The 61453-nt window shown below is 45.8% G+C and overlaps 1 protein-coding gene across 2 annotated transcripts; it reads right to left on the reverse strand.

The window, feature by feature from the left end:
• Nucleotides 23956-60495, reverse strand: IL20RB (interleukin 20 receptor subunit beta). 2 transcript variants are annotated; one of them, XM_005675529.3, is made up of 7 exons: nt 60228-60494; nt 42283-42409; nt 40535-40725; nt 36327-36451; nt 34002-34152; nt 30059-30201; nt 23956-24373 (listed from the first exon to the last, which is right to left on the reverse strand). In XM_005675529.3, exons 1-7 carry the CDS (start codon nt 60298-60300, stop codon nt 24266-24268), a joined length of 918 nt encoding a protein of 305 aa, XP_005675586.1. In that variant the 5' UTR covers nt 60301-60494; the 3' UTR covers nt 23956-24265. The 2 variants fall into 2 exon arrangements, with proteins under 2 accessions (XP_005675586.1, XP_013821580.2); XM_013966126.2 differs by having other exon boundaries at nt 24265-24373; nt 29997-30201; nt 60228-60495.

Below are 61453 nucleotides of genomic sequence, written 5' to 3' on the forward strand. Positions count from 1 at the left end.
GCCCCTGGCCACCCAGAAGCAAGGAGTCAAGGTTATTCCATCATCTTCTACCAAGAAGTTATTTAGCCCTATATCTTTTGTAGAGCTGCTGCTGCTGCTGCTAAGTCACTTCAGTCATGTCCGACTCTGTGTGACCCCATAGACGGCAGCCCGCCAGGCTCCCCCGTCCCTGGGATTATCCAGGCAAGAACACTAGAGTGGGTGGGGGACAATTTTATACACGGTCTCCACCTGCCGCGCAAATCTTTACCCAGGCTTGTCAGATGAACCCTGGCTGAAAGCACATTTCTCCCCCAGAGAAAAGAAATATGTCACTGAAATTATCTTGGGTTCCATAGATGACATTAGTACAGCCAGACTGCAAAGCATCAAGTGCCAATTTACACGGCAGCTTCTGTTGCACTAAATGGAAATCCTACCCTTGTTGTGTCAATTCTATGGCTGAGAAAACTCCCCAGCCGCAGCCCTGGCTCTGGACTGCACTTGAGCCCAGGGGCCACTTATCTGCCATGTAGGTGGATTCTGCGCTGCTTGGCTCTAGAGGAAAATGCATCTTACATAAGGTGCTGCTCCACAGATAAGTCTGTTGTTAATATGCCTCAGACTGCCTTGGCCGCGGCTATTATCACAGATACATGCAATGTACATCTTTTTTATCGGTATGCATTGTACTTAAGGTAAAAAAATAAAATAAAAATAAAAAAGGAAGAGAGACCACAGGATGTCATTTGTTATTTTTTTTTAATGTTTGCTACAGATTCCACCCATACCACATAGTACCCCCAATGAATAAACTGGAATACCATGCTGGCTTCATACACCCAAATTAGAACAATACAGAGACCATTAGACTGGCCCCCATGCAAGGATGAAGTGCAAACTCATGTGCCATGTTTTTTTTTTTTAATAAAAATTTAAAAATTAACTTTTAAAAAAAGAGGGGGGACCTCCCTGGCAGTCTAGTGGTTAAGATTCTATGCTTCCAATGTAGGGCATGCAGGTTTGATCACTGGTTGGGGAACTAAGATCTCACATGCCATATGGTGTGGCCAAGAAATTAAAAACACATAAATAAATTTAAAAAAAAAAACTGGAGCATCAAACATACATTAGTTAAATGTGTGGGTTTTTCAGAATGGACTTTTCCACAGTTCACTGTGATTCAGTGGTCAGTGAGTGAGTGAGACTGGCTCAGTCGCGTCCAACTCTGCGACCTCATGGACTATAGTCTGCCAGGCTCCTCTGTCCATGGAATTCTCCAGGCAAGACTACTGCAGTGGGTTGCCATGACCTTCTCAGTGATTCAGTGGTATGCGTAGGCAACGTGCCTGAGCTCAGCGCTCCTGCCACGACTCTGTCCCATCTTTCAGATGTATGGAGTACTTTTTCCAAAAAGTGAAAGAAGAGGATTTGGTGATGAATTCGTTTAGCTGAAGGAATGGAGGGCAAGTGGGTGTCCAGGGTGAATCTGAGCTATGTCTGCTTTAATATCTGAAACTGATCGACCCAGGGAATCTGAGGCAGCTCAACCTAACACTTGCTCCAACAGAAGCCGGCATGCAGCAGACAGAGCCCCAGCTGCACTGCTGGGGGAACGCCTGCCCCTCCTGGGAAGATCCTCGCCTGCATGGGGTCTTCAAACAGGGCTGTTTGGGGGTATTCAGGTGATGCCAGCACAGTAATCTACTTCCCCATTTCCTGGACTCAGGAAGGCAGAAACTTGAATGATGGCCAGTGATGAAACCAACAGCACAGCCAGGCCAGGGCCTGGAGCCCAGGGCCAAAGGAGTCCCAGTGAGCTGACTGTATCCACATCTCTGGCCTAATGTCCGCGTGTGTGAGACGCCTGGAGGGGACTAAATGACAGTGACATCCCCCGTGCTGTGTGTGTACAATGCCTCCTCTAGCTTGTGCTCTCCACAGATGTCTGGGCTTGCTGTTCATCAGGGGGCAGCTGGGGGTCTTGCTCGGGGTCCCACTTGAGCTCTGGCAGTGCTCCATCCCCAAGTCCAGACCCCAGACTGGGATAGGTACTGAAAAGAAGGGATTCCAAACATAAGTGGATCTGAGCACATGGAAGGAGACTAGAGGGTCAGCACCAACAAAGTACAGGGATCCTCTGACCAGGCTGTCCAAGAGCTTTGCGCATCACCTGTCACAATAGGGTGTGCCGATGGTGCCAATCCCAATGTGCACAAAGGCTGGAGGGGCCTCCATGCTCCACCCAGACCCCCTGGGGTCCCTTTCACCATTTCTGCACATCTCCCTCTTGGCTTCATTATGCTTTTCTCTAGTGGCCAGTATCCCACTTCAGGGATTTAGGTCGTTTAAACAGAGGTCTGTTCACCAGTCCTGAACAGAACTGAAATGTAGAAAAGAGTCTTAGATGTCTTCCAGAGCTTGATCCAGACCACCAGCATTCTCTCCAGTCCACAACTCACCTATTCATAGCACTCTCCAGGCGCCCTCACCTCTTGGCTGATCCCATGTCCCAGCTGCCTGCCTGCCAACCACTGAGTCATTTTTATGGTTGTCAGCTATGTGACACAGAGCACAAAATAGCTAAATTAGGAACCCCAGTACTCTTCTTCCTTACCCTCAGCTGCAAGAGCCTGGAAGCATATTTAACAGTGTCACACAAAAAGCCCCATAGTGCCTGCCTGCCCTTGGTCCCAGATCCAAGACTCTCCCACCCAGTGTGTTTTTAAATGCCCCTCCCACTGTAGATTGAAGCAGCGAAGGACACTGAACAGAACAGAAACCAAACATCCAGACCCCAGAAATAGGCTGAGTGCCCAGGTTTAGGGAAGAGAGGCCAAGGAATGAGGGACAGCGAGAGAGTAGGAGGAAAATGACAGTCACTCAGCACACACGGCCCCCACCTCCACCCCATCCCATCAGGCTGGCAAACAGTCACTCCTCACAGGTTTGAAGCCAGAGCCCAGTGTTCATTCATTTTAAAACAGACAGTAATTACCTATATGCTCATCCACAGATCAGCAAATAGTCAAAATGACAGATTTACCTCGCATATCATATCATATCATATCATATCATATCATACAAAGCTGAGGAGTCTTCTGTCAACAGTAAAAGTAACTCTGTCCAGAGTAAGTCCAGAATTGAACAAATTACACTGTCTGCCTGTTTGTCTGTTGGTTAGGATGGTAAGTCACCTTGGGGCCATTGGGGGACCCTTCTTAGTTATGCATATTAAGGCCTTACATATATTAGGGGAGAGGATGCTAAGGCCCCATGGGGATGCAGGTATATAAGTCCCTACTGCTGATGCCCTGTAAGAGTGTAGCAGGATTATGGGGTGCTGTGAAGCCGCTGCCTGACACCCCATGATTTGCAGAGCTCAGGGGAAAGGCAAACATCTGCAGCAGGAGCCAGGATCTTCTGAGAAACAAAGGGTCTAAGATCCAGACTTGCAGCTAAGAAAGCTGTTGGGGACTTCCCTGGGGGTCCAGTGGCTAAGACCCCGAGCTCCCAATGCAGGGAGCCCGGTTCAATCTCTGGTCAGGGAACTAGATCCCACATGCTGCAAATAAAAAGAAAAAAAAAAATCCCACATGCCCCAACTAAAAGATCCTGTGTGCCGCAATGAAGTCTAAGATCCCACATGCCACAAATAGAGTCAGTATAGCCACATAAATAGTAAACAAGAGAGGAGAAAACTAAAAAGAGAAAGGGAGAGAGAAAGAAAGCCGTCAGGGTAGACAGGTCTATGGGAAATCTGAGGTGGGGACTCAGGCTCTAACCTGAGCCTTAGGCCTGGGGTCAGGGCTTGTGGGAGAGGCAAGACCTGGCTGGGGCCTGCGCTGCACCCTGAGGGTAACAGCCGAGCAGATGAGCAAAAATTGAGTAAAAACTTGGATGACAGGGTGAGAATTCACTCTGCAGAGGACAAGCATCCATTCATCTATGGGCCCAGTGGTGGTGATCACAGTTAGGTCCCAAGAGGTAAAACATCTGTGGTCCTGGAACAGCGTGGGGTGGGATATGGAAGCCTTAAAGGAGGTTCTCATCACCCTTAGTCAGAGCCTGCAGGGACTCCTCCCCAGGGTAGGTAGAAACATCAAAGCAAGAGGATAGAATTCTTGCTTCAAGTTGGTGGCAATGACGACCCTGTATGCAAGACAGGAAAAAAGACACAGATGTGTATAACGGACTTTTGGACTCAGAGGGAGAGGGAGAGAGTGGGATGATTTGGGAGAATGGCATTCTAACATGTATACTATCATGTAAGAATTGAATCGCCAGTCTATGTCTGACGCAGGGTGCAGCATGCTTGGGGCTGGTGCATGGGGATGACCCAGAGAGATGTTGTGGGGAGGGAGGTGGGAGGGGGGTTCATGTTTGGGAACGCATGTAAGAATTAAAGATTTTAAATTTTAAAAAATAAAAAACTAAAAAAAAAAAAAAAAGTTGGTGGTATGGCTCAAACATAAGAATCTCAAAGCAAAACAGAAAACAAGACTCCAGTCTAAACGGGTGGGCCATGGTAAAGGTTTGCACAGCTGAAAGAAGAGAAGAAAGACTATTTTATTGGCAACCCTATCTAGGGGTCTACCAGCCCTGCCACCATCATCTCTGGAGGTCAGCTGGGGACGAACCTCTACTGGGACCTCATTCCAGAGTGCCAGCCCACTCCTCTTTTACTCCGTCACCTTCACAAAGGCCTGAATTGAAGAGCTCCCTGCATTAATTTAATACTGATTCAGTCAACATTTTAGACTCCAGAGCAGCAACCTCTTGGCAGCCCCTCTGGGCATCTCCCCAGGGAAATATGCTCTGTCCTCCACCGCAGGCCCTGGGAGAGACACTCACCAGGTCTGGCCACCCTCACATCCCACGGAAGAGGCCTTGTCCCTTGCTGCTGAGAACAGAGAGTGCGCCTGGCCCTCAGTGGTGGTCCCCATCGCACCCCTCTCCCTCCACCCTGTGAAGTGACCATCTTGGCAGCGCCAGGATTTCCTATTCACATAGGAACCCACCTGCACAGCCCACCATATAGCATTCGTCAGCCTGCATTACCTCTCCATAATAATCTCATACATCAAACCTGGGAGAGACCCCAGTTCTGCCTGTAAGCGACTCCGTTAGACATTGAATATCATTATTAGAAGCCCCTCGCTTTCTTGGCTTCATATGCAAACTCCTGAACTCCCTGGAGTCCCTCCCAAAGAATGTGCCCTGCACCACAGACATTTGTTATTTTGCAGGAGAGGACGCAGAGGCTCCATATCAAATTAACAGCAGCCGGGAATAGGCGCCAACCAAGACCTACATTGACACCTAGTGGCATCTCTCGGAACTGAGCTGGCTCAGGAGGGTTCCTTTAGAAAAGAAAGTGAAGTCGCTCAGTCGTGTCCGACTCTTTGCAACCCCATGGACTGTAACCTACCAGGCTCCTCTGTCCATGGGATTTTCCAGGCAAGAACACTGGAGTGGGTTGCCATTTCCTTCTCCAGGAGATCTTCCCGACCCAGGGCTTGAAACCAGGTCTTCCGCATTGTAGGCAGAAGCTTACCTCTGAGCCACCACGGAAGAATAAGTGAAGTGAAACAAAAGCCACTGATCCAGGTATTTACAAATACCTGAGAGGAAGAGTGGGAAACAAAAAATTCACTTTCCAAAACCTCTTTGGTGATAGACAAACCCATACTTCATATTAAATATCTTTTTTTAATTTTTATCTTAAATTGGCAGGAGAGGAAGAATTGAAACCATTACTTTTTCATCCCATAGGTTAAAGTCTATTGAGAAAGAAATGGAGGAATAGAGTTGAAAGCGTAAGTGGAATTCAACTTCACACTGCACAGTCTTCTGATCTAAGAATCCAACCTACATATAGTCACAAAAGTGCACAGAGATAGTCACTGCAGCTGTGTTGGGATTTTTTTTTTTTTTAATGGAAACTTGGGACTTCCAGTGGTTAGGATTCCATGCTCCCAAAGCAGGAGGAGCTTTGGGATCCCTGGTCAGGAAAATAGATCTCACACGCTGTAACTAAGACCCCAGTTAAGCCAAATAATTTTTTTTTAATAGAAACAATTTTAAAAGGCCAAATATTATATAGACAGACTATATATTTTTATATAAATACTGATATATTATATAGATATATACTATATATTAAAAATATATAGATACATGACAAAAGCCATATATATATATATATATCAGCTGGGTGCACTTGTCATGACTTTGTTGTTACATAATTCAATTTTACCTTTATTTGGAGTCTCTATCCCTGCTGACTAACCATGGTCAGTCCTGGGTAAAGTCAGGTATTTTATATTTAGACTTAGTCAGTGCAGAAGTTTTCTTTCCTTACCTTGACCCTTAGGTTTAGGGGCCTGCTTAGTATCCCATTTTAAGAGGAGAGGTGTCTGCTTCCCAAAGCTCCAAATGGAAGCTTTGTCACTGACCCCTCAGCCCCTGAGTCCACACACTCTGCCCCTAGTGTTCCATAAAACCCTCATGGTTATATGTAACCCCAACAGGAGGGCACAGGAGACCCTGTTTTCCTGTCGCTTCCTCCTCATCTTCCTCATCCTCAGCTCTGTCTAGTCTGGGTTTGGGAAGAGGGGAAAAACTGGCAGGGCATCGCCTGCACAGTCTTCTCTGTTTCATATCTGGGAATAGAACTTCTCAGATGAAAACTTAAGAATTGGCATATTTCATCTCTGATTCCACTCTGGCAGCTTCCCCAAGGGGATGAGGATTTACCTTCCCGAATCAGGAGTGGAGGAGAGCTCCTCTAGAGAAGAAGGCGAGAAGGGTGGGCGAACCAGAGCTGGTGGCACTTCACATATCCCACCTCTCAGGGAGAAGGATATGGAAGGACGCACACCCGGAAGTCCCCCTGTGAGCATTTGGTGGCTCAGTGGTAAAGAATCTGCCTTCCAACGCAGGAGACTCAGGAATTTCGGGTTCAGTCCCTGGGTTGGGGAAGCTCCCACATGCAGCGAAGCAACTAAGCCCATGACCACAGCTGTTGAGCCGGTGCTCTAGAGCCAGGGATCCACAGCTACTGAGCCCACATGCTGCGCCTACTGGAGCCCACGTGCTGCACCTGCTGGAGCCCACGTGCTGCGCCTGCTGGAGCCCACGTGCCCTAGAGCTCATGCTCTGCAACAAGGGAAGCCACTGCAATGAGAAGCCTGAACACCTTAACTAGAGAGTAGCCCCTGCTTGCCACGACTAGAGAAAGCCCACAGGCTGCGATGAAGACCCAGTGAAGCCAAACATAAATAAATTAAAATTATATCAGTTCAGTTCAGTTCAGTCGCTCAGTCGTGTCTGACTCTTTGCGACCCCATGAGTCGCAGCACGCCAGGCCCCTCTGTCCATCACCAACTCCCACAGTTCACTCAGACTCATGTCCATCAAGTCAGTGATGCCATCCAGCCATCTCATCCTCTGTCGTCCCCTTCTCCTCCTGCCCCCAATCACTCCCAGCATCAAAGTTTTCTCCAATGAGTCAATTCTTCGCATGAGGTGGCCAAAGTACTGGAGTTTCAGCTTCAGCATCATTCCCTCCAAAGAAATCCCAGGGCTGATCTCCTTCAGAATGGACTGGTTGGATCTCCTTGCAGTCCAAGGGATTCTCAAGAGTCTTCTCCAACATTATATATATATAAAATAATCATAGGGCTCACACCCTGGGTGAAGGAGGAAGGGGAGGAAGGGGAGGAAGGGAGAAGCTTTTTGATTTATGTCCTTCCTTATCATTCAGACTTTTTACAATAAGCAGATATTCCTTTTGGAGATCGATTTAATTGGCCTAAAGGTTAAACATCAAAAGACTAGACAAATCTTGTTAGTTCCCTTCCTATTCTGTTCATCCTGTGAAACCATTGCCTGCAACAGCTCTGCAATAGGAGAGCAATCAGAATACGTCATAAGAGATGGGTATTGCTGCTTCCTCGCTTACCAACCCAGTCCCCATCACTGAATCAGCCAGGCCCTATTAGCGAGTTGAGTGTTAACAGTGAGAAAAAGGAGCTTCCTTGGTAGCCCAGGGACTAAGGCTCCGAGCTACCATTAGCAGGTGTGGGTTTGACTCCTGGTAGGAAAACTAAGATTCACATGTCAAAACTGGCACAGCCAAATAAATCTGTCTCAAATGGTAAAGAATCCGCCTGCAATGCAGGAGACCTGGGTTCAGTCCCTGGGTTGGGAAGATCCCCTGGAGAAGGCTATGGCTACCCACTCCAGTATTCTTGCCTGGAGAATTCCATGGAGAGAGGAGCCTGGCAGCAAGTCCATGGGGTCACAAAGAGTCGTGCATGGTTGATCAACTAACACTTTAACTTTTTATCCCTTTAAAAAAAAATAAAATAAACACTCAGAAAAAGCCCTGGAATAAGCTCTTATGGTGTTCCATGTGTCTGAGCCCTCAACAAGTGCCTTGAGCTCATCACAAGCAGCAGCAGAAAAGTCGTTTATCTTTAATAGATTAAAAAAAAAAAAAAAAAAAAAAAAACCTGTTTGATCAGTTTGTGGAGAGAGAAGGAAGTAGTAGAAAGTTGTGGAGACGCCAGTCACATGCTCGCTATTCTCCCATCCTGGACCGAGGAGGCAGGATACACTCCTGACCCAGATGTTTCCTGTGATGGGAATGTGGCCGGTGTGACAGCAGCCCCCTCCCTGTCTGTTCCCAGTGAGGCATCGAGGCCATGGTGCTCAGGAGGGATTTTTTGTTTTTTATTGCTTTACTCTCACCACAATCAGTACAGTACCTAAGCTGGAATTTTTTCAGTTGTGGAAGTTTTTCATCTGTTCCCTCTCCTATGATCTCATCAGCTTTTTCATTCAGAATTCCTCTTGGATTAGAATTTCTCAGTCTTCCATGACTCTCAATTTCACATTTTCATTTCTCTATCTTTTGGTGCTTTTTATATGACATTTCTTCCTCTCCTTGGATCAACTCATCTATCAACTATTCTAGCCTCTTGTTTAGCCTACATATTAAAGTCTTTTTATTACCAAGAGCAATATTTTTCATAACTGCCTGTTCACATTTAATCATCTCCTGATCTCCTTGCAGAGGTTCTCTTCTATCCTTACCTCTTCAGTACATAACATGACATTAAACTCGAAAGTAATATCCAGGGACTTCCCTGATGGTGCTGTGGTTAAGAATCTGCAATCCCTGGTTAGGGAACATTTGGCTGTGCTGGGTCTTCATTGCAGCGTGTGGGCTTCTAGTTGTGATATGTGGGTCCAGTAGTTCCAGTGTGGGGGGTCTTCTCACGGTGCACAGGCTTAGTTTCCCTGTGGCATGCAGATCTTACGCAGACAGCCTGGCAAGCATGCATGCTAAGTTGCTTCAGTTGTGTCTGACTCTGTGACCCCATGGACCATAGCCCGCCAGGCTCCTCTGTCCATGGGAATCTCCAGGCAAGAGTAATGGAGTGGGTTGCCCTGCCCTCCTTCAGGGGATCTTCCCAACCCAGGGATCGAACCTGAGTTTCCTGCATTAGCAGGCAGTTCTTTAGCACTAGCACCACCTGGGTGGTCCTAAATCAACCTGGCTCACTGATGGGCAGCTTCCAGTCTTCCTGCATGCCACAGGGAAACTGAGCCTGTGCACCACGAGAGAAGCCCCCACGCTGGAGCTACTGAACCCACACATCACAACTAGAAGCTCACATGCTGCAGTGAAGACCCGGCACAGCCTAAAGAAAGCAATATCTGAATATTGTACCCAACACCTACTGAGAGGATATAAAAAGGGCTGAGTTGTTGGACATTTCAAGGATGTGTGAAGAGGGTACCTGTGGAGAGAGTGCTGGAGTGCTCTGAGTGTCACTGAGCCCCAGCAAAGGGCGGACTGAAGGGCAGTTTATCTTTTAAGCCCAACCTTGGGGGTCCCATGCACAAAGCCCACTGTGTATTCCCTGCTGTTGGAGACACAAAGAGGCTGGGTGCCTGGCTCACTGGGAGGAGGCCAAAGGCCTGTGCATACAAGGAGGCGGCAGTGTCTAGGGAAACCAGAGGCTAAGGAGGAAAGCTGAGTTGTGGACTAGTCTGGGTTCTCCAGAGAAACCCTGAGGGCCCAACTTGTGCTTCACCCACAGGGGCCACCAAATGTTTTAAGCAGCATCCCTGTCTGCCAGGACAGTCTAAGCCCCCTTGGACCTCCGGGGTCCTGTGGCCCAAAAGGCAGAGCAGCTTACATGGCAGCCTGGACCAATGCAGAACCTTCTCTTGTTCTGAAAGTGAAGTCTCTCAGTCGTGTCAGACTCTTTGCGACCCCATGGACTGTAGCCTGCCAGGCTCCTTCATCCATGGAATCTTCCAGGCAAGGATACTGGAATGGATTGTCATTTCCTTCTCCAGGGTATCTTCCCAACCCAGGGATAGAACCCGGGTCTCCTGCACTGCAGACAGACTCTTCACTGTCTAAGCCACCAGTGAAGTCCTCTCTTGTTCCGAGCCACACTCAAAATTAGCACCTTTTCAGATCACTCAGTAAATGGGCAGGAGAAACATATCACAGGAGGAATATGTTATCCCAAAATGCAGATAGACCCACTGGGTGTTGTGCCACAATTTTGATTGTTAGAAGGGCCTGAGCAACAACTTATTCTTTACCTTAGATGCAATATTTTGACATGCCCACACCACTTGAGCCCTAGAATTTTCACTAAGATAGAAGGTCCCTGCATTTTTGTTAGATTTATTTCCTATCCTTTAAAGTTCAAATACCAATAATTTGCTACTTCTTTCTCAGTAGGTCTAATCAGCATAATGTCATGAATGTAATGGACCAGTGTGGTATCTTATTGAAGGGAAAGGTGATCAAGATCCCTGTGAACTAAATTACAACATAGAGGCTGGAGAGCTGATACACCCCTGAGGCAGGACAGGGAGGGTGTATTGCTGACCTGGTTAACTGAAAGAAAACTATTTCTGGTGACCTTTACCAACAGGTAATGAGCAAAAAGCAATTTCCAGGTCAATAACTGCATACCAGGGGATGTGTTGAGTTGCTTAAGCAATGAAATCATGTCTGGTACAGCGACTGCAATTAAAAACACCACCTGGGCCCTTCCCCAGTGGTCCAGTGGTTGAGTCCACCTGCCAACGCAGGGGACACAGGTTCAATCCTAGTCCAGGAGGATCCCACACGCCATGGGGCAACTGAGCCCATGCACCACAGCTACTAAGCTGACATGCTCTAGAACCTGTGCTTAGCAACCAGAGAAGCCAACGCAACGAGAAGCCTGTGCCCCGCAACTAGACTCTCGCCCCTACTCGCCACAACTAGAGTAACCCCGTGCACAGCAATGAAGACCCAGTGCAGCCAAAAATAAATAATTGTTTTAATCTTAAAAAGAACACCACCTGGCTAAGCTTATAATATTCCATGATGCGCTGTCATTCTCCAGGATCCACCCTTCTTCAGCAAAGGCCAAATAGGTGAGGTGGAGTGGGTGGGGTATCTTTCAAGTCCTTGATAGTGGCACTAATTTCTGCAGTTCCCACCGGGAATGCAGTACTGCCTTTGAGTTACGAGTTTTCTAGGCAGCGGCAGCTTTAGCAGCTTCCACTCGGCCTTTCTTACCACGATAGCTCTCACTCCGCAGGTCAGAGAGCCAGTGTGGGAATTCTGCCAGCCAGCAGGTGTATCTCTTCCACTTATGCTCTCCAGAACCAGGGAAATAGCCACAGAATGTGCTCAGGGACCCACTGGTCCACTCTGACACAGACCTGAATTAAACCTATCGATCGTCTGAACTCCCAAAGTCCCTGACTCTACCAAAGTCACTTTTGGTAGACCACAGTGACATGCTGGGTCTACCAAAATCACTGTTAGTTCAGAGTCAGTGTCCAGTCATCCCCAGAATGCCTGACTATTTCCTTTTCCCCAATGCAGTTACCCTGGAAAAAGGCTGGAAGTCACTCCCTTCAGGAAATATGAGAGGAAGAGTAACAGTACCATGTTTGGTAATGTTCCAGCATCCTTCTAAGGGCACCAGCCACCACCCTCCTTCATTCTGGGTCTATAAACTGGCTCAGGTCTGGGGATTGACTGGGAGGCCATAGTCTTCTGGTATTTTCTCCTTCTTCCTCTTCTTTTTTATTTTATCGGGGTATAGTTGATTTACAATGTTGTATGAGTTTCAGGTTTACAGCAAAGTGATTCAGGTATACATATATTCATTCTTTCTCGGATTCTTTTCCCTTATCAGTCTGTCAGTCAGTCAGTTCAGTCGCTCATTCGTGTCTGATTGTTTGCGACCCCATGAATTGCAGCACGCCAGGCTTCCTTGTCCATCACCAACTCCCGGAGTTCATTCAAACTCATGTCCATCGAGTCTGTGATGCCATCCAGCCATCTCATCCTCTGTCATCCCCTTCTCCTTCTGCCCCCAATCCCTCCCAGCATCAGAGTCTTTTCCAATGAGTCAACTCTTCTCATGAGGTGGCCAAAGTACCAAATACTGAGTAGAGTCCCCTATGCCACACAGTAGGTCCTTTTTGGTTATCTATTTTAAATATGTGTATATGTTGATCCCAAGCTCCTAATTTATCCCTCTCACCCACGTTTCCCCTTTGGTAACCGTGAGTTTGTTTTTGAAATCTGTGAGTCTGTTTCTATTTTGTAAATAAGTTCATGTATATAATTTTTAATTAGATTACACACGTGAGTGACATGATGTTTGTCTTTCTCTGACTTCACTTATGTGATCATTTCTAGTTCCATCCATATTGCTGCAGACGGCATCATCGCATGCTTTTTTATGGCTACTGTTCCACTTACATATATGTGCCACGTCTTCTTTACCCATTCATCTGTTGAAGGACATTTAGGTTGCTTCTCTGTTTTTAATGGTTTAGGTTAGACTGTTTTCCCCTTGATTTAGAATTTTTCTGTTTCTACAGATTGAGTAGGAGGCTTCCTATCTATTTCACTTCTAGGAGCATTGTGACCCATTAGCCAATGCCCTAGGTCTATGTGAGTCAGACTATCCTGATCGCTGCCCTTATTCTGCTGTCCGTTACACTAACCACATCCACCTTGCTTTGCTGGTTGATTGCCACCATTTGGCTCCTGCCACCCCTGGATGCGATTACTCCCATTGCATTTAGGTCTCAATTAGCGCAGCTCCCACTGTGAGATCTGACCTGCAGAGAAGGGTGATCACATTGCTCTTTGAGGATGCCAGGGCTCCCCTCTCACACTTATTTCTCACAGTGGTGGTGAAAGATCTTTGCAGAGGAAAATACTGTATGTTTTCACTTAAATGTGAAATCCAAAAACTAAAAAATATATATATATATATATATATATATAACAAAACAGAAACAGACTCACAGATATAGAGAACAAACTAGCCCTTCCAGTGGGGAGAGGGGTAGGAGGAGGGGCAAGATAGGCGAAGGAGGTTAAGCGATACAAACTAGTAGGTATAAAATAAATAACACACAATTTAAAATGGATAACCAACAAGGACCTACTGTGTAGCACATGGAACGCTGCTCAGTGTTATGTGGCAGCCTGGATAGGAGAGGAGTTTGGGGGAGAATGGATACATGTATACCTATGATTGAGTCCCTCTGCTGTTCACCTGAAATGATCATAACATTGTTAACTGGCTATCCCCCAATACAAAGTTATCAGTTTAAATAATAAATAAATGATTTACATGAAAACAAACATAAATGAATAACACACAAGGATACAATGTGCAGTACAGGGAATATAGCCAATATTTTATAACTTTAAATGGAGTATAATCTCTAAAAATACTGAATTGCAAAATATTGTATTGTACACCTGAAACTAATATAGTCAACTATAATTCAATTTGAACAATAAAGTAGAATAAAATAAAATTAAAATTAAGGTATTTCCTCTGGACCCTCCCAGTGGGAGATAGAGATATATTGTGTTGGCTCACGTGATTTGGCTGACAAGTCCCAAAATCTGCAGTTGGCCCAGTAGAGACCCAGGGGCACCAATGGTATAGTTCCCGTCGAGCCTGGAGGCCTGAGAACCACAAAAGGCAATGGTGTAATTTCCAGTCCAAGTTTGAGTCTGAAGACAGAAATCTGACGTCCCAGCTTGAAAACAGTTGGACAGAGAAGAGAGAATTCCTTTTTTTTTAAATAGTTTTATTTATGTATGTATTTGAAGTATGGCTGCTTTACACTGCTGGATCCGTTTCTGCGTTCGGTAAAGTGTGTCAGGCACGTGCACGCATGTTCAGTCGGCTACAACTCTTTGTGAATCCATGGACTGTAGCCTGCCAGACTGCTCTGTCAATGGAATTTTCCAAGTGATAATACTGGAGTGAGTTGCCGTTTCCTACTCCAGGGAATCTTCCCAATCCAGGGATTAAACCCACATCTCCTGCATTGCAGGAAGAGTCTTTACCACTGAGCCACCTACACACACATATCCCTTCTTCTTGGATTTCCTTCCCAGTTAGGTCACCACAGAGCACCGAGCTGAGTTTTTTGGGCTATATAGTCAGTTCTCATTAGTTGTCTATACATAGTATCAATAGTGTAAATATGTCTATCTCAATCTCCAATTCATCCCACCACCTCCCCTTCCCCCTTGGTATCTATACATTTGTTCTCTGTATCTGTGTCTCTATTTCTGCTATGCAAATAAGATCATCTATAACATTTTTCTAAATTCAACATATATGCATTAACATACAATATTTGGTTTACTCTTTCTGACTTACTTCGCTCAGTATCAGTATCTAGGTCCTTCCAGGTCTCTGCAAATGACACAATTTTGTTTCTTTCTTACTCTGCCTTTTTATTCTACTCAAGCAGTCATTGGATTGGAGGAGGCCCACCCACCATGGGAAGGGCAATGTGCTTTACCCAGCCTACCAACTCAAACATTAATCTCATCCAGAAACACCCCCACAGACACACCCAGAATCATGTTCATCCAACTATCTGGGCACTCCATGGCCCAGCCAAGACACATAAAGTTAACCATCACAAGCTGGAAAAACAAAATTCATTGTCTGTCTGGGGCTCAAAGTCTGAGAGTTTCAGCAGGGAAACCTTACAAAGAACTCACAAAACTACTCACAGGAGAATCAGCTTTAAATCTCAGCCGATCTCAGGGATCCCAAATCCAGATTTTCACTGTTACAATGAAGTAAGACCCTTCCTGATCCCCTTTACCATCCCCTCTTCTTGAATTCCAATCTCAGACGTGCACAATGGCAGCAGGTGAAGGAGAAGGAGGTTTAAGAGATAGAAACTGACCGCACCCTTCCCTGAAGTAAGGAAGCCACCTGCCAAAGACAAAAGAAGCTTTATATCTCCAGAGAGCGTTCAAAGTTTTTATTACTATCTGGGAAGAGGCAATTTTAATTATGAATGCAAACTCCTAGTTAAAATGACTGTAGAGCTTTCGGTTGTCCAGAATTAAGCTAAATAGTCTCAATTGGCAGGGGAAAAAAATGCCACCACTAAATTTAAGGAAGGGTGGGAGAGATTCCATGAGTTTTAGATTTTCAAATTATCTATTATTTCCATCCCTTCTGTTACGAATTCTTATTTGTTGAGTCTGTAAATCGTGCCTCCCAGTGTTCTTTGTCACTTTTGTTCCCCAGCTTGTTCTGCCAGGTCTTTTGCCATGAACAAGTCCTTGCTTGGTAAGCACTTTTGCAGCTGACTTAGACCATTCTTCCTGGTTTGCAGACTCAGGACTGGGTCTTAAGTTATGGACTTTCAGACGTTTGCTCTCAGCCAACATAATCCCAGGCGCTGCATCCCTTGCTCGACCAGCCCAGTTCCTCCGTTTAACAAGATGCCTCTTTTTCTTCCTGCAGCGTGAACAAGCAGCACATTTCTGGAGCTTTTTCAGCCCCCATCCCCTGGATAGGCAAGACAACCAGCCCCTTCCTCAGTTTCATGCAGCGAGCACAGGTCCACTCTCCTGCCAAGCATGGGGTGCACTCATCTCTGTTCTCACATGAGTCTTGAGGCCCACCCTATGGACAGTATACCCAGTACCTTCTACCCTTGAGCTACGTTTCACCAGCCCACACAGTAGGCTTATTCTTCATTATTAGTCACAAAGATTGATTGATTCACTGATTTATTGTGTGTGTGTATGTGTGTATGTGTGTATGTGTGTGAATTTCATCAATCACTCTCCTGTGGAGGTTACAGAGAGGATTTGATGTGTGCTCACTCCACCATTTTGATCAAGGTCTTCCAGGCACGTCTCAGACGCTACTGAGCTAGACAAGCAAGAAGCGTGCCCCAGGGATTCCCCTGGTGGTCCAGTGGTTAAGAGTCTGACTTCCACTGCACAGGACTCAGGTTTGATCCCTGGTCAGGGAACTGGGATCCCACTTGCAACAGGGCAACTGGGCCAGTGTGCAGCAGCTGCTGAGCCAGTGCTCTAGAGCCTGCCTGCCACAACTAGAGAACCTGCATGCTGCAACTAAGACCCGACACATTCACATAAATAAACATTTTTTTTTTAAAGTAGACACATGTCCCAGACCCAGTCACTGATGCCAAGCAGGGCCTTGTGGGACTCCTGGGCATGATGGCATTTTTGTTCTCTAGTCCTTGTAGCCAAGACTCCAGACTCCATGACCTTCTCTGAGTTCCAAAGGGCAGAACAGTTGCTAATCAAAGGAGAAGCAGCAATGAAACCACCTGAGGCAGAAACTCATCAATATTAGGAGAGGACTACCCAAGACCCTGCTGCTGCTGCGGCTGCTAAGTCGCTTCAGTCATATCCGACTCTGTGTGACCCCACAGACAGCAGCCTACCAGGCTCCCCCATCCCTGGGATTCTCCAGGCAAGAACACTGGAGTGGGTTGCCATTTCCTTCTGCAATGCATGAAAGTGAAAAGTGAAAGTGAAGTCACTCAGTCGTGTCCAACTCTTTGTGACTCCATGGACTGCAGCCTCCCAGGCTCCTCTGTCCATGGGATTTTCCAGGCAAGAGTACTGGAGTGGAATACCATTGCCTTCTCCTAGGATCCTGCACATACCTTAATCTTGTCAGCAACCCACCCTTTTGGAACTGCAGAAGAAAAGAATATACGTGCTAAGTCACTTCAGTCATGCCCAGCTCTTGGCAACCCCCTGGACTATAGCCTGCTAGGCTCCTCTGTACGTGGGATTATCCAGGCAAGAATACTGGAGTGGGTTGCCATGCCCTCTCCAGAGGATCTTCCCAACCCAGGGACTGAACCCACATCTCTTAGGTCTCCTGCGTTGGCAGGCAGATTCTTTACCACTAGTGCCTCCTGGTACTGTCTGGATCCTCATCACAATCTCCTGCCTGACTATATAACCTTTCCCTACTCACCAGGATGGGGGGCACAGTTCTTGAAGCACTAGCTTCTGGTTTTTCCCCTTTACCTGGCCAAGTAATAAAGCCACTCTTTCTTTCTCTTCCATAACTGTCTCCATATTCTTTTTGGCATTAGTGCGCAGAGAGCCAAGGTTTTGGCAACAATCTCAGTCTTCACAGAGTGGTCGGGCCCATTTCCAAAGTGGGAACACTTTCCCTCAGTGATAGGAGGAGTTTTCTTATTAGTGACTAAAGCAGAAATCTTATCCTCTCCTGTCCTGTCCCACCGAGAAGAGTGGTCACTTCCTCATGGGAGCTGACACAGGGCAGGCCGGAGCAGGGTCCTGGAGAGCCACAGTTCCAGAGGCCTCCCCAAGCCCTCCTCCTCATGTAAGAAACTTGGGTGGGTGGGGAGGGGGCATTCAGATAAAATCTCAGGTGCAAACGCTGATAACAGGAGGTCAGCCTGCTCCTCCTTCAGACTCAATGAGCTCTCGGCCTCCAGCGTGTTGCTCACTGGGCTTCTGCTCCCTCCAGGGGCAGCACCTTCAGCCCAGCTTGGCCTTGGATGATCCCCCCAAGTCTTGAAGCTCTAACAACCAAGCAGGGTAAGAGTGGAAAGGAGAGGGGTGTGAGTGCTGCCCACTGGGGTAGGTGGGAAGTGCAGACCCAAGCCCTGCCCCACCTCCAACACCGCACCCATCTCTAGGGCCTGGGCTTTTGGCTTTTAGGCAACACATTTAGAACCACACCTCAGACCCAAACTTCTTATCAGTTCTTCAACCTGAAGGTCGTCTTTGCCAACCCCAAGTTAAAATTCTCCTTCAGAGTTTAAAACTTTGTTAGAAAAGGAAGTAGAGAGAAAAAGGAAGGAAAGAGGGAGGGGAAGGAAAGAGGGAGGGGAAGGAAAGGCGAGAAAGAGGGGAAGTAGGTATAAAGGAAGGAAAGGCAGGAGGGAAAAAGAGAGGAAAAGAGGAGGGATAAAGGAGGCAAATCCCTTTCTCAGACAAAGAGATTATGTCATAAATTAAAACTGAGCTGCTTACAGGTACCCATATTAAAATTTTAGCATCTACTTGCTGCCATCTGCTAAATTAAAACTCCTCACTTGAAATACATAATTCTTCCACCCCACTGGCCCTCCATAACCTAGGTTTAAGTGTGTTAGTTGCTCAGCCAGGGCTGACTCTTTGCAACCTCATGGACTATAGCCCACAGACTCCTCTGTCTATGGAATTCTCCAGGTAAGAATACGGAATAGGTAGCCATTCCCTTCTCCAGGGATCTTCCCAACCCAGAGAGTGTACCCAGGTCTCCCACATTGCTGGCAGATTCTTTACCACCTGAGCTACCAGAGAAGCCCCACCTAGGCTTAACCTGAGGGCTATTTCATTTTGGCCTGTTTCTAAGTGCAAGATTCCAAAGTCTTCAGTGAAACAGGGCATCACCTGGGAAAGCCCTTCAGTGTGGGTAATGTAGGTGGGATGGCATCAAGGGTCCCCCGCTCTGGGGTGTGATCTCCTAAGGCTAGAAACCGGTAATAACATCAGTAGACAGTTCGGCAGAAGACTTACTGTCATGTCCAGGAAATTTGGAGATATGTGGCCACCTTGTAGATGGGTGATTTGAAAGCACAGGAGCAAATGTAGAGGTTACTTCGGTTTACACAGGCACTAATTTTTTTCAACAGTCAGGTTTTTTAAGGTTGTTTGTTAAAATTTCCCCAGTGGGCTCCATTGGAGGGACTGGGGACACGAACCTCCTCCCATAGGAGAGTTTTCCTTTGGCTTTGGGGGCTTTTTGCAGGTGCCTGACAAGACGTCTCAGGTTTTCCTCCAGGGCCCTTCAGGGGGTTTTACTGCTGCTCCTGCGCTGCTGGCCCCTCACTGAAGGAGGCAGAAGGGGCTCTGTCTTCCCTCCTGTTCCCACCTGTGTGTGCTCCCACCTCCAGGGAAGATAGATTTTTCTGGGCTTTTTTGTTTGATCCTTGAGGACCTGACAGCCAGCAAGAGAAAACTGTAATTTGGGTTCACCTCTTGTGTGCCAGTTCCAGATGTCACAGTCTGGGTGCCAAAATGGTTTAACATGACTCCCCTGTCATGGACACAAACCCCACCACCACCACCCAAAAAAGTCAGTTAAACCCTGAGATAGGTTATAGAACACAGGAGAAAATATCAAAAACTGTTTTTTAAAGAGGTAGGGAAGGGCAGCACAGAGGAAAGACTGGTAGCCAGAGGCCTGAGGCAGAGGCCAAGGTCCAGCCAGGAGGGAGGGCCACAGGAGCACTGAGCAGAGCGCTTCTGAGCACGAGTGAGGATATGGTGTCTGCTAAATTCTAAATCCACTGATGATGGTGGAGGCTTGCCAGGGACCAAGCCCATGGAAGTTCTGCAGTTTTCATTCTAGGAAATTTGCCTGAGTTTTCCTTTTCTCTCTCCAGAAAGCCCAGGGCACTTTCAGGCGAATGGGAACAAAAGAAGGAATTTCCAGCACTCAACACAAGGTGGCGCCAGACACCGTGGACGTGATGCGCTCCCCACTTCAGGTGGGCTCAGAAGCTGGTCCCTAAAGGGACCCAGTCAGGCCAGATTCCAAGGAAACTGAGAACGCTGAGCACCCACAGGAAGTTAGCCAAAGGAAAAAACAGGGCGCACAGAAAAATAAGAAAAATTATCTAAGAGATGGGGAAGGGTAGCACAGAAGCTAGACAGTCTGTAAAAGGAACTTAAAAAAGAGCTTTGCCAGGGAATCCCTGGAAAGACAGGAGATGGGCAAGTGCAGAGACAGGAAGGGGAGGCTGTTGCAGGCATTCAGCAGGTCATGGCCTGGGCCAGGGAAGGGTGGGGGAGAAGAACGCCTTCTGACTGGTGTAGCTACATTTACCAGTTTACATTTACAGGTATGCTTCTTAGACACAGTGAGTCAACAAGCCCCATAGGATTCAATAACAAGACTCAGTAGAAATACATTTTATTCATCTTCTTTGAGAATTCATTGTATTAACATTTGCTCTTTTCGTGTACAGTTATGGACCCATGACTGCAAATGTGGTCTGCCCATTGATATCAGCCAGTATTCGCCTTTTGATGTTCACATTGTCCCAACTTTGGCTGAGGCAAACTTACCTCTCTTAGACTGATTCCTTGCATAATTTTGAATGACCCACCTATTTAAAGCTTTTTGCTTCTGGCGCAACAAGGTATAAATGTCCTGGCATTATTATCTTGCTCATTTCCACCCCAGACCAGGTATGGAATCAGACATTGCTCCAAGAAACCCTGGCTCCTTTTGAGAGAAAAATAGCAAAAAAAAAAAAAAAAGGCAAAATATAGGGTACTATAGGGTACATTGCAACTAGGCCACTTCGGTGGCAAAAAGCCCAAAAGGAAATCTACTTCTAATGTAATGTTTTATAAAGGCATGAGTTCATATGGATAGACTCAATTCAGTTCCAGTAGTACACTGCTGCTGCTGCTGCTGCTAAGTCACTTCAGTCGTGTCCGACTCTGTGCGACCCCAGAGACGGCAGCCCACCAGGCTCTCCCGTCCCTGGGATTCTCCAGGCAAGAACACTGGAGTGGGTTGCCATTTCCTTCTCCAATACATAAAAGTGACAAGTGAAAATAAAGTCACTCAGTCGTGTCCAACCCTCAGCGACCCCATGGACTGCAGCCCACCAGGCTCCTCCGTCCATGGGATTTTCCAGGCAAGAGTAGTGGAGTGGGGTGCCATTGCCTTCTCCACCAGTAGTACACTGCTCCTACTGAAATTATTGAGTGTACCATTGACCTTCCCTTTCACTAATCCTGAAATCTAGTTTCCTGTCCAAATAACATAATTATTTACTTGCTGTGACAACTTAAGAGAATAGTTTAAAAAAAAATACACTGTCAGTACAAACAGTAGAAATACTGAGTGAAGTTTCTGTTTGAGGCTGCACACTCCTAAGGACTTGTTGCCAAACCATTTACTCTAAAGTCACACTTAATCTGAGCTTCCCCAGTGGCTCAGCAGTAAAGATTCCACCCACAATGTGGGAACTGTGGGTTCTAATTCCTGGGTCAGAAAGATCCCCTGGAGGAGGACATGGCAACACACTCCAGTATTCTTGCCTGGAGAATCCCATGGACAGAGCAGCCTGGAGAGCTACAGTCCATAGGGTTGTGTTGAATGCTACAGTCCATAGGGCCCTGCACTTCAGGACACGGCTGACATGAGTTAGCACACACACGCGCTTAGTCCCCCACACTGTGGAAGGACTTAACTAGCATTGTGGTTCTTCTGTTTCCATTTATTTTCATTTAGAGGAAGCTGCAATCTGCCCTCAGTCCACCCCTCCATTTTCTGCTCCATCTTGTCATCTTCCCATAGGACTTACACACTCCCAATATTCTAGATAACTCACCTAATAATGATAAACACTGTTATTATTTTACTATTATTCCTCCCCCCGGCCCCACCATCCAAAGGTAAGCCTCAGAGAATCAGGATTTTGTTCCTTGGACCCTGGTAGCATCTGAAGGCAGGACTAAGAAAAAAGTGCTTGACTGTGGGGTCAGGGGTGTCCGCTCGTTGGGCATCATCAAGGACTGTGAGAGATGGTCAGTATTCCTGTTGTAGTTACTAATCACATCCCTTTCACTCATTGAAGAATCCGGGTGATAGGGGCAAATCAATCGGAGGAGAGGCCAGGGAGTCAAAATACCAGTATTCCAGGGCAGAGGGAATGGCCAGCCATGGGGGAGGGCTCCCCTCTACTCTCAAGGACCAGCTAAATGTTTGGTGCGTGGTCAGGCTTCCATAAATGATTCTGGGGACATGGGAGGACAATGGGATAATTGAGGGAAATGTCTGGATACCTGTATAAACCTGCAAGGTGGATGGGCAAGGGAACTAGCTGTGAGAGGGATGCAAGCAGAGGGAAGTCAGGGGTCATTCCTGAGTTCTGGGTCTGGACAGGTGACAGGGCAACTGTGGCTCGAGGGTAGAGGGCAGAGGAGAAGAAGGAGGGGGTCATGACTGGTGGAGTAGTAGTCTTTATTCCTGCAAACTGAAAATATGGTTCCAGTTTAGAAAGAAAGAAAGTGAAAGTGAAGTCGCTCAGTCGTGTTCGACTCTTTGTGACCCCATGGACTGTAGCCTAGCTGGCTCCTCCATCCATCCATGGGATTTTCCAGGCAAGAGTACTGGAGTGGGTTGCCATTTGCACACTCCAAACTGGAGTGGGATTCCAGTTTGGCCAAAGGTAAACTGAACATATACTCTTCATAAAAGAATCAAACAATGCAGAACCATACACAATGGTACAAAAGAATCAAACAATGCAGAACCATACACAATGGTACAAAAGAATCAGACAATGCAGAACCATACACAATGGTACAAAAGAATCAAACAATGCAGAACCATACACAATGGTACAAAAGAGAAGCTCTCCAGTGATCTTGTCTTAGAGAGAGCCCCTCCTCTGGCCCCTAGAAACCCCTGCCCAGGTGGAGAGAGGGCTGGGGGCCTCTGCCTTATAGGGGAAACACCTGGCTGAAGCAGTTAGATTGTCTCCACCTCAAGGCTGGCTGGAAGGGGCCCAGGAAGTGGGGGTGGAAACAAACCAGCTCAGAGGCTCCAGAGCTGGGAAGGGTGGGGTCTATGATGGGAGACCAGGCTTTGCCCAACAATTGCTTCAGCCTTCAAAAGACTCCCCCTCCATCCCTTCTCTGACCCTGACTCTTCCTCACCTGGTGGGCGAGAGGGTCAGGAAGAGGCTTCAGTCATGGGTCCAGGACGAACATGCTGGGAGAAGTAAGGACACCCTGAGGGGCTATCTTAAAAGAGTTCCCCAAGGGATTTTCCGTAGTGTGAGGTCCCAGGAATAGCCAAGAGCACCTTGCCTCAGTCAGAGCCCCCGTGCAGCCAGACACTGTCTCCCAGTCTACCCCCGCTCCATCCCCGACCTGGGCTTACCCCCAGCATCCTAACCAAAGGTGGCCTTCATGCAGCCTGGACCCAAGGTTGATGATGTAACTCGAACCCTAAGGACCACTGTTTTGGAAGAAACCAAAATGAGTCCCCAAGGTGACCTCTTTCTATTTTTCATGCCGTACTGTAACAACTCCACAGGAAAAAGGAGCACAGAAAACATTACGCTTACGATCGACAGCCTTCTGCAGTCTCATCTCATCATACACACTCATTTCAGCTGCTGTCCTCAGCGTACACACCCTATTCATCCTGCACAGCATTTCACAGGTCAGCAGCGTCCACGCACAGCCCATTTTCAGTGGGGCTGTAGTCTCCCTCTAGGCCACAGATCTTATTGCTGGCTGAGCCATTCAGTCACCTCTGCACAGGGGGGCTACAGTCCATAGAGTCACAAAGAGTCAGACACGACTGAAGTGACTTAGCCCACATGCATGCAGAGGCATTTGGCTTGAAGTGAAATCAACCTCGTTGTACACACTCTTCTTTTCGTCTTCAAAGTGTCCTCCAGGAAAGTGGCCATTGCTTGTGTAGTCTCTGATCATCCCTGTTACACATGGACCTGCTGCTCTTCAGAAAAGCAGAACTAATCACAACACACAATGTTGCCAATTTCCCGACAGCTCTGCAAGTGGCAGAGAGATAATATAGATATATATATACACACATACGGTTTAATGGTCAAGTAGTTAACCATTGTACAGATGAGAAAACTGAGGGGCAGAGAGACTAAGTCATTTCCCCCCAAGGTCATCCTGCTAGTAGATGGCAGAGATCCAGTGTTGGAGGTCACATCCCCTGACCCCCTCTTAGCACTCCATCAGCCATACCACCCTGCCTCTGACAGCTGCTTCTAGACGTGGACATGGCAGCCTCTTCTCTTGTCTTTTGTCCTTGAACGAAAGGAAGTGCAGCCTTTCCCCTCGTGGTTTCTGCATCCTGCAGCCCAGATTTCTCGGCTTCATCTGCTAGATACAGGCCTTGAGGAGCTCCTCAGAAGAGAGCCCTGAAGTCACACAGGCTTCTACCTCTTCTTTTCTGCAGCTGATTAACTTCTGGGGTGAATTTGTTATTTTCTGAAAGACAATTTTCATTCATATTCATTAGGTTAATAGTCATAGTCAGAGTTGAAGAGAATATCACCAAAAATCCCAACTATATGACTCATTAACTTTCTAGCAGGAAAAAAAGCCCGAAGAGACTTCCCTAGTGGTCCAGCAGTTAACAATCTGCCTTCCAATGCAGGGGACACAGGTTCAGTCCCTGATCAGGGAAGTAAGATTTCATATGCCTCAGAGCCACTAAGCCCATGCCTCACGACTACCGAACCCACACACTCTGGAATGAGCCACAGTTAGTGAGTCTCTGAGCCACAACAAAGATCCCACATACTGCAACCAAGACCCAATGCAGTCAAATAAATAAACTTAAAAAAAAATAGACAATTCTAACCCCTAGAGCATGGGCTTGCCATTTTACTGAGATCATCTCCCAGGTTACTGACTAGTGGATCTCTTGGTGCCCTGCCTCCTCAGGGACCCTGCCCCACAAAAGTCCAGCATGTAGTGCTGGTTCCAAAAATCTAGCCTTCTTCCACCAGAGAGCTCTGAGAATAGTGACCTGGTCCAAGGCGCTCTACAAACAGCACCAGCACGGTGTCCGCTCCAGGGATGGTGCTCCATAAACAGAAGTCCCTCCCTACTCATGTTTCACTTTCTTGCCATCTTCTCCCAGTGAGCCCAATACATCATCATGCTGCTGCTGCTGCTAAGTTGCTTCAGTCATGTCTGACTCTGTGCGACCCCATAGATGGCAGCCCACCAACTCCCCCATCCCTGGGACTCTCCAGGCAAGAACACTGGAGTGGGTTGCCATTTCCCTCTCCAATGCATGAAACTGAAAAGTGAAAGCGAAGTCGCTCAGTTGTGTCCCTCTCTTCGTGACCCCATGGACTGCAGCCTACAAGGCTCCTTTGTCCATGGGATTTTCCAGGCAAGAGTACTGGAGTGGGGTGCCATTTCCTACATTATCATAACTGATGGTAAAAATTCAGGTATCTTCCTTTCAGGGTAACTCTCTCCACTGTTGCTAACTCAGTCACTTCCAACAGACTCACTCGACTCTTAAACAGCTTCTCCTGAAGCTCTGCTCATCATTACTCTGAAGAGTGGCACATGGGCACAGACAGGTAGGCACCAATGATTTCCTCCACACCAGTGCCCAGGAGACAACAGCTTCATCAAGTCAGTTGCTCTGGATCTTGTTTGTAAAGAAGTGGCTTCAGGGCTCGGCAAATGATGGGCAAGGACAGTGTACAAGCAGGGCTCACCAAACAGGATGTCAGTGTGGAGCCCGCCATCAATTCACACTGATGGTCCACTCATTCTCAGGACGCTGGCTACCTACATCTGCAGTGCTTATACCTGATGGTTTCTTAAACTCCACAGCAGCGCTGTCCAGCGGAATGTACTGGGAGCTACATGTGCAATTAAAAATCCTCTAGTAGCACATTTTATAAACTAAAAAGAAATAGGTAAAATTAATTTTAATAATACACTTTATTTTTAATGTTATTTCAATATATAATCAATAGAAAATATTAATAAACTATTTTACACTCTCCTTGTACTGCCTTCCAAATCTATTGTGTATTTTATAGTTACAGACTATCTCAATTTGGACCAGTCACATTTCAAGTGCTTAATAATCACATACGCTAGCAGCTACTGTTTTGGACAGTGTAGTTCTAGAATGTTAAAGTGAATCGGCATAATCTCAGAATTTCAGAAGGTACTAAACTGTCATCCCATAGGTTAGAACAAACTTTCAAGCAAGGTTTAGCTTATATATATATATAAGCTTATATATATATATAAACTTGAATTTATATATAAACTTATATATATAGGTTTATAAGGTACAAAACTGTCATCCCATAGGTTAGAACAAACTTTCAAGCAAGGTTTAGCTTATATATATATAAACTTGAATCTATATTTATATATATATAAACTTGAATTAGTTCTTAATGCTCAAAAATCAGGAGATTTATTATAAAGTCTGGATTTCTGGTTTCTCATTTCAAGCGTGGAGCCCAGGGAGCAGCAGCTCACATCTCCTCTTGGTAGCCTGCTTGAGCTGAGAAGCAGATGCTTTCTTTAGTTGGGCCATGTGCGCCTTGGTCCCCATATCCATCTCTCCCTATTAAGTCACATTTACTGCACTGAACACTTTTTGTTTTTTCTGGGCCCTTGTTTTCTTCTGTATCTCTCTGGACCCCCAAGGCATCTGAGTTCACAAACTTCACTTTCTTTTTTTGTTTTTAACATTTTTTTTTTGTATTGGGGTATAGTCGATTATTATTCATGCCTGGAGAATCCCACGGACACAGGAGCCTTTGGGCTATAGGGTCACAACGAGTTGGACATGACTGAAGTGACTTAGCACAGCGCATAGCCAATTAACAATGTTGTGATAGCTTCTGGTGGACAGCAAAGGAACTCAGCCATACATATATATTTATCCATTCTCCCCCAAACTCCCCTCTTATTCAGGCTGCCACGTAACATTCAGTGGAGTTCCATGTGCTACACAGTAGGTCCTTGTCAGTTATCCATTTTAAATATAGCAGTGTGTACCCGTCCATCCCAAACTCCATAAGTATCACATCCCCCTGGCAACCATAAGTTCATTCTTTAAGTCCCTGAGTCTGTTTCTGTTCACAGACTCTACTTTCTGTGAAGCACACAAAGTCCATTGAAGCATATCTCAATTTGGAGATGACTAACTAAAAAGCCTCTTAGTGAAAGTGAAAGAGGAGAGTGAAAAAGTTGGCTTAAAGCTCAACATTCAGAAAACGAAGATCATGGCATCTGGTCCCATCACTTCATGGGAAATAGATGGGGAAACAGTGGAAACAGCGTCAGACTTTATTTTTGGGGGGTTCCAAAATCACTGCAGATGGTGACTGCAGCCATAAATTAAAAGACACTTACTCCTTGGAAGAAAAGTTATGACCAACCTAGACAGCATATTCAAAACCAGAGACATTACTTTGCCAACAAAGGTCTGTCTAGTCAAGGCTATGGTTTTTCCAGTAGTCATGTATGGATGTGAGAGTTGGACTGTGAAGAAAGCTGAGCGCTGAAGAACTGATGCTTTTGAACTGTGGTGTTGGAGAAGACTCTTGAGAGTCCCTTGGAATGCAAGGAGATCCAACCAGTCCATTCTGAAGGAGATCAGCCCTGGGATTTCTTTGGAAGGAATGATGCTGAGGCTGAAACTCCAATACTTTGGCCACCTCATGCGAAGAGTTGACTCATTGGAAAAGACCCTGATGCTGGGAAGGATTGGGAGCAGGAGGAGAAAGGGACGACAGAGGATAAGATGGTTGGATGGTATCACCGACTCGATGGACATGAGTTTGAGTGAACTCCGGGAGTTGGTGATGGACAGGGAGCCCTGGCGTGCTGCAGTTCATGGGGTCGCAAAGAGTCGGACATGACTGAGCGACTGAAGTGAACTGAGCTGAGCTTGGGGCCGTCTTGATGTTTGCTACCCACATTTACAGTGGAATGTGACAGCAAGAAGAGAAAGAATAAAGTGAGTCACAGAAGAAAACTAAGACCTTTAGCACCAAAGCCTCCATCTCCATGAAGCAATTATGGATAAAAGACAAGGAAAACACATTATATTTTAAAATAGGGAACACACACCGAGCAGTCTTAATATAATTCTCCTTTCATATATACTTTTGCTTTAGACTGTTCCTTCGTAATATAAACTTGAATGGAAAGAAAAGACATTCTTAATGGTATATTTCAAAGTGCAACCATCACCAACTGTAAAATTACAGATGTAGACATGAAATGTTTAATCCAAACAGATAAAACACTTACAAGCTCAATAGGACTTGTTGAAGCTTCTCAAGGATTTCCACTTGGTAATTTTCCATGGTTTAATTGGAAAGATGCATGGATTTTGCAAGGTTGGCTGGAAGCTGCTTTTTAATAGTTTGGAGGATTATCTATGACTAAGGCCAATGCTGAAGTGCAGCTGCTGCTGCTGCTGCTGCTGGTAAGTCGCTTCAGTCATGTCTGACTCTATGCGACCCCATAGACGGCAGCCCACCAACTCCCCCCTCCCTGGGATTCTCCAGGCAAGAACACTGGAGTGGGTTCATGCATTTCCTTCTCCAATGCATGAAAGTGAAAAGTGAAAGTGAAGTCGCTCAGTCGTGTCTGACTCCTAGCGACCCCATGGACTGCAGCCCACCAGGCTCCTCCATCCATGGGATTTTCCAGGCAAGAGTACTGGAGTGGGTTGTCATTGCCTTCTCCAGAAGTGCAGCTAGCCTGTACTAAAGCTGAGGCTGAGGATGAGGAGAGATGGCAGTGGAGGTGTGCAGCTCCAGAACTTGTTTGGGGTTTGATGGACCCTAGCGATCTATTTCTCACACAGCACTGCGGGAAATGCATATACTCAGAGAAATTGTCCACATTAAAATCTGGGGGAAAACAGAATAGAAATTAAAAGCCTTATGGAAAGGAATGCATGTAGGAAGACACTGGAACGATGTAGGAAGGATGGAGAGGGGAACAGAGGAGCAAAAGGGGGTCAAGGATCATGGCCTTTATCTTCCATGGACCAAGGTGGACATTCTCTCACAGAATCTCTTGTCTCTGGTCTCATCTCAGTTGCTTGGATTTTCCCTGGACTGAAAGGAGATCAAATCAGTCAATCCTAAAGGAAATCAACCCTGAATATTCATTGGAAGGACTGATGTAGAAGCTGAAACTCCAATACTTTGGCCACCTGATGTGAAGAGCTGACTCATTGGAAAAGACCCTGATGCTGGGAAAGATTGAAGGCAGAAGGCGAAGGGGGCAGCAGAGGATGAAACAATTAGATAGCATTACTGATTGAATGGACATGAATTTGAGCAAACTCCAGGAGATAGTGGTGGACAGAGGAGCCTGGCATGCTGCAGTCCCTGGGGTGGCAAAGAGTTGGAAACGACTTAGAGACTGAACAACAACAAGAACAGAATGCATTAGGATTCCTAGGAGCTCTTGTCTTTTGAGCACTTTCCTTGTGCTCCTGAAGTTCTGTATAGATGCAACATGGAGGGAGCTCTGGAGGCCTGCTTTTGCATTTCCCCCACCCCTGCAAAGCACACGGGGCCTGCCCCCACAGGGAGACTCAGATGGATGGCCCAGAGTCCTCAAGGCTTGTGAGCTGTGGGGACCCCTCACCTTGGGTAGTCACTGGGCAGGTGCGGATAGTTCCCCTGCCCCAGCCAAAGGCAAAGCACTGTCCGCATGCCCCACACTCACACACATGCACCTCACCCCAAGAACCCAGGATACTCTTGGTGTATGAATTGACTCTGTTGTGTTGGAACTTGTTTCTGGACATAGCTGCTGTTATAATGATGGGAGGGGGCCAAGAAGGCCCGGTATGCCGGTCCTCAGGGTAAGACTGTGCATGATTCCTGGAACGCCGAGCTCCTGGCCTGGGCTACACACCTGCTGCCTTGCTGTGCCAGGCCCTAGGGGTAAGCAGCAGAGGCCTGACAGGAACCTGGGGGAGGCCAACCTCCACCCAGAAGGGTGGTCTCCCGGCCCCTCTAATTAGAAGGGAGGTCCTTCTCCCTTCTTGGTGCAAATGCTTATACACCCACGAAGCGGAGGTCCATACCCCGCTCAGGCCCAGACGACATCTGGACAGCACATCACACTGAAGGGAAGGAGAGCAGTTACCAAGGTGTCAGGGAGCATCACCACGGGGCAGCAGGAGTGCTGGAGCAGCCGGCCCATCTTCCAGACGGAGAGCAGAGCCGCCACCAGGATCAGCACGAAGCCCACGAAGGCAAGCAGGGCCAGCGCCAGAGGCAGGGCCTCTCCTGAAAACAGAAAGACAGGAACCGGCTTAGGAGACAGCCCCAAAGACCAACTCGCTCGCCAGTCCTGGGCCTCCCTGGCCTTCCCGGGATTGGCTCTGCAGACGGATCAAGAGAGCAGACTCCGGCACCCTGAGATCTAACATATGCCCCAGGACAAGAGTGACCACCATTCAATCGTTCTTCTAGAATCCAGATTGGTTTCCAGAAAGGGAGGAGCCTCATGCATTAAGCACTAGCTGTGTTTGCACACACCTTGGCACCACTGCCAGAAGGAAGGCAGAGAGCCAGGCCCCCAGGCAAGATGAGGGGGTGGCGCCCAAGAGCACAGCCCAGAAGGGAGCTGGGCGGTAACTGAAAACAAAGTGTGTTTCACAATTTTCTCTTGGCATTGATCCGTATTATGGAGGAAAATACTGAATTCAGAACACAGTCACATAATAACTCCGATGTAGCAAATCCTGGCCATGGCTAAGTGACTTACCCCAGGTCACACAGGGAGGGCCGTGCTCCAGATGCTACTAAGTATTGTATCAGAAAGTGCCAAGTCTGAGCATCTGGAGATACCGAAGTGGGGGATGGGTTATTTTCCCATCTCTCCATCCTATTCGTGTAGCCCCTCTGAGCTGGGCTGCTCACCCACAGTGTGAAGGGTGGCACAGCTGATGCAGCTGCAGAGAAGCTGGGAGGGTCTCCTCAATGCTTTTGGAAACTATTTTGGCAGTACACATCAAGAGATGGGGCTTCCCAGGAGGCTCTGTGGTAAAGATTCTGCCTGCCAATGCAGGGGACATGGGTTCAATCCGTGGGTCAGGAAGAACCCCTGGAGAAGGAAATGGCAGCCCACTCCAGTATTCTTGCCTAGAAAACCCCATGAAAAGAGGAGCCTGGTGGGGTACCGTACACGGGGTTGCAAAAGAGTCAAACACGACAGTGACTGAGCACAGAGCACACATCAGGAGATACACAAACGTTCAGACTCTTTCACCCGCTCCTGTGAGTAGATTCCAAACAATAATTCCAAAGAGGACAAAACATACACATAAAGCAATTCACAGCAACGTCTAGATTAGAGCAACAGCTTCATAACCAGCTGTCCGCGGAGCCCACAGCAGCACACCTGCACCTCCCTCCACCCCAGTATGCTCTGGTGTGTTCCCTCATAGCACGAACCACCACGGGAAACCATCGCATTTGCTTACTTGTCTGTCTACTCAACTAGAAGGTAAGCTTAGTGAGGGTAGGGACTATATCCCAGTGACAGTGCTCAGTAATTATTCACTGAATGAATGAATGAACCAGTGAAAATGAACATCATCTTCAAAAGCAGATGGAAATGGGTACTTCCGGAAGTAGTCCCGTGGTTAGGAATCCAGCTTCCAATGCAGGGGACATGGGTTTGATCCCTGGTCTGGGAAGATCCTATATGACACTGAACCATTAAGCCCACGTGCCACAACTACTGAGCCTGTGCTCTAGAGCCCACGAGCTGCAACTACTGAAGCCCCCATGCTCTGCAACCAGAGAAGCCACTGCAACATGAAGCCTGAGCACTGCATGGAGAGCATAGCCCCTGCTTGGCGCAACTAGAGAAATCCCACATGCAGCAAGGAAGACCCAGCACAGACAAAACTAAATAATCTTTTTTAAAAAAGCAGATGGAAATGACCTAAATATCCCCAAGGAGAGGATGATTTGCCACATCATCAAATATCAGCATGGCAGGTCAGGAGGTCAGCTATTAAAAAGAGAATTAGGGTACATAATATACACAAGCTTGTTCACTGCAGCATGGGTGGTAGTCGCAAAACACTGGAAAGCCCAGAATATACCTAGTTATGGGGTTCTGTTACACGTATTTTGACACACCCACACATTGGCTTGTTATGCATCTTTAAAAATGAGGTAGATCCATATGCACTGACGTGAACAGGTGTTCACAATAGCAATACCAAGTGACGGCGAGGGCGGTGCAGAGCAGTAGGCATAGTACAGTCCCAACTGTGCTTGTGAGTTCTGGCCTCACACGATGACTGCAAAATTAAACACCACACTTGCCAAAGGAAACCTCCTCAGTGGTGTGGGGAGAATGGAAAACTTGGATCAGGAGGATCCCCTGGAGGAGGAAATGGCAACCCACTCCAGGATTCTTGCCTGGAAAATTCCATGGACAGAGGAGCCTGGCCGGCTATAGTCTGTGGGCTCACAAAAGAGTCAGGCACGACTGAGCAACTGAGCTCACACACACACATGCACACTTCTTATTCTACATTCTTCTCTGTTGTTTGAATTTTTTTAACAAGCTTGACCTACCTGGTTTTAAAAAATAGTATAAAACGGTAATCAGAAAGTCTTCAGGAAAAATGTTTTTGATATGACATTTGTGAAAAAGCAGACACAAAACATATGTATAATACAACTGGAACATATGTCTACATGAAGGATAACACCCTTTTAGAGGATAATTTGGAAACAGCAGTCAAAATTCAAATGTGTATCCCTTCAACCCAGCAACTCTGCTGCCAGGAATTTATCCTTCACATACACCAGCAAGTGATCTATGTACAAGGTAACTAATGAGAGCATTGGCTATAATAGCAAAATATCAGGAAAAAACCTAAATATCTCTCAATACCGTCCGTGTGTGCTCAGTTGCTTCAGTCATCTCCAACTCTTTGCAACTCTATGGACTATAGTCTGACAGGCTCCTCTGTCCATGGGATTCTCCAGGCAAGAATACTGGAGTGGGTTGCCATGCCCTCCTCCAGGGGATCTTCCCAACCCAGGGATCAAATCTCTGTCTCCTGTGTCTTCTGCCTTGCAGGCAGATTCTTTGCTGCTGAGCCACCACGGAAGCCCACCCTTCAATAGAGGGGTAGTTAAATTAGTTATAGGTACACAACACACAATGGAAAACTAGGTAGCTAGTAAAAGAAGGTTAAAGAAATTCTTTTTTAGATATGAAAAAAATCTATAATATGTATAAAGTGAAAAAAGACTTTATAGATCCAGAAGATCTATAAAAAGACCCAGAACAGTGCACAGAGTATGCTACCATTTGTGCTAAAAAGAAGAAAAATATATAATAACTTATTCCCATTTACTTGTAAATGCACTGGGAAGTTTTCAGAAAGATATACAAAAAGCTAACCTTTATGGGGGAGTGGATAGGAATGACATGGATGAAGAAGAGGAGGAGGTAGCCAATTCCAAATCCTTATCATATTTTTTGAAATATATATGTACTAAATATTAAAAATTATATTTTAAAAACTAAAAATCTCTACACAAATGTCACTAGCAGTGTCTGTATGGCAGAATCATGGGATGTGGGGTTTCATTTTGCTTCTCTTCATTCTAGGTTTGTAGACCATAAAAACTTTAAGGGAAAAAAAATTAAAGAAGAGGATTCTACAGATGTCCTATCAGGCCCCTCCCAGCTGAGAGCTGCACTACACAGTGGGTACCCCTCACAAGCTCTGAGCTTCAGGGGCCCCAGCACCTAACCTACACTGGCCTAATTCACAGGCAGCAGCCACCTGGTCAACCAGCTTTGCAAAGTCTGTCCTCAGGCCTCGGAAGCTTTCAGGGGAAGTGTGCCAGACAGCTGCCAAGGGACCCCCACCCAGCCCGAGGGTGGACTTTCACCCAGGGTTGGGGTGGGGATTAGGATACAGCACACTTTCACCACCGGAACCCATGCAGCCTGCGGGAGCAGGTCAGGGAAACCAAGGGGAGGCTCAGAGCCAGAGGAAGCAGCGGGGCGCCGTGCACCCCCAGGAGGGGCAGGCAGGCTGCCTTACCTTGCACCTTGACACATTCTGTCCGGCTGAAGGCACTGTGCCGCCCGATGGCCTTCACGAACGTCCGGGCCTTCACACAGTATGCCGCCCCGGGCTCCACCGTCTCCAGGTACACGGGAAGGACCCCAGGCCTCACCACTTTGACGTGTTCCTTTAGGAAACCAGAAAACAGTCACACCCTGAGCGAAGCAGGCCAGGAGAGGGAGAGGAGGAGGGAAGGAAAGCTGTCAATGTCTCCTTTCCAGCATGCATACAGAATGTTCCTCTCATTCTTTCATTCATTCATTCACTTTTTAAAAATTACTCATTTATTTAGCAATTCATTTAGCACCTACTGTGTGCCAGGCACAGCTGTAGGCACTGAACAAAACAGGGACACCCAGCACTGAACAGAACAAAAAGTTCCTGCCCTCACGGAGCTTATGCCATATACGAGAAAGCCGGACCATTGACAACACACATCAGGTGGTGACGAGGGTTACGAGGAATCATGGAGCAGGACAAGCAGGTAGAGAGTAGCGAGGAGGCATCAACAGAGGGGCTCGGGGAGGCCTCTCTGATAGGCTCATACTTGGACAGAAAGCTGACTGGGTGCTTGGCCCGGCCACGACTTCCAGAGGGTCAGTGAAGAGGAGTACTGCAGCCAGTGGGCAGTGCCTCCTCACACATCCACCCATCCACTGTCTGTCCGTCCATCTGCACAGCCCTCCACCTCTGCCACCCCCTGAGACCTGCGGAGGCTTGTCTGCGCCACGCCCAGGTGACTCAGGGCAGGCGCTCCTCTCCCAAAGAACCTGAGGGACCTGCCTGGTCCCTGCAGCCCAGGCCCCGATCTGCTCCCACACGACTGCATCCGCCCGACTCGCAGTGCCAGGCCCTACCACTGGGCCCTGACCCAGCAGGAGTAAATGCTAGGAACCATGGCTACTACCCTTCCAGGGGAGTGTGGTGGGGCACATGTCCTGGCATTAGCTCAGGGGTACCCTTGGCCAGAGAAGGGTCTATCAAAGGCCAGTGAGCATCTGGCAACCCCTACTCTTGGCCTGATAAAATCAGCAGGACCAGTCAGATTTCTTGGCCTGGGAACTGGTATTGAGGAACTGAATGCCTGCAGCCAGAAGAAGGGACCAAGAGGAGAGGACATGGTGAGGGGAGTCAGTCGCAACCATGGGCACTCACAGGAAGGAGTGATGAGGGGTCGGCAAGCTGGGGCGAGGGCCATGGACAGAGTGCATAGAGAGGACCCCCAGGGGGAAGCAAGGGCTCTCCAGGCAGACGGGGGCCTCTGGGTGAGTGACGCTGTGCAGCAGCCTGGCTCTGGGCCTGCTCCAGTCATGGATTCTGTGAGAGCCCCCGACAGCACCGTGTTAATCCTTGTGACAGGGCTTCTCTGGTGACTCAGTGGTAAAGAATCCTCCTGCCAATGCAGGAAACACAAGTTCGATCCCTGGGTCAGAAAGATCCCCTGGAGAAGGAAATGACAACCCACTCCAGTGTTCTTGCCTGGGAAATCGCATGGACAGAGGAACCTGACCTGATGGGCTGTATTCCCTGGGGTCGCAGAGAGTCAGACACAACTGAGTGACTAAACAACAACAATCCTTGTGACAGAGCCTACTTTTCCTTGCACTGATTTGAGTGGGTTTTATCACCGTTTCAGCTTGGACAGGGCTCCACAGGTGCACCCACGCTTCATGCCTTCTGCTGCTGCAGCTCAGCCACTCCCTCTGAGAGAGCTGACCTCCTACCTAGCCTGGCCTGCAGCACCCACGCCACAGGGAGGGGCCGTGCCCCATCTAGGCATTCCGGGTGGCCCACTGGCTCATAATTAGGGTTGTTTATAAGTTAGCTCCTGGCTCTCTGCCCCTAATTCTGCACTCAGCCCAGATACACACCCTCAAGAAGCTGGGACCGGCCTCGTATACTTATGAAATCATCCAATTGATCTGGAACAGCCCTGTCTGCTGCCCCTAAACAGCGGGAAGAATGGCTGAGAAGACACGCTGATGGGAGAGAAGAAATGCTTTGCGCAGGTATTGTGGATCCAACTATGACAGAGTTAAGGCAAGGAGGTAGCCTCCCTACTTCAGTGAATATGTCCTAAGACGGCTCCCAGACAAAGTCTGGGTGGGACCAAGGCAGTACATTGAGTTTGACGCTGCCAGCATTGTCAGCCTATACCCATCTCTGTGTTCCCTAATTTCACCCAGGCCTGCTCATCCTCTGGCCACCACAGACAGCAGGCACTGCAGGGGCCGGCCTTCCTCATCCAGCTCTCAGAGCTTCTTCAAAGTCTGACTCAAAGGTCCCAGCTGCAAGTCTCACCTTGGCACCGGGCTCCCTTCTCCAGTAGAACACGAAGAACTCAAAATGGGGCCCTAGATCTTCCAGCTTAATAAGCAGGTGGAAGCCATCCATGGTGATCTCCATCCCAGGCGGGGTGAGGATGGCTGTTGGCAAGACAAGGGGAGAGTCAAAGCCAGTCCCAGACAAGACTGATTTCTGTCCAGGGAGACCATGACCAAACCATCAGTGGAAACACGCCAGGCTCATGGGAGGGGAGGGGTTTTGATGTGGCTTCACAGCATGCAGAAACAAGCACTGTACTCAGCAGGCGCTCAGTAAACTCTTTGTGAATGATGAGCAAATGAAAAAGGCAAACAACAACCATGTAGTACAATTCACATAGATCAGTGATATCTACCGTCTGCTGCTAACTTTCAAACATCAGCAGATCAGCAGCCTGTGGATGGGTTGGCCTTTCTATTCCCAGTCCAAGGGTTCTTCATCTCATAGCCTTATGGGAGATGTTGGAAAGTCAGAGGGTTTTACAAATCCAAGAATCAGCTCTAGTAATTACAGCCTAAGCACAAACACCATCTTTCATGTTATTAGATCCGAAACAGAGAGACCCCACCGGCCCCATGGATACTTTCCACTTAGTAGACCAGAAACCAAAGGGCCCACACAGTCTTCAGTCCCTGCCTACTGATGATGGATCCAGACCTTCCTCTCAGATCCAGACACTGCAAGACCGGAAGGGCCACCCTAATTGTGGTCTGTGGCTTGGGAGTGTGTTCTGGCTAAACCTCCTGCACTGGGGTCAGTACTCAACAGAAAGGCAATTCCTACAGGGAGTTTTCAGAGAACAAAGTATTTCCTGGCATCTAAAGAGCTGCCTGGAAAGGGGACAGGAGGACCTGGGAAGTCAGGGGCCAACTGTACAAAACATACCCAGATCAGAGGCTTCATATGAGCACACAGCACCACTAGAATTGCCTCTGAAACACCTCCAGTAAGAAAGGTGATGTTTGACTCCTCCACTTTTAAGTTAAACGTGATTAGAGTTGGATCCCCTTATCTCCATCTATGTAGATAATATAATTAGACAAAATGACCACATGCCGTTTCAGCTCAGATGATTTTCTGACAATGTTGGGGCAGGAACTTCTCTCCCATGTACTCTACATACTCATCTCATTTAATCCAACCAGCAAACTTCAGAAAGTAAATACTGCTCCTACTTGCAGATGACATAGCAGAGCCTCAGAGAGGTTAAGTGATATTCCCAGAGTCCCCCAGTGAATGGCCAGACTTTGAGCTCATGTCTTTCCACGTTTCTAGACTCTGTTGTGTGGGGTGATTTTTAACTCCCAAGGAACAGGATGCACTTCGATCACTTAAATCAGACTCTAGGGATGGGTCCCAAAGATCAGGGGTTCTAAAGCTCTCCTGTGACTTGGATTTGCATTGAGGTTAAGAACCTCTGCTCTCAACAGGCTTCCCTTTAAGAACAGGGGATCCTTTCCAAGACAGCCTTAAAACCAGATTTTTCATGTCTGAGGAGAAGTTGGGGTGGGGTTTTACAAAGGCCAAAAAGCAGACGTCATGCCCTGAGGAGTCTCAGTTTCCTCCCAGCTCTGCAGCTGGGTCCACCTGTGTGAGGACCCTCGTCCTCTGCTTCTGGGGCAGGTACGGAGACACTTTTCCTCAGCTCCTCGGCAGCCAGCCCTTTTCCTGTTTATGCTGACCTTCTCAAGCACAAGTTGCTACTGCACACACACACCCTCAGAGCTGCGTAGACACTTCCTTATCTCCAAATGCCCCATGCCTGCCTTTCCAACAGCTGCCAGCCTCCAGCAATGATCTTGGCTGGAACCCTGTGCTTCCAGGAGCCAGAGGGAGGTGGTGCTGGTGCTGCCCAGGCGCTGTGGGTGGAGGCAGAGCTACAGCAGCCTCCGGTGCCCCTCCGGCTCCCTCAGGGCCTGGCACTGGGATCCCACTGCTTCCACCATGTCCTGCCAGTGCCATGGGAGAGAGGGCAGGCAGAGGAGCCCACATCCTGCACCCAAATTCCTACTGGCATCCATTCCAAAAGGACTTCCGTGTAGCTCAAACGGTAAAGAATCTGCCTGTGATGCAGGAGACCAGGGTTCGATCCCTGAGTCAGGAAGATCCTCTGGAGAAGGGAATGGCAATCCACCCCAGTATTCTGGCCTGGAGAATTCCATGGACAGAGAAGCCTGGTGGGCTACAGTTCATGGGGTCACAAAGAGTTGGACACGACTGAGCGACTAACACACACACACATCCATTCCAATGGTCCCACTCCCGCCCCCCAGCTCTTCCCTTCTTCCTCTGCTTGCTGGCTCTCAACTCTGGGCATATCCCTAGGGTAATAATAATAATACAAATAGCTGAGTGCTGTTACAAGGCAGCTCTGCCCTGAGCATTTACACTTTTCATCTCACCCCCAACCACCCACTGAGGCAAGCCATTGCTGCTCTCACTCAAGTGGCTGAGCCGGGATTTGAACCCCGTCTGTTCGACTCTGGAGGACCTAGTTCTCTCTCAGATCTACCTTCACCTTCCTCAACCTCCTCCAGCAGGGGCTCCCTCACCTTCTAACCCTCCTGGTTTCCGCCAACCCCCACGCTCCTCAGGAAGCTCTGACTCACTCCATTAATTTAGAGGCCGCCCCGACCTCCCTGTGTCCTCACTCCCAGCAGAGGGTCACCTGTCACCCAGAGAATACAGTCCCTGAAGACCTTTCATTTGCCTTTCCTGTGTGTCCCAGGGGGTCACATCATTGCCGACAGCTGTCTTTCCACCTCCATTCAATCCCTGAGTCGGCAGCCTGCCCAGCATCCTCCCTCCTCCTGCTCCATGAGACCACTTTCAAGAGGACCTATTTGGGGGCCTCCCTCAGGCCCAGCAGCAGCTCATCTGTTCTCCCTTCTCTGACTCTCTCGCTGTCCAGCACTACTGGTACCCTCCCCTCCATTCTCTTTAAACCCTAGGTTTCCCAGAATCCTAGCCTGGTTCTATTTGTCCTCGTATCTTGTCCCAGGACACCCTCACCTGCTCTCAGGCCATTAGCTATTAATTTCATTTTGTGTGTCTGTGACCTGTCTGAGTCCCAGGGCCTGATTCCCAACTGCTAATCAGACATCCATGGGATGATATCTGATAGGAATCTCAACCTCAAAGAGCCCAAAGCCAGCAGCATCTCTTATTCCTCAGACCAGCCACTCCTCCTGGGTTCTCTTCCTTGGATGGCATTCCTACTGACCCCATCTGGAAGCTGGGTGCCATCACCATCTCCCCAACTCTGTCTCACGGGAACTGGTCACCGAGCTCTGTCCCTTCTAACTCAACCATGTCTCTGGAATTTCGTCCTCTCCTTCCCATGCCTCCCCCTCCTCTAGGATCACGATCCACCCTGGTTCAGCTGGAATGTTACAGCCCTCGCTTCACTCTTCCCATGGCCTGCAGGTCTGTCCTACTCCAGCTCACTTTCCACACCACAGCCAGAGCGATTGTTCTGTACACAGACCTGGACCAGAGCCCCTCGTCTTCCATGACGCTCCTCTACTGATCTGATGAGACTTCATGTAGAAGCCCTTCACCATGACAGCAGCTGCTTCCTCCCCTCCAGCCATCCAGACCCTGCTCCTGCTCTTTCCCCTCACTCCCTGCTACACACTGGGCATTGTTTGCACTCTGCCATTTTGGTCACCTATCCAGATTCCTCGCTTACTTCTTTCTCAATATGTTTGCCAGGTTCCATTGCTATAGAAAAGTTACTTATTTCCAAAGGGCTGTTTTTGGTCACTCTGATCATGTATAGACCCTATTGCCAAAGAAGATGCTCACACAGGCATCAAAGATGGGGACAGTGAGGCCTCAGATGGAAGGCAGTGTTAAGAGTTAATGTTGTGTGATCACGGTAGGGAGAGGCCATCCCAGTGCCTCTACCCACTTCCAGAGCACTTTTCCTTCCAGAGACAGTCAGGAATAACTTCCAAAGTCTCATTTCAAAATGAGAGAGAGGAAGCAGCTGGCAATGTTTTCAACAGACCAGTTAGGGTTGTCTATGTTTGTAGCATTCTGACTTTGTAAGACTCATTTGACGCTGAAAAGAATCCCAACAGTCTCAGTGAGCACGGCTGCTGAAGGGGAGGCTGCTGAAGGGGAGGCTGCTGAAGGGGAGGCTGCTGGGGGGCGGGGGAGTAAGGAGAGAAGGGCCTTACTTGAGTTCTGGTTAAAGCGGTGCTTCAGAGTGCTCCAGGCTGAGGTCAGCGAGCCCAGGGTAGCCCTGACCCGGAGGCTGTATGACACAGTAGCAGTGATGTCCTCCGTGATGTCACATTCAGGCCTTTGAGTGGGTGAGCACCAGCTGCTGGGGATCCAGATGTGGCTTGTGTACAGGCTCTCATACTCCCTGGCCAAAGAGAGGAGGGGACAGCGGTCACATCAGGCCCTTCCACCCTGGCTCAATGACAGTTTCAAGTAACTGCCTCCTCCGCTAACTTTTTACGGGAAAACAAGTATTTGCTCCACATTCTGTTCCTCCCTTCTCCTCTGTCACCAACCATCCCTTCTTCCTGACTCCAAAGACAAGGGAGACCGACCCAGGCATCAATCCCGCTCTGTCCTGGTCTCTCCATCTGCATGGTCACCACCCTAGTCTCAGCGACTGTCACCCCTTGCCTTGCTGTGTCTCCGGACAGATTTCCCTACTTCCCTTCCTGCCAGTCTTCAAATCATTTGTCACTCAGCAGAGCAGAGCATTTCCTTAGTGACTTCCAAAGAGCCTAGAATGGAATGCATACTCTACCCGGCCTTCGAGACTCTCTGGCCTTCTTGCTCCGCCCCTAAAGGCGATGCTCCCTCCACACGGGCCTCCTCACCATGCCTCCTGGCTGGCAGGTGCTTGCTGTGTCTCAGTGCCCTGCCCCCGCATTCACACAGGTTGCCCGCTCCTGTCCTTCAGATATTGGCTTAAGTATCACATCCTCAGACAGACCTTTCCTAACCATCAGATAAAAAGCTGCCACAGAGCCAACTCACTGTTGCAATGGCTTTTAGCTCCCTCCTAGAGCTGATTTCTATCCGAACTTCCCTACAGCAGTGCTGCCTGATAGAACTTCCTGTGATAGTGAAAACTTGCTGTATTCGTGCTGTTTTATATGGTAGCCGGTAGCCACAGATGGCTATTAAGAACTTGAAATGTGGCTCATATGGCTAGGAAACAGACTTTTGAATTTAAATTTGATTAATTTAAGTATAAATAGCTGCCCGTGTCTAGTGGCTACCACGTTGGACAGTGCAGACCTGGTGTACATATTTCTTTAAGTTTTTACTGTCTCCTCCTCTAAATGTAATCTTCTTCTGCCTGGAAACTTTGTGGTCTGTACCCCTGAGCCTAGGAGAATGTCTACGCATGTAGCTGCTTGGTTCGTATGAATTGTTAATGAGCTTTACTGAGTACCTTCTGCATCCCTGTCACTCCTTGACAGCTCTGAGGGCCTGGACCCCTGGAGAAGGACCAGCTGACCTATAGGGTCACAGTTTGTTTTGGCTTCTGGGGGCAAGCGTACTGTCAGGAAAACTGAGGTCTCCCCGACCCCTAAAAGACACGAATCTCCAAATAATTTCTCTTCCTCAAGTCAGAGGCAAACTCATTTCATCTTAAGATTTTCTTTAGCTATAGACAACTGACTCACTGTTGGAAAGAAACGTCATGAAAATGTGTTTATATACGTTTGTGTTCTCAGAGAGTTCACTGTCAAATCCACGGGACAACTTCCCTTGTTGCTTCAGTTCTCTTAGGGCCCATGAAGACAGAGGAGGCAGGTCATAGAAAATCATCTTTCTCTGGGCTCACAAAGCCTTCTTGAGCTCTGGAATGAGGGCTGTGCCTCCAGGAATCAACTACTGCCTAAAGGAGAGAAACTAAAAAAAAAAAACAAACACAGCAACAACAACAAATGCTCACCCCTGGTACTCAACAGAATAGCGTATTATTTCTTCAGGCACAATCACTGGGCTCCACGTCAAGACATGCTTCATGTTGGTTGATTGCATAGAGAGGTTCTGAGGGGCAGGTAGAACAGCCACTCCATCTGGGACCAAGGAGACAGACAAGCTGATGAGGTGAGTTCACCTCAGGAAATGCCACAGCTTCAAGTTAGCTGCTAATGGAAAGTCAAACATGCTTAGGAGCTAGTCAGTCATCAGTTCAGTCGCTCAGTCGTGTCTGACTCTTTGCGACCCCATGAACCACAGCACGCCAGGCCTCCCTATCCATCACCAACTCCTGGAGTTCACTCAAACTTACATCCATCGAGTCAGTGATTCCATCCAGCCATCTCAGCCTCTGTCATGCCCTTGTCCTCCAGTCCTCGATCTTTCCCAGCATCAGGGTCTTTTCAAATGAGTCAGCTCTTCGTATCAGGTGGCCAAAGTATTGGAGTTTCAGATTCAACATCAGTCCTTCCAATGAACACCCAGGACTGATCTCCTTTAGGATGGACTGGTTGGAACTGGAAACAACTCTAATTTTACCATATTTGTGTTCACACGCTAAATGTTGCTATCATCATTGTAATTCTCCCTTTGGTGATAGAATAGCATATTAACACTAATAATAATATGTATGTGGGTGCTTAGTTGTGACCCACTCTTTGTGACCCTATGGAATATAACCTGCCAGGCTCCTCTGTCCATGAGATTTTCCAGGCAAGAATACTGGAGTGGGTTGCCATGCCCTCCTCCATGGGGATCTTCCTGACCCAAGGATCAAACCCACATCCCCTGCATTTCCTGCATTGCAGGCTGAATCTTTACCACTGAGCCATCTGGAAAACCCAGTTAATATTAATAATAATAGCTAACATTATTGACATTAATAATGGTTAGTATTTTTGGTCACTTGATGCAAACAGTCAGCTCATTGGAAAAGTCCCTGATGCTGGGAAAGATTGAAGGCAGAAGGAGAAGAGGGCATCAGAAGATGAGATGGCTGGATGGCATCACTGATGCAATGGACATGAACTTGGGCAAACTTCAGGAGATGGTGAGGGACAGGGAGGCCTGGCGTGCTGCAGTCCATGGGGTCGCAAAGAGTTGGACATGAATGGGCGACTGAACAACAACAATATTACTGAGCACTTACCAAACTATCTATGCCGTGTGCTCGGTTATCACATGATTATCTCATTTAATTCTCATGACCATACTGGGATGTAAGGACCATCAGTTTCTCTGTTGTACAAGTGAGAAAAGCTGAAGCACATTATATACAACCCTTGTGCCACATTGGCCGCGATGCAGGCCTGGACTTTGTTTGGACTTTGCCCCTGACTTTGTGACTGTAAACACATTGAGTAAACCTGAGCTCCCCACCTCTACATGGCAAACCCATATCGGTTCCTGCCAGCTTCTCATCACCACCGTGTCTTGCTACTGCCATCCTCAGGTATCAAAGCAATTCCTCTGTGTCTCCAAAATGGCCAAATGGGGCACAGCTGCTATTTGGGAAGTGCAGGCTTAGGTCTGCCATGGAAGGAGTCCAGTACAGAAGGGCACCAAGCCAGTTTGGAGACTCCACCCCAGACAGCCTGCAGGCCTCTGAGCCAGACGAGACTCAAGCATCTGCCCACACAGCTGTGTGCCCAGAGTGTGCACACAGTGGGTCTACAGCTTGCACACAGAATCAAAGCTGATTTGTGATTCTTGTGATTCTTCACAGAATCATCTGTGAAGCTGATCCCTTATAAGGACTTCGCAACCCCAGTTCGGACCTTCTACTGTGGTCTTCCCCTCTGACTTTTAAACACTCCTCTTTAATCCCCAACACCTGCCTCCTTTTGCTGTTACAGTTGCAGTGATAACATCAACAGCACAGTGTGTATGAGGCTGGGATCCTCGCCTGGGACTTTTCATCTCTGTGTCTGTCTCCAAATTGGCACCTGCTGTTTGTTATCAAGTCCTGTAACCATGAGGGGATGGGGGCTGCCGGGAATATCCCACTTAGTGCCCTTGTGGGCACTAATGTAGGACCCTGGTGATGCAGCCCAATCTCTCTCAGCATCCCGGGCTTGGCCTGTGAGGAAACACCTGGGGTGCCCTCAAGGGAGGCTTCCTGCCCTCCCCACCCTTATACGTGTCGTCACCCAAGAGAAGAAAGGGAAAAGAGCCAGCTGCAGTAAGATAGCACAGGAGGGCAGGGTGTAGTCCCCTCTGACATGCTTCCTCTGGTGAAGCAGACAAAACATTTCTCTAGTCAGATATGTGGGGATTTTGAAACTATAAACATAAAGCTTGAATTCATAATTCTAAAACCCTCAAAAATGAAATCTCCTGGACCAGATAATTATACTGGAGAATATGAATGTGAGATGTGAGACGTGGACCATAAAGAAAGCTGAGCACTGAAGAATTGATGGTTTTGAACTGTGGTGCTGGAGAAGACTCTTGAGAGTCCCTTGGACTGCAAGGAGATCCAACCAGTCCATCCTAAAGGAAATCAGTCCTGAATATTCACTGGAAGGACTGATGCTGAAGTTGAAGCTCCAGTACTTTGGCCACCTGATGTGAAGAGCTGACTCATTGGAAAAGTGTCTGATGCTGGGAAAGATTGAGGGCATGAGGAGAAGGGGGGAACAGAAGATAAGATGGTTGGATGGCATCATCAGCTCAATGGACAGGAGTTTGAGCAAACTCTGGGAGATAGTGAAGGACAGGGAAGCCTGGCATGCTGCAATCCATGTGGTCACAAAGAGTCGGATACTACTTATCAACTGAAAAACAACAAAAACTATGAAATAGTTAAAGAGAAAGTAGTACCAATTTTATACAATATCTTCCAGAAATGAGAGAAGAAAAAACTTACTTTATGGGGTCAGTATTACCCTGATACCAAAATCAGACAAAGATTATGCATATTTTTTAAAAAGCAAAAGGCTACAGATCAATATGTCTCAGGCACTTAGATGTAAAAATCTTTGACAAATACAATCCAAATTTGGTGTTGTATAAGACTATACACTCTGATCAAGTGTGATTTATTCCAGGTATGCAAGGCTGCTTCAGTATTTGAAAATCAATTAATGTAATTCACCACATCAACAAGATCAAGAAGAAAAATCATATAATTGTTTCAGCTGACACCAAGAAAGCATTTACAAAATTCAACACCCATTCATAATTTTAAAACAAAACAGAAAAAAAGAAACCGTTTCTTTGAATTATGAACAACAGGAATTATCTCAATTTGATAATGACCATCTATAAAAAACCTACAGCTGGATTTTCCTGGTGGCACAGTGGATAAAAACCTGCCTGCCAATGCAGGAGACATAGGTTTGATCCCTGATCCGGGAAGATCCCACATGCCGTGGAACAACTAAGCCCGTAGCACAACTCCTGAGCCCAAGTTCTGGAGCCTGCCAGCCGCAACTGCTGAAATCTTTGCACCTAGAAACTGTGCCCCACAGTAAGAGAAGCCACCACAGTGAGAAGCACTGCCGTGAAGAGGAGCCCCTGCTCACTGCACCCAAGGAAAGCCCATGCAAATCAGTGACGATCCAGCACTGCCAGAAAAAAAACCTACAGCTAACATCTTGTTCAGTGGTAAAAGACTGGATGCTTTTTCCCTATATCAAGAATGAGGCAAGGATGCCCACACTTATCACTTATATTAGACATTGTACTAGAAGTTCTAGTAACTGCAATAAGGCAAACAAAGGAAGTAAAAGACATTACAGCTTGGAAAATAAGTGATAAATCTCCCTCTATTTCCAGGTGACATGTTAGGCTATGTAGGAAATCCCACAGAATCTACCAAAAAAGCCTCTGAAAACTAACAGTGAATTTGGCAAGTTCATGGGATACAAGATAAACATAAAAAAATTAGTTGTATCTCTAAATACTAGCAATGAACACTTATATGCAGGAACTTAAAATACTATTTGCAATCATTGCCCCTCTCCAAAAGAAAAACTCAGGGGTAAATCTAATGAAACATACCTAAGATTTCTATGGGGAAAACACCACAATGCCAGTGAAAAAATTTCAAAGAAAATCTAAATAGATGGAGAGGCATACTGTGCTGATGGATTGGACAACTCAACACAGTTAAAATGGTAATTCTCCCCAAATTGATACATATATTTAACAGGTTCCTATCAAAAACCCAGCAAGGTTTTTTGTGGAGATAGGCAAGCTTTTCCTAAAATTCATGAGAAAAGGCAAAGGAACAAGAATAAAACAATTTTGAAAAAGCAAAAGGTAAGAGAACTCAATCTACCCAATTTTAAAACTTATAATAATTAAGACTGTGTGGTATTGACAAAGAAATAGACACATAGATTGATTAAACAATAGAGACAGCCCAGAAATAGACCCACATAAATATGCTCAGCTGATTTTTGACAAAGGTACAAAAGCAATTTACTGAAGGAAGGATAGCCTTTTCAACAAACAATATTAGAGCAATCGGATATTTGCAGGCAAACAAAAAACCTCAACCTACATCTTGCATGTTAGCAAAAATTAACTCAAAGCAGACCATGGACTTGATGTAAAATGTGAAAGTCTAAAACTTTTAGGAAAAAATGTAGGAGAAAATCTTCAGGGCCAGACGAAGATTTCTTACACTTGACACTCAAAGCGTGATCCATAAAAGGAAAAATTGATAAACAGGCATCATTTAAATTAAAATCTCTTGCACCACAAAGACCCTGTTAAGAGGATAAAAAGACAAGATACAGACTAGGAGAAAACATTTGCAAACAATATATCTCACAAAGGATTTATATCTAGAATATATATATAAAGAATACTCAAAATCCAACAGTAAAAAAGCAAGCAATTCAACTAGAAAATGAGTAAAAGATGTGAAGAAGTCATTTCCCCAAAAGAGCACACACAGATGGCAAATAAGCACATGAAAATATGTTCAATATCATTAGCTATTAGGGAAATGCAAATTAAAACTTCCATGAGAGAGTGCCACACAGCTATCAGAATGACTAAAAATTCTTAAAGTGACAAAACCAAACCCTGGTGAGGACACAGAGAAAGTGGATCCCTCATACATCACTCAGTGGGAACAAAGTGGTACTACCACACTGGAAGATAGTTCAGCAGTTTCTTGCAGAACCAAACTTGTAAATTACTACACAACCCAGCAAGTGCTCCCTTGGGCATTTATCCCAAGGTAATGAAAATTTATATCACACAAAGTCTGCACAGCAAATGTCCATAAACAAAATGCAATCGGCCCAGATGCCCACAGGTGAATGGTTAAACAAATATGGTATATCCAAGTGAAAGGCACAAACTACACAAAACAATCGAGATGAATCTCCAGGGAATTACACCAACTGAAAGAAGCCATACCCCCAAAGCTACATACTGTATATTTCTATTTTTATAACATTTTCAAATGACAAAATTTTAGATTTTGAGAGATTAATGGTTGCCAGGAGTTAGGAAGAGTGGGGAAAGGCACAGTAGTGAGAGATGGGTGAGGTTATAAAAAGGCAACAAGACATATCATTGTGATATCGGAAATGTTCAGTATCTTGACTGTGGTGATAAATATGCAAACCTTCACACACACACATACAAATGCAAGTAAAGCTGGGGAAATCTGAATAAGACGTGTGGATTTTGTCAATACCAAGGATTTCAATATCCTAGTTGTAGTATTATACTATTGTTTTACAAAATACCGTTGGGGAAACTGGGTTTTCTGTATTATTTCTTTTTTTTAAATTTATTTGGCTACACCAAGTCTTTGGAGAAGGAAATGGCAACCCACTCCAGTACTCTTGCCTGGAAACTCCCATGGATGGAGGAGCCTGATAGGCTGAAGTCCATGGGGTCGCTAAGGGTCGGACACGACTGAATGACTTCACTTTCACTTTTCACTTTCATGCATTGAAGAAGGAAATGGCAACCCACTCCAGTGTTCTTGCCTGGAGAATCCCAGGGACAGGGGAGCCTGGTGGGCTGCTGTCTATGGGGTCGCACAGAGTCAGACACGAGTGAAGCGACTTAGCAGTAGCACACCAAGCCTTAGTTGGGCATGAGGGATCTTTTTTAGTTGCAGCATGCAGGATTTTTTTTTTTTTTTAAGTTTTGGCATGCAAACTCTTAGTTGTGGATACGACATCAAGTTCCCTGACCAGGGATCAAACCCAGGGTCCCCTGCATTTTGGGAGTGGAGTCAGCCACTGGACCACCAAGGAAGTCCCTCTGTGTCATATCTTATGAAAAGTGTGAAAGTGTTAGTTGCTCAGTCGTGTCCAGTTCTTTGCAACCCCATGGCCTGTAGCCTGCCAGGCTCCTCTGTCCATGGGATTCTCCAGGCAAGAATACTGGATTGGGTTGCCATTTCCTACTCCAGGGGATCTTCCTGACCCAAGGATTGAACCAGGGTCTCCTGCATTGCAGGCAGATTCTTCACCATCTGAGCCACCAGGAAAGCCCACTTATTTCTTATAACTGCATAAAAATCTAGAATTACAGCAAAATTTCAGTTAAAAAAATATAGTGTCATCACACCTAAAAAAATTAACATTAATTCTGATTATCTGAATGACAGGATACATTTTAAAAGACCATGATAGGATAAACTCAAACAGGATGAAATGCATCTAGGAAAGTTGTATAATTGAGTGTAGTCAATTAAATCTGCAAGGGAAACCTGTTTATGGAGGGAGTCCTAATGATTAGCTGTCCCAGTGATTAGGGCACTTACCAAGGCTTTAAGGAAGACACTCTGAGGTTGAATTTCCGGATATGTCTTTCTTCATGAAGGGCACGCAGGCAGGACAACAGCAAATGTCCCAACTTTCAGGTCACTCCATCACGCTATGCAACAGTTTGCACCTGTGTAACTGTCTTCACCTAGCTGTGAAATTCCAAATCTAACTCCACTATTGGCAAAATACTGTCTCATTCCTATATTAAAATGAAAATTACTGCTTCCTTCTGAGCCCTATAAGCAACATCTTCAATATCTTTATTCCACTTGTATAGTATATTCCAAATTCTATCTTTGTTTCACTGTAGTTTATGTCGCACACACACACATTGGGAATGAGATGGAAAATCAGTAATGCCAGGGAACTACTGATGCCAGGGTATGTTTAACTGGGTTACATAGAAAGTATGGTGGAGGACTTCCCTGATGGTCCAGTGGTTAAGAATCTGCCTTCCAAGGCAGGGGCATGGGTTCAGTCCCTGGTCTGGGCACTAAGATCCCATATGCCGTGCAGCCAAAATTTTAAATTAAAAAAAAAAAGGCAAAAAACTAAGGTGGCACTACATGAGGAAGGATACGTTTTATGCTAGGACACTAAACAGGGAACTCTAGTTTCAGCTCAAATCTGAGCAAGAATGACTCCCTTCACCTATGAAAGGTTTTAAAATCCCCTCCAATTGTTTGAGAAGGCACATGGTGGTCCTTAGAACGCAATTCAATGGAGAAAAAGAAAACTTTGTCATCCACCCAGCAATCTCATTAACAAGAAATGTCATCTAACAGCCAGGAGTAATATGTATTGAAGTCAAGTCTCTGAAGAAACCAGTTAATAGACACTCTCCCTGATGTAAATAAGCAAATACAAAAACAAAGAATACAGTTAAGGGACTTCCCTGATGGTTCAGTGGTTAAGACTTCACTGACCAAGGCAAGAGGTGCAGGTTCCATCCCTGGTCAGGGAGCTAACATCCTACAGCTCTCACAGCCAAAAAACACAAAATGTAAGACCAAAGTAATATTGCAACAAATTCAATAAAGACTTTTAAAAAAATACTAAAAAAAAAAAAAAAAAAAAAGAATACAGCCAAGGGGGAAGAGGAGAGTAAGCTTGTAGTGTGAATGGGAAAGACACATTAGCCACAGGGAGGAGGGTGCAAAATGGGGAAGAGTGTTTGCTCAGCCACACTGGATGAGAATTCTCACCAGAGCTGGAGTGAGATGTTGGGATATCTTCTGGTCATTTGGTTCCTTTGAATAGTTATGCTCTTGTCACTATAGAGAATTATTCTCTTTTAACCGTCTGACTCAGTATCTCAAGAAGGTCCATGGGGTGGAGCCTCTTGGATTGTGTTTCCAACAAAAACTTGAGCTGGGTGACTGTGACCTGACTTTTAAGATTTTGGTACTCAGTGTGGCAAAACTAGCTAAGCAACATTTTTTGCACAGAGCTGCATTCATGAATCTGATCCCTTTTTCTTGTGGCCTGTTCGTTTTCTATTGCACTGTAATAAATTCCCACAAAGGCAGTATCTTAAAACAACACAGATTTATTATTGTCCAGTTCCATAGGTCAGGAATCTGAATCAGGTCTAACTGAGCTAAAATCAAGGCATTGGGAGAAGAGCAGGCTCCAGGGAAGACTGTTTTCTTGCCATTTCCAGTTGCTGGGACAAGGCCCCACCTTCTTGCACACGGCCCCTCTCTCCTCCATTTTCAAAGCCAACAATGGCTGGTTAAGTCCCTTTCATGTTTCAGATTTTCCCTGCCTCTTTTTCTGTCCTCCCATCCCTCTCTCCCTGGATCCAGGAAAGCTTCTCAGCTTTGAAGGACTCATATGATTAGATTGGGCCCAACCAATAATCCAGGATAATCTCCTAATCTCAAAATCCCATAATATTAATTGCATCTTAATGTGGAAAAAAAAAATCCCTTTTTCCACAGGAGGTAACATATCCACTGGTTTCTAGGAATTAGAGAATGGATATCTTGAATCCTCCTGGTGGTCCTGTGGTTAAGACTCTGTGTTCCCAATGCAGGGGGTAGGGGTTCAACCCCTGGTCTGGGAACTAAGAACCCACAAGCCACACAGTCAAATAAGTGTTTTTTGAAAAAGAATGTGGATATCACTGGGGGAACCATCATTTCGACTACCACCACAGGGGGCTTGCACTTTAGGGGATACTTGTACTGCAAACTGACATGACATGTCTCTCAATTAAAGTAGATTATTTCAAGAGAATCCCCTCGTATGTGATCTGAACAAAGAGCAAGGCTGAACTAGGACATGGCTGCTAAACAAGTTGCTGGCATCACTTGCTGCCTAGTAACTAGTGCCCACATCCCAGCCTCAAAAAGTATGCAAACCAGTTCATGCCTTAGGAAAGTGGTCTATTGTTTCAGGATCTTGAAGTATGGTCTGGATCAGCAGCAGCACAAAACCTTGCAACCTATGCTCTACTGAACCAGAATCTGCATTTTAAAAAGACACCCTCCCACCCCAGGTAATTCATAAACATTAAAGTTTCAGAAGCACTGGTATATAGAGGTTAAACTAACCCTTCTCAATCTTGGCTGCCCATTAGAATCACTGGGGAAGAGGCTTTTTAAGTTTTGAAATAATTTCAGACTTAACAGAAGAGTTGCAAAATAGAATAGAGAGCTCCCATATACCCTTCAGTCAGTTTTCCACATGTACATAACCAGGGAACAAATATGAAAAGGAAGATAGTAACATTGGCCCAACATCCATAATGAAGCCTCAGTTTTTATCTGAATGTCACCAAATTTTCCCCTAAATCTCTTTCTTTCTTTCTCTCTTCCTGCCTTCCTTCCTCTCTCCCCTCCTTCCTTCCTTTTTCTTTTTTTCAGGAACCAATCCAGGTCCTACATTTAGTTGTCATATCTTAGTCTTCTCCAGTCTGTCCTCAGTCTTTCCTTGACATTTTGACAGGTACAGGTTCGTTGTTTTGTACGATGTTCCTCAGTTTGGGTTCATCTCACATTTTTTCATGATTTGATAAGGTTGTACATTTTTGCCATGTACTCACAGGGAGTGTATGATGTTAACATATGTTATGACTGGTGGAGTTACCCTTGACCACGTGGTTAAGGCAGTGTCTTCACTATAAAATTACCATTTCCCCCTTTATAATTAATAAATAATTTAGGGGAAATACTGTGATACTGTGCAAATATTCTTTCTCCTCAAGCTTTTATCCATTAATTTTTGTATTTATTGGTGGATGATACTTGCAACAATCATTGCTATGATGTTCTAGTAGTGGTTTTTTATGTGTTAACTGGAATTTTGTAAGGAAGAGTTCTTCCCGCTCTACCATTTGTGGAGATTTGTAATATAACAGTGTGGACTCATAGAAATTTATTTTATTCTATCAGCGTTGATTATGTTACTCAAATTGTTCCATCTTTGGTTATTGGGAGTTATTTTGGATTTTGTGTGCTTTTGACTTACTTTCATCTCTCATTCTCTTTTCTCATGTTATTTTCATTAATAGACTTCTAATTTTAGAATAATTTTAGATTTGTAGGAAAAAGTACAGACAGTAATACAGGGTTCTTGTAAACCCTTCACTCAGCTTCCCCTGATGCTAACATCTAATATAGTCATGATATACTTGTCAAAACTAAGAAACCAACATTGGTATATTACTTTTAATTAAACTCCAAACTTTACTTGGATTTTGCCAAATTTTCCATTGATACTCTTTTTTCCATGTCAGGTTCCAATCCAGGATACTTATGGCATCTTGGCCCCCATCCTATTTTGAGCACTTCCTTCGTTACCACAAGATGCTCCAAACTTTATTTTCTCTTCCCAGTTATAGAATAAACTGCTTCTCTAAGGAGTCTGGCCCAGGAAGTTTTTAAAAATCCCAGAGCCAAGGCAGCACCCTAGATTAATTAAGTCAGATTTCTGGCTGTGAAATCCTGGCTGCTGCTGCTGCTAAGTCGCTTCAGTTATGTCCAACTCTGTGCGACCCTATAGACGGCAGCCCACCAGGCTCTCCCGTCCCTGGGATTCTCCAGGCAAGAACACTGAAGTGGGATGCCATTTCCTTCTCCAATGCATGAAAGTGAAAAGTGAAAGTGTTTGTATTTTTACCAGCTCTCCAGGTGATTCCAATGTGCACTTGAGATTGAGAACCACTGACCTAGACCTTACTTCTGGGGCCTGAAAGACAGTTAAAACTATGAATGATATATGATATCACTTTTGCATGGAATCTAAAATACGACACTAAAGGACCTGTCTATGAAACAGAAACAGAATCACGGACATAGAACAGAATGGTGGTTGCCAAGGGGGAGGGGATAGGGGAAGGGGTGGAGTAGGAGTCTGGGGTTAGCGATGTAAGGCTTTATAGATAGAATGGAGAAGCAACAAGGCCCTACTGTATAGCACAGTGAACTATATTTAATATACTGTGATAAACCATAATGGAAAAGAATATTTAAAAAGAATGTACATATATATATATGTATAACTGAATCACTGTGCTATCCAGGAGTAATTAACACAAAATTATAAATCAACTATATTTCAGTTAAAAAAAAACTATGAATGATAAATCCCTAAAGACTTGAGTGTATTTCCCAGTAGGCTCTTATGTTCCCTGAAGACAGGAGACTCTGTTTTGTTCATCTTTAATCAGCACCTAATCCAGAAACTGGCACATAGTGGGTGCTCAGAAATTTAGAATGAATGAAAACAAAATACATGAACCAAATCTTGGTTCAGTGAAATTGGCCTCAGCCTAAATTTTTTTCTCCTCTGATTCCCATCTAATTCAGATGACCATTATATCTACTACTGTGGGCAAGATCCCTTAGAAGAAATGGAGTAGCCATCATAGTCAACAAAAGAGTCCGAAATGCAGTACTTGGGTGCAATCTCAAAAACGACAGAATGATCTTAGTTCATTTCCAAGGCAAACCATTCAATATCACAGTAATCTAAGTCTATGCCCCAACCACTAATGGCGAAGAAGCTGAAGATGAATGGTACCATGATGACCTACAAGACCTTCTAGAACTAACACCAAAAAAAGATGTCCTTTTCATCATAGGGGACTGGAATGCAAAAGTAGGAAGTCAAGAGATATCTGGAGTAACAGGCAAATTTGGCTTTGGAGTACAAAAAGAAACAGGGCAAAGGCTAACAATTTTACCAAGAGGATGCACTCGTCATGGCAAATACCCTCCTTCAACAACACAAGAGATGACACTACACCAGGAGCATCACCATACGGTCAATACTGAAATCAGATTGATTATGTTCTTTGCAGCCAAAGATGGAGAAGCTCTGTACAGTAAGTGAAAAGAAGAGTGGGCAATAACTGCGGTTCAGACCATGAGCTCCTCATTGCAAAATTTAGACTTCAATTGAAGAAAGTAGGGAAAACCACTAGACCATTCAGGTAGGACCTAAATCAAATCCTTTATGATTATACAGTGGAAGTGACAAACAGATTCAAGGGATTAGATCTGATAGACAGACTGCCTGAAAAACTATGCACTGAGGTTCGTAACATTGTATAGGAGGCAGTGATCAAAATCATCCCCCCAAAAAAGAAATGCAAAAAGGCAAAATGGTTGTCTGAGGAGGCCTTACAAATAGCTGAGAAAAGAAGAGAAGCAAAAAGCATAGGAGAAAAGGAAAGATACCCATCTGAATGCAGAGTTCCAAAGAACAGCAAGGAGAGATAAGAAAGCCTTTTTAAAGCAAACAGTGAAAAGAAACAGAGGAAAACAATACAATGGGAAAGACTAGAGACCTCATCAAGAAACTTAGAGATAACAAGGAAACATTTCATGCACCAGTTTAGTTCAGTCGCTCAGTCATGTCCGACTCTTTGCTACCCCATGAATTGAGGCATGCCAGGCCTCCCTGTCCATCACCAACTCCCGGAGTCCACTCAAACTCACGTCCATCAAGTCAGTGATGCCATCCAGCCATCTCATCCTCCGTCGTCCCCTTCTCCTCCTGCCCCCAATCCCTCCCAGCATCAGAGTCTTTTCCAATGAGTCAACTCTTCGCATGAGGTGGCTGAAGTACTGGAGTTTCAGCTTTAGCATCATTCCTTCCAAAGAAATCCATTGCTGATCTCCTTCAGAATGGACTGGTTGGATCTCCTTGCAGTCCAAGGGACTCTCAAGAGTCTTCTCCAACACCGCAGTTCAAAAGCATCAATTCTTCGGCACTCAGCCTTCTTCACAGTCCAACTCTCACATCCATACATGACCGCAGGAAAAACCATAGCCTTGACTAGATGGACCTTAGTCGGCAAAGTAATGTCTCTGCTTTTGAATATGCTATCTAGGTTGGTCATAACTTTCCTTCCAAGGAGTAAGCGTCTTTTAATTTCATGGCTGCAGTCACCATCTGCAGTGATTTTGGATCCCCCCAAAATAAAGTCTGACACTGTTTCCACTGTTTCCCCATCTAGTTCCCATGAAGTGATGGGACCGGATGCCATGATCTTCGTTTTCTGAATGTTGAGCTTTAAGCCAACTTGTTCACTCTCCACTTTCACTTTCATCAGGAGGCTTTTTAGTTCCTCTTCACTTTCTGCCATAAGGGTGGTGCCATCTGCATATCTGAGGTTATTGATATTTCTCCCGGCAATCTTGATTCCAGCTTGTGTTTCTTCCAGTCCAGCGTTTCTCATGACTTACTCTGCATAGAAGTTAAATAAGCAGGGTGACAATATACAGCCTTGACATACTCCTTTTCCTGTTTGAAACCAGTCTGTTGTTCCATGTCCAGTTCTAACCGTTGCTTCCTGACCTGCATACAGATTTCATGCATAGATGGGCACAATAAAGGACAGAAATGGTATGGACATAACAGAAGCAGAAAATATTAAGAAGAGGTGGCAAGAATACACAGAAGAACTAACCACAAAGTTCTTAATGACCCAGATAACCACAATGGTGTGATCACTCACTTGGAGCCAGACATCCTGAAGTCAAAGGGGTCTGAAGAAGCATCACCCCGAACAAATCTAGTGGAGGTGATGGAATTCCAGCTGAGCTATTTCAAATCCTAAAAGATGAAGCTGTGAAAGTGCTGCACTCAATATGCCAGAAAATTAGTAAAACTCAGCCATGGCCACAGGACTGGAAAAAGTCAGTTTTCATTGCAATCCTAAAGAAAGGCAATTCCAAACAATGTTTAAACTACCACACAACTGTACTTATTTTACATGCTAGCAAGGTAATGCTTAAATCATTCAAGCTAGGCTTGAACAGTATGTGAACCGAGAACTTCCAGATGTGCAAGCTGGATTTAGAAAAGGCAGAGGTACCAGAGATCAAATTGCCAACATCTGTTGGATCATAGAAAAAGCAAGAGAATTCCATAAAAACATCTACCTCTGCTTCATTGACTACGCCAAAGCCTTTGACTGTGTGGATCACAACAAACTGTGGAAAATTCTTAAAGAGATGGTAATACCAGACCACCTTATCTGCCTCCTGTGCAACCTGTATGCAGGTCAAGAAGCAGCAGTTAGAACTGGACATGGAACAACAGACTGTTTCCAAATTGGGAAAGGAGTAATGTCAAGGCTGTATATTGTCACCCTGCTTATTTAACTTATATGCAGAATACATCATGCAAAGTGCCGGACTGGATGAAGTAGAAGCTGGAATCAAAATTGCTGGGAGAAATATCAATAACCTCAGATATGTATACGATACCTCCCTCCCTTATGGCAGAAAGCAGAAAGGAACTTAAGAGCCTCTTGATGAAGGTGAAAGAGGAGAGTGGAAAAGCTGGCTTAAAACTCAACATTTAAAAAACTAAGATCATGGCATCCAGCCCAATCACCTCATGGCAGATAGATGGGAAACAAAGGAAACAGTAACATACTTTATTTTGGGGGGCTCCAAAATCACTGCAGATGGTGACTGCAGCTGTAAAATTAAAAGATGCTTGCTCCTTGGAAGAGAAGCTATGACAAACCTAGACAGGATATTAAAAAGCAGAGACATTACCTTGTGGATAAAGGTCCATATCGTCAAAGCTATGGTTTTTTCAGTAGTCATGAATGGATGTGAGAGCTGGACCGTAAGGAAGGCTGAGTGCTGAAGAATTGATACTGTTGAATTGTGGTGCTAGAGAAGACTCTTGAGGATCCCTTGAGAGAACAAACCAGTCAAATCTAAAGGATTTCAAGTCTGATTTGAATTCAACACTGAATATTCACTGGGAGGACTGATGCTGAAGCTGAAGTTCCAATACTTTGGCCATGTGATTCGAAGAGCCAACTCACTGGAAAAGACCCTGATGCTAGGAAAAATTGAAGGCAGGAGGAGAGGGGGACGACAGAGGATGAGACGGTTGGATGGCATCACCGACTCAATGGACATGAGTTTGAGAAAACTCTGGGAAGTAGTGAAGGACACGGAAGCCTGATGTTCTGCAGTCCATAGGGTCATGAATAGTCAGACATGACTGATCAACTGAACAACAACAGTTCCTATTTCACATTAGACCTTTGTGCCCTTCTGAGGTTTATGCCCACTACAAAGTCCTCAGGCAAATTTCCCCAGCAGAAAACCTTGCATCTTCTTCCTTGCATGACTCCATACTGGCTTTCCGCTCATGGGGTCTGCTGTCAATTCCCCTCATTTGGATCCTCTTCTCTCACTTTTACCTCAACAGCCCTTCTGGCGAATGTGTCAGAAAAGGTAGAAACATCTTTATTACTTTCACTTCGTCGCTCCAAAATTTTCCTGTCCTGCTTGTGTGCCAGCTTCTTCTGCAGAGAACTAAAAGGGCACAGGCTCTGTGGGCACCCAAACCAGGATCAAATCCCAGTTCTCCAACCTACAAGATGTATACACTTGTGTAACTAACTGAACCTGTTTCCTAGTGCATAAATGGGGATTATATCACCTCCTTTGCAGGACTGATGTGAGATGTCAAGAGAATGTTTTTACTCATCTAGCACACAGTGTGTGCTCATAAATGGCAGTCGTGATGGTCATCGTTGTTGCTATTTTTATTACTATTATTACTGGTAGTGGGAATCAGTTTCTTGAATCACACAAATTACTTGAAAGGGACAGGGCAAGGCAAAATAATTCTAAAAAAGAGAGCAAGAACTCTACCCATCTCTCCCAAGGATCTAGAGTAAGCAATAGTTCATTTAGATGTTGCTGAAATCATTTCAGACTTCTACACAATTCAGAGGAAATGATCAAAATTGCATAAAGGTAACCTCAGCTAAAGGAAATATTTGCTGACACCACCACCAGTTTGCACAACCAACAGATGGTAAGTAACATGGGGTGGGCAACCTGACATCTTCAGAGTGCCTTTGTTTGCATAATCTCGTTTGACACATCCCAACCACAAGGTAGCTATTTTGACCATTTTACAGACAAGGAAACTGAAGTGATGTGATACATTCACTGAACTAGCAAGTGATAGAAATCAAGACTCACCCACAGGTCCTTCTCACTCTGACATCCTTGTGGCTTCTACCACTGTTTTTTGTGGGGGGGGGGTGAGGGGGGGAGCAGGGAGAGACAAGGATAGTGGTGGCTGTTTTTCTTTGTTTTTCTGTGCAAGTTTACAGGTATCAGAAGAGTACTCACCTCCAGGTCTGTTTAAAATAGTTTTCCTTAAAAGGCTGGACTGCCTCATTGAAGAAAATGTCAAATTAATAAATGGGTCAAGGAGATTTAAAAAAAAAACCATAAATTTCCTGTTTAAAAAAAATTAGGAAAAATATGCTGGCTTTTCCCCTTCTCATTCAGCCTCCCCATCTTCTCCCTTTGGCTTAGTGGAGGAGTAGTTTCCTGGCAACTTGTTTGTCCCACCAACTAATCAATCGATCAACTAACTAACCAATCAACCAACACGCTTAGCCTATTCTAGGGGCCATGGGGACACCAGGAAAGATGCCTAGGCCCTGCCTTCAGGCCAGTGTAGGAAACAGAAATAATGCACTGAAATAGAATACATGGGGTCAAGGGTCAAAGGAGAGAGGTGTGGTAAGGTTCTGCAGGAGCAGAGTCCCACCTGGAATGACGATGGGATGATGGGTTTAGAGTGGGGTAAGGAACTAGAGATCAAGCTTCTGGTGGAGAAGAACAATAATAAAGTCCAGGAGGAGGAAATGAGGGGGTTACATGCCAACTGTGAAGACAACAGCTGCCTGTGGCCTATACTTGTTTACAAGGAGCTGTAAGAAAGAGGATTGGGGCCTAAATACAGTGGGTCACAAAACAAAGAGCAAATTTACATATCACATGCTGAGACACAGAGCTATGAAGGGCTGTGAGCTACACAGGCATAAATTTGATGTTTAAGTCAGCTCCAAACATCTGCTAATCACCTGGCACTGATTTGTTACCTGATTTAAACTAACTGGATGATTAGTTCTCAATGTTACCCCCAAAATAGAAAAGAAAGTATGAAAAAGAAAGTATTCAATACACCCATCAACAGTGCAAAGTGTCTCGTACCTTGATGTATTCAAATTAGAAATTTCTCTTAAATGCTGACAGGAAGAAACATCAAAAGCAAAAAAGCTGCGATTTCATAACAATAAAACATGTAGGTGCAAGCAGCCAGAAATGGAGCAGAGAAAATTATGTAATCTTAACTGGCAGGCAAAATGCTCCAAACCAAATACTTCTAAAAATGTTACAGAGTACCTGACCAGGAGAGGCATCCAATTTTTATGTCTTAGACCCAATATTAAGGTTGCAAAGTGTGTCTTCTTATTCGCCTGTGTTTTGTTAGAATCTTTATTTTACTTAAACCTCTCCTTACAGAGAACATCTCTGAGGCACAAACAGAAAGACTGAGATAATACTGTTTTGTGGCTTTTAAAACTCGGTAATGAAATGAATAATAAAATGCATATGGATCTCTGCTCACTTTCAAACTATTTGTTCTGATGCTTTATCTTTCTAGATTGCTATGATGAATTTAAGAGAAGTTTCTTAATAGAACACAGGCCTTTTCTTTGTGGGGATGGAGGATTAGGAAGTGAAAAACCTTTTTAAAAACAGACATAAGGTGGTCTATGCATATACTACAACCCCAAACCCTGGGAAAGCATTTTTCAGTTTCTTAACCTATAGTTGAGTCCCAGACTATTGGCAGTATTCTAAATAATACTTACCCACAAACAAACAAGGAATCAAGGCGTAGGAAACCCACATGATAAGACTTGTCTTGATTTCTTCTAGAATCATTTTGAGGGTCGGTGTTTGGCAGACTCAGCTTGACCTGGAATGTTGTTTCCTTCCAGGATGAAGTGTGCTTTCCATCTCAGCCATCCTTGCTTTGGGACACAGATGTTGGAGCCGAGTCTGAGTTGCTGTAAAGCCTGAATTGTTCTGGAAAGAGGAGCCAGCCCGGACAGCTCTGAAGAGGCGGGCTGTGCAGCACCCTCCTTTCTGCCTAAACCTAGATATTGCGTCAAGTGGGAGTGGCCTAGGAGAATTCCAGAGAAAAGGTACCTGGGAAGCTTAAGAATCAACGTGGTGAGGGGAATTCCCTGGTGTCCAGTGGTTATGACTCTGTGCTTCCACTGCACGGGGCACAGATTCGATCCCTAGTCGGGGAACTAAGATCCTGAATGTAAATAGTTATTATTAGTTATCTTTTTTTTTTAATAAAAAATCTGCCTGGATCACAGGCTCTAACCTGGGGGACCCTGGATAGACCTCTAGAGGTCTCCTTGGCAGTAGCAGGCAAGATTATCTGAGCCTCTCGTCAAAGAGCTGTTCTTTTTCACAAGGCTCCCTCTTGTGATTTCATTGGAGGTGGGTACTTTTTTGCTACATCTCCACTTCAGAAGTAGAGATGTTTAAAAAAAAATTTTTTTTAATATCTTTTTGAAAGTCAGGAGATGAAGAATATATAGCTTCATATTTGTTTGCATTTGCAAAAAGAAAACCAGGAAGGAGAGAGAGAAACTACCAAGGTTGTTTATCTTGGGGCAAAGGGAGTAGGAATTGGGAAGATGGAGGAGAAAAATGGGAACCAGACTCTTTCCAGTAACTTTCGTTTGGGGAATTTTAAAAACTGTTTTTATTGTGGTAAAATACACATAAAATTTACCATCTTAACCATTTTTCCATATACAGTCAGTGGTATTAAATACATCCAAATTGTTATACAACCATTACCACCATCCGTCCCCATAATTCTTTTCATCTTGTAAAACTGAAACTTTATACTCATTTAACAGTAACTCCCCCTTCCCCCCGGAAATCACCATTATATTTCCTGTCTTCACGATTTTGACTACTCCAAGTACCTTGTGTAAGTGGAATCCTGCAATACTTGTCTGTGACTTGCTTATTTCAAACAACAGTATAACGTCTTCAAGATTCACCCATT

This window comes from Capra hircus, chromosome 1 (genome assembly GCF_001704415.2).
Source record: "Capra hircus breed San Clemente chromosome 1, ASM170441v1, whole genome shotgun sequence".
NCBI lineage: Eukaryota > Metazoa > Chordata > Mammalia > Artiodactyla > Bovidae > Capra > Capra hircus.

What these genes read in the sequence shown, in the direction of transcription:
- IL20RB (XM_005675529.3), bottom strand. Translation starts at nt 60,300, where the DNA reads ATGATTCTAGAAGAAATCAAGACAAGTCTTATCATGTGGGTTTCCTAC. An exon ending in GATTCCTTGTTTGTTTGTGG is followed by an intron (nt 42,410 to 60,227) that starts GTAAGTATTATT and finishes CCTTGGTCCCAG; the next exon opens with ATGGAGTGGCTGTTCTACCT. An exon ending in AGAATGTGTCAAGGTGCAAG is followed by an intron (nt 30,202 to 34,001) that starts GTAAGGCAGCCT and finishes TTCTGTTTTCAG; the next exon opens with GAGAGGCCCTGCCTCTGGCG.